The sequence below is a fragment of the Bufo gargarizans genome, chromosome 3, assembly GCF_014858855.1.
Source record: "Bufo gargarizans isolate SCDJY-AF-19 chromosome 3, ASM1485885v1, whole genome shotgun sequence".
Lineage (NCBI taxonomy): Eukaryota > Metazoa > Chordata > Amphibia > Anura > Bufonidae > Bufo > Bufo gargarizans.
The window spans coordinates 508,434,105-508,506,193 of NC_058082.1; the positions used below are offsets into that span (position 1 = coordinate 508,434,105).

At 44.7% G+C, this 72,089-nt stretch overlaps 1 long non-coding RNA gene across 1 annotated transcript; it reads left to right on the forward strand.

The window, feature by feature from the left end:
- The first annotated feature begins 16,066 nt into the window (after nt 1–16,066).
- Nucleotides 16,067–43,397, forward strand: LOC122930491. Its single transcript, XR_006388135.1, has 3 exons — nt 16,067–16,577; nt 35,062–35,165; nt 43,179–43,397. It is a non-coding gene; the product is annotated as an uncharacterized LOC122930491 (long non-coding RNA).
- The last annotated feature ends 28,692 nt before the right edge of the window (nt 43,398–72,089 follow it).

Here is a 72,089-nt window from a genome sequence, read left to right on the forward strand (position 1 = left end):
CACTACACAATGGACGGAGCTGATCAGAGGGGTGTGTGGTGTCAGAACCCCACCAATCAGATATTAAAGGGAGTCTGTCACCACATTTTAGCATGTTAGACCGTTAAAATAGGGTTATGTGATCCAGCCAGAACATAAAAATGGTACCTTTGTGGTAGAAAACGGACTTTTCAATTTGCAGAAAACGAACTTATAAGATTATCTTCTGAGCCCTCTCAAGTGCCCAGGGCGGTCTCTCAATCCTCGGAGCCCCAGGCAGGCACCTCCTAAATGGCTGATAACTCCGCCCTCCGTGCGCCTCTGCCTGCCCGTTTACTCCCCTCCCCTGTCCCTTTCCACTGCGGCAGTGCGGTACAAATCGTAGCGGGCGCATGCGCAATGCGATGCCCGCTCCTGGCAGGGCATCGCAATACCTATTGCGCATGCGCCCGCTATGATTTGTACCGCACAGCCGCAGTGGAAAGGGACAGGGGAGGGGAGTAAACGGGCAGGCAGAGGCGCACGGAGGGCGGAGTTATCAGCCATTTAGGAGGTGCCTGCCTGGGGCTCCGAGGATTGAGAGACCGCCCTGGGCACTTGAGAGGGCTCAGAAGATAATCTTATAAGTTCGTTTTCTGCAAATTGAAAAGTCCGTTTTCTACCACAAAGGTACCGTTTTTATGTTCTGGCTGGATCACATAACCCTATTTTAACGGTCTAACATGCTAAAATGTGGTGACAGACTCCCTTTAATGGTCTATCCTGAGCAAACCATCTGTAAAAAAAAAAATATTTAGAGTCTAAATAAAAATAAATGAATTGTCTACACATACAGACATGGTGTAAAATCATAATTGGAATGACTAAAAGGGTCAAACAATGAATTTGTCATAACTTCTAGAGCAACAGATGGAAACCACCTAAAGAACAATGTCAATGGCGAACTGTTCAAAAACATTGCTGAAATATATACCGGTAAGTAATGAAGGGAAATTACTACTGAAGGAAACAGTAATACCATACCTATGATACCTCCATATAATATGTGTATGTGGAATAATTGCTATACGGCACACAACAGATCCTTTATACCCAGCATAAGACAACGCACAATGACTCAAATAGGAGACTAATGTAACTACTACATAAGCAGCAAAGCTATAATTAAGAAAATAAATAATCTTCTTGGTTTATCACATTTTGGTTGTTTTGGAACGTATCTATAGGTATATCAGGGAGGGCAACATTTCCTGGTATAATACATGCACATATTTCCCAATACTTGACTCTAAACTTGTGGAGAAAATTAGCATTCTGCATCCATCGTGCATATCTTTTCACGTAACTATGTATAAGCCTGCGTTTTGCCTAAGCCTTTGTGAGATAGTCCTCCCAAAAGCAGCACTGTCAAGAGTTAAAGGGGTATTCCAGTTGTTAACAGTTACCCCCTATCTACCGGATAGGGGATAATTATAAGATTGGTGGGGGTTCTACTGCTGGGACCCCCATTGATCAAAAGAATAGGTACCTCGTACTCCTTGGAGCACTCCAAAATTGACAGAGCAGCAGGTTGGGTATGTGACCTCAGCTCTACGGGAGTTCCCTAGACAGTGCCTAACTATTTCCAGAGCTCCTATAAAGATGAATGGAGCGGCAGTGCACATGCTCCACCTGATGGTCCATTTATTTCAAGGCACTCTGAGTGGTACAGGACACCCGTTCTCTTGATCAGTGGGGGTCCCAGAGGTAAGACCTCTGCGGATCTAATAGTTATCTCCTGTCCTATGGATAGGGGATAACTTTTAACAATGAAAATACCTCTTTAATTCCAAATTTGTATATCTGTAAGAACTTCAACAACGCCAGCTATTTTCTTGGTGTATTCCAGTCATTTAACTTACTTCACTGTTGCTCCTATAGCTTGACCTTTTCGGCAGCGTATTTATTACTTGCTATTGTAAATGTTATTTGTCATAAATTAAGTTTTAATGTAGAAGTATTTGATAATCGAACACCGCAGTACACACTGGATTCTTCTTGCCTTTTGCACTACTCGTCAAAAGTTAATGTTTAACTGTTTTAAAGGGTCATCTCTCCATACATGCCTCTTCCTTTTAGTAAATACTTTAATATGAAAAGTATGAATAATTCTGTCTTTGACCTCTGTCTTGGTCTGTTTCTCTTTTATTCCTACTAGAAAATGTCTGAGTAAATTGACAAATGGGTGCTAGGCAGCGCTCACAACCCATCACAAAAAGCAAAAAAAACAGCATGCTGCTCAATTTTGTCCACTAAAATTCTGGGCTGCATGACTGAAACCTGATGGACTCCATTATAGTTATGTTCATACTGTATCTATAATGTGACGGATCTGCCATTTTCCTTGTTCTGCTCCTGTAGCGGAGCAAAACAATGGAAATAAAGAACATGGCCTACACATTCCCCTTGTCTAAAGGCCTCTATAAACATTAGTGTATAGCCAGCCGAAACAACCAAGGACAGCAGTCTAATGTATAGGAAGCTCCTGACCCTCACCTTACAGGTGATTCGGGGAAGAGAACAACTGTAAAGTGATACGGTAAGGTGAATATTTTTGCTCAATCCTTTAGTTCGCCCAGGAGATAAGACGCCTCCAGAAGTTTCTGGCATTGGTTTTCTCTAGCGTTGAGCGAATCAAAGTTCACAAAGTGGACTTCAATCGAAAGTTCAAGAGAAATTCGATTTGCAGCAAAGCCAAATTTCCTCGTGCTTCATGGTAGCAAATCAATTTTACCTGAAATAATGATCCTGCGACCAGCTATGAACGCGGCATCTAAGGGTTACAATGACAGGGAGCAGCAAAATTGCCACTCCCTGTCAGTGCATCAACTACTTACAAAGAAATGCGCTTCGTGACGAAGTAATTCATCACAAAGCAAAAATTTTTGCAAAATTCGGCGAAGCATACAAATCGAATTTTTTAATACTTCGCTCATCTCTAGTTTTCTCCCCTCTCTTCATTGAATCCACATACAAATTTGGCAGAAATTAATGTGGATGACAGATGACAGCTATCTATCTGTCATCTGAATGTGAATGTGTATGGCGGCTTAAGGGTTGTGTCCCTGCATAGTCTGATGTTATTAGCACTAGTGATGGAAGAACATCGGCCAGGACGGTTCGCGATCAAATGGCAGGCTAACCTGAAAAAGCTTCAGGTCATATTTGCAGCCACCAAATATTTACTAGAAGTGTACAAATAGTCCCACAACATGGACAGTGACAAACCAGAGGGAGATCATTGGCAAAAATTCCCACAAAAAATATGAATTTTAACCAGGGGCCATTTTCATGCGTCTTAAAGTGAAACTGTCGAAAATGTGCCCTACTGGAACCTAGAAATTTTTTATTTTAAGCCACGGGAGTACAGGCCCCAAAAATTTGTCATTTACCTGACAGAAAAGAACTTGTGATTATGTGGCTGGAGGTACATTAGGCAGTCGCTGGATAATTTTTTTTACTATAGGCCAGTACAGGCCCCAAAAATTAGGCATTCATCTGATAGAAAAGAACTTGTGATTATGTGGCTGGAGGTACATTAGGCATTGCATTTTGGACTCCCAGGTTGCTGCTGGGAATGATGACGCCACTTTTACAGACTGATACTAATACGCACAAAACCAAAGATAAAATCGATTTTAGAGGAAAAATTGTTAGGAAACATTCTTTCCTGTATATTTACTTGTATATAAAGTGCAAGTGTTGCCAAAAATTACAAGGAAGAGGCACTCAGATACAACCTGTATATCACATAATGGAAGGACTCATTCACATTGTGGTACAATTGTTCAGGTAGTGGGACTCCTACACTCATAATGGCATGCAGGTGAGCTGACCCTATAAAATATTATAGGTGAGGGCTTCCGGTTAGCCAACCCTCTAAAACATTATATGTGAGGTCCTGCATGTGAGCTGACCCTCTAAAAGATTGTAGGTGAGGGCCTACAGGTGAGCTGACCCAATAAAAGATTGTAGATGAGAGCCTACTGGTGAGCCGACCCTCTAAAACATTATATCCGAGGGCCTACAGGTGAGCTGACCTTCTAAAAGATTGTAGGTTAGGGCCTGCTGATGATCTGACCCTCTAAAATATTATATGCGAAGGCCTGCAGGTGAGCTGACACTATAAAAGATTGTAGGTGAGGGCCTGCTGGTAAGCTGACCCTCTAAAACATAAAATGTGAGGGCCTGCAAGTGAACTGACCCTCTAAAAGATTTTAGGTGAGGGCCTACTGGGAAGCTGACCCTCTAAAACATTATATGCGAGGGCCTGCAGGTGAGCTGACCCTCTAAAAGATTGTAGTTGAGGGCCTGCTGGTGAGCTGACCCTCTAAAAGATTGTAGGTGAGGGCCTGCTGGTGAGCTGACCATCTAAAACATTTGCAAGGGCCTGCTGGTGAGCTGACCCTCTAAAACATTATATGCGAAGGCCTGAAGGTGAGCTGACCCTCTATAGCAGTGCAGGCCAGCAACTACAAGGTGTAGAGCGCCAGTTCGTGCCACGTGTCCAGCTTGGACATCCAGTAGTTGTAAGGCACAGAGGGATCATTGAGGGCGCTGACACGGTCTGCTACATACTCCTTCACCGTCTTCCAAAACATCTCTCTCCTTGTGACACTAGGCCGCGCATCAGTGTGAGGATGCTGGTGGGGTGTCATGAAACTGTCCCAGGCCTTGGAGAGTGTTGCCTTGCCTCTGTTGGAACTGCTGTGTGTTCCCCTCATCTCCCCTCCTCGGTTGCCCAAGGAACTACCTCCTCTGCTGCCAGCGTTGTCAGTTGGAAATTTTTGGAGCAATTTTTCCACAAGGTATTGCACCATTTTGCTCGTTCTCTCCACCACAGGAATGAGAGATGAGAAGTTCTCTTTGTAGAAGGGTCGAGCAACCAGTAATCGGTGTTGTCCAAAATGCTTAAAACACGGGGGTTATGGGAAAGGCAGCCTAACATAAAGTCAGCCATGTGTGCCAGAGTCCCAACAGGCAAGACTTCACTGTCGTCATCAGGAGGATGACTCTCAATTTCCTCATCTTCATTCTTTTTTTCAATTCTCTTTTTATTCGTTTTTATAATAAAATAAGAAACTGTTTACATTGTATCAATGTAGAAGAAATCAGGATCAATTATGACAAGTTGATATGCAACAATGCTCATTCTAGAACATAATGATGAACATAGAGTAATGAGTAGACGAGAAAAAGGAGTGAGGAAGAGGGAGGGGGGAGAGTTGAGGATTGGGTGCGAGGGGTGTGTTATGTCCAGGATCAAGGACGAACAGTTCAGAAATTTCGTGAAGATCAGTTCGGTGTTTCAGATATGTTAGAAAGCAAGTTAGGTGCTGGTGTAGTGTTTCGGAAGGATATCCAACCTTCCCATATTTTTTTAAATGTCGTGTGGGATCTCTTCTCCCAGGCTGACAGTTCCTACATGTGGTAAATATGGTTGACCTTATTTAGCCACTGTGAAACGGTCGGTGGTGTTTTTTTATTCCAATATTGTGGTATAAGGTACATTTCCTCATCTTCCTATTACTCTTCTGCCCATCCATGCTGAGCAGATGGAATTAAACTTCCATGGGTACTAACCTCTGTAGCGGAGGCAACCATCTCCTGCTGCTCCTCCTCCTCATCCAATTTGCGCTGAAAAGACAAACGGAGGGTAGTCTGGCTATCACCCTGTGTAATGTCTTCCCCCATTTCCACCTCTATCACATGCAAAGCGTCGGCCTTAATTGTGAGCAGCAAGCGTTTGAGTAGACACAGAAGTGGGATGGTGACGCTGATAATAGCATTATCGCCGCTCACCATCTGTGTTGATTCCTCAAAGTTTCTTAAAACCTCACAGAGGTCAGACATCCATACCCACTCCTCGTTTGTGAAGAGTGGAAGCTGACTAGAAAAGCAACGACCATGTTGCAGCTGGTATTCCACTACTGCCCTCTGCTGGTGACAAAGCCTAACTTACATGTGGAACGTGGAGTTCCAGCGCGTGCTCCCATCGCACAACAGTCGGTGAGCTGGCAATTGTAAGCGCTGCTGCAGCGTTGACAGACCGGCAGAAGCTGTCGATGACTCGCAGAAATGGGCACACATGCGGAGCACCTTTACCAGTAGCTCAGGCAAATTGGGGTAGGTTTTAAGAAACTGCTGAACCACTAAGTTGAAGACTTGGCCTAGGCTTGGAATATGTGTGAGCTTCCCGAGCTCCAAAGCCGCCACCAAGTTACGGCCATTATCAGACACAACCATGCCTGGTTCTAGGTTGAGTGGCGAGAGCCACAGCACAGTCTGGTCTCTTGTCCCCTGCCACAGCTCTGCGGTGGTATGCTGTTTGTCACCTAAGCAGATCAGCTTAAGCACGGTCTGTTGACGCTTCCCCACTGCAGTGCTACACTGCTTCCAACAAGCACTTGTCCATGTGTCAGTGGTTAAGTGGACCTTCCCAGTAACTGCATCGGTCAGGGCATGGCTAATGTTACAGGACACATGCTGGTGTAAGGTGGGCACGGCACACCATGAAAAATAGTGGTGGCTGGGGACTGCGTAATGAGAGACGGCCGCCAACATCAGGCTGCGGAAGGCGTCAGTGGCCAGCACGTAATACAGGGGAAGAGGAGGCAGTGGTGTGATCCACAGACACATATTGTGGACCCAGTCGTTCGGCCCACCTATTACAGTGCTTTGATGTCATGTGGTGGATCATGCTGGTGGTGGTGAGGTTGCTAGTGTTCACGCCCCTGCTCATTTTTGTATGGCACAGGTTGCAAATTACAATTCTTTTGTCTACCACACTTTCCTCAAAAAAGCGGCAGACTGCGGAACATCTATCCCTTGGCAAGGGAGATTTCCGCAAGGATGTGCTTCGAGGAAAAGTTGCGGGCCTGTTTGTTGTGGCACCCTTTCTCCCTTTTGCCACCCCCCTGTCTCTTCCAGCCTGTTATGGTTCTGCGGATCCCTCCCACTCTGTACTGCTGTCCTCGCTCGGCTTGCCTTCTTCCAAGGTTGGATCAGTGACTTCATCATCCACCACCTCCTCTTCCACTTCCTCACTCTGCTCATCCTCCTGACATGTTGATCTAACAGCAACCTCAGTTATTTACAACTGTGTCTCATCCTCATCATCCACCTCTTGAGACACTAATTGCCATGGACTTATTGGCAACTGTGTCTCATCATCATCATCCACCTCGTGAAACACTAATTGCCGTTCGCCACCATCATCTTCTTGTGACTGTGGATGCTCAAGAGTTTGGGAATCAGGGCACAAAATCTCATGTCCCTCTTGAAGTGGGCTTGTCGAGAGGCCCAAATGAAGGAATGGCGCTGAAAAGAGCTCATCGCAATATCCGAGCGAGGGATCACTTGTTTGGCAAGACTGTCCATGCTGGGAGGAAGGAGGATCAGGGTGAGGATTGTGTTGACCAGACTCTTGGCTACTGAGACTGGAAGACAGGGTCGTGCTTAACCGACTGGAAGCATTATTTGCTGCAATCTAACCGACCACCTGGTCGCACTGGTCTGACTTCAAGAGCGTTGTCCTGTGCCGCCCTGCAAACTGGGACATGAAGCTAAGTACCGTGGATGATTGTTTTTCTTGTGCTCTGGCAGCAGGCACAGTTTCAATGCGCCCAGGGCCACAACCTCTGCGTGCACCATCAGCATCACGGCCACTTCCACTTCCCTGTCCCTTACTACTCGCCTTCTTTATATTAAATGTTATATATGCTTGAAAGTATGTCACACGTACAGTAGCGTAGGATTTTAAGTGTATGCGCAAAAAAATAAAAAAAGGAATTTGGGATGCGCACATGTTACACAGGAGAAATACTGCAGATAATGCCGCTGATGTCACCAGCGGCTAATATAAAAGTACACTGGATGTCACAGATATTTTTTGGATGTGCACACGTTATACAGGAGATGTAGCGCAGCTAATGTTACTGTCCGCAGCGGACACCGTCTATGGAAAAAGAAGTCACTGATATTTTTGGGACGCGCACACATTACACAGGAGAAATACTGTAGATAATTTTGCTGATGTCAGCACCGGCTAATATAAAATTACAGGGAATTTCACAGGTATTTTGGATGTGGAAACGTTACACAGGAGATGTACCCCAGGTAATGTCACCGTCCGCAGCGGACACCGTCTACAGAAAAAGTACACTGGATATCACTGATGTATATGGGATACGCTCATGTTACACAGGAGAAATACTGCAGATAATGTCGCTGATGTCAGCAGCAGCTAATATAAAATTGCAGGGAATGTCACAGGTATTTTGGATGTGGAAATGTTACACAGGAGACATACCACAGATAATGTCGCTGATTGCACCAGCGGGTAATATAAAATTACAGGGAATGTCACGGGTATTTTGGATGTGAAAACGTTGCACAGGAAATGTACCCCAGGTAATGTCACTGTCTGCAGCGAACAACGTCTGCGGAAAAAGTACACTGGATGCCACTGATATTTTTGGGATGCACACACGTTACACAGGAGAAATACTGCAGATAATGTCGCAGCTAATATAAAAGTACACTGGATGTCATTGATATTTTTGGGATGTGCACACGTTACACAGGAGATGTAGCGCAGCTAATGTCACTGTCCGCAGCGGACACTGTCTACCGAAAAAGTACACTGGATGTCACAGATATTTTTAGGATGCGTACACGTTACATAGGAGATGTAGTGCAGATAATGTTGCTGCCTAACTATTGCACACTATTTAGCGCAGGATGCGCTAAAAATAGATATTGCTGCCACACACAACAGTCCTTAAAAGGACTTTTGGGTCTGTAAAGTTTTAGCAATTTAGCGCAGGTTTTGCTAAAAATATATATTGCTGCTGCCACACACAACAATAGTCCTTAAAAGGACTTTTGGGTCTCTGACAAGTTTTTAAATTTTTCCCAAAATTTTTTCACTCCCTACACTATTTTTCCCTTCTTCAGCACAGCTCTCCCTGACTAACACTGAGCCGAACACATGTCATCGGGTGCTATATAGCACCCGATGACGCATTCCAGCCAGCCAATCACTGTAATGCCAGTAACCAACATGGTTACTGCATTACAGTGAAGGGCAGTACTTACCTGCACGTTTATTGGCTGCATAGCAGCTATCAAACGTGAGTGGAGGAGACTCAAGCATTACGCTCGAGCACATGCGGTATTGGCTTCCAGGAACAACAGCCGCAGCATGGCATGGAAACGTCTCACCTGGCACATCGAATAAATTCTGGGGAGCTTGGGGGGCGCAGCGGAAGAGGCGGTAGCAGTAGAAAAGGAGAAGTCAGCCGAGGAAGAGACAGAGGATGGAGTAGGAGGAGAAGAGGCAGGCCTGCATGCAATCCATGGCAGTAACACCAAATCCACACGGGAGCCACGGCTTACATGCTTGACAGAAGGTTCAACCAATGGGCAGTAAAAGTTATGTACCTTCCCTGCCTGTGTTTGCTAGACCACATGTCTGAGGTCAGATGTATCTGTGTGCCAGAGATATATTCTCTTTCCGCTGAACGTGGCCATACAGCTCTGGGATGCCTTTCTGGGAGAAATATTTCCTTCCGGGGACCTTCCATTGCGGTGTTCCAATGGCCACAAATTTTCTAAAGGCCTCCAAGTCTACCAGTTTATATGGCAGTAGTTGGCGGGCTAGCAGTTCCGACAAGCCAGCGGTCAGCCGTTGGGCATGAGGGTTATCCGACGTCGTTAACTTTTTATGCTCGAACATTTCTGCCACGGAAGCTCGCCTTTTGCCAGATGAATGCGACGACTGCATGGTGGAAGGTGGAGTGGAGGACAAATGGAAGGAGAGAGGAGAAGGAGAAGAGGCAGGACGTGGAGCACCGGGAGTGTGGCTTTGTGAGTTCTGATGGAGTTGCTCCCACTGGGCTCGGTGATGGGAAGCCAGGTGCCTTCTTAAGGCGGTCGTCCTTAGATGAGTGTTGGGCTTACCGCGATTTATGCGTTGACAGCACAGACTGCAGATGGCAACACTATTGTCAGCAGCTGACACGTTAAAAAAAGCCCACACTGCGGAGCCATGTGCCGACGTACTGGGAGCGCCAGAAGTGACCGTGCATGGTGGATGGCTCACTCCAGATACATTTGCAGTCTGCTTTTTGCCTCCTGTGCCCTGCGAGCTCCGCCTGCTTCTCCTCCCTCTCTGCTGCTCCGTCTCTCCCTATGAACTCCCCTACTCTTCCTCTCTTGTGGGCATCCACGTCACCTTCACCAACACTGACATTTGAGATCTCGGAGTAGGCAGCAACAGCGGGGACCACTCTCCTTGGGCTGATCTGGGTACTGTCGTCAGACCGCTGGGTGGCGGCCGTTGCTACCTCCTCTTCCTATTCCAATACCAAGAACGGCTGTGCATCGGTAAGGTCTGGGAATGGATGGTAAAATAATTCCTCTGACTCGAGTGGAGGGGCTATGGTGGTGGTGGTGGTAGTGCGGAACGGCCTTACTCTTCCTCTGCCTAAGTCCCTAGAGAAGAGCAGTATATCGCAGGCCTTAATCAATATTTGGTGGAAACAGGTATATCAAACCCATTAATCAGTATTTTGTGGAAGCAGGTATCTCACAGGCCTTAATCAATATTTAGTGCAAACAGGTAGATCAATCCCCTCAATCATTATTTTAAACAGGTATATCGAACCCATTAATCAGTATTTTGTGGAAGCAGGTATATCGCAGGCCTCAATCAATATTTTGTGGCAGCAGGTATATCAAACCCCTTAATCAGTAATTTGTGGAAGCAGGTATATCTCAGCCCTCAATCAATGTTTTGTAGCAGCAGGTATTTCAAACCGCTTAAACAGTATTTTGCGGCAGCAAGTATATCGCAGGCCTCAATCAATATTTGGTGGAAACAGATATATCGAACCCCTCAATCAGTATTTTGTGGAAGCAGGTATCTTGCAGGCTTTAATCAATATTTGGTGAAAGCAGGTATATCAATCGCCTTAGTCGGTATTATGTGGAAGCAGGTATATCATAGGCCTCAATCAATATTTTGTGGAAACAGGTATATCAAACCTCTTAAGCACAGTTTTGTGGAAGCCGGTATTTCGCAGGACTCAATCAATATTTGGTGAAAACAGGTATATCAAACCCTTTAATCAATATTTAGTGGAAGCTGGTATATCCATGCCTCAATCAATATTTAGTGGAAGCAGGTATATCAATCCCCTTAAATCAGTATTTTGTGGAAGCAGGTATCTCGCAAGCCTCAATCAATATTTGCTGAAAGCAGTTATAGCAATCCCCTTAATCAGTATTTTGTGGAAGCAGGTATATCGCAAACCTCAATCAATATTTGGTGGAAACAGGTATATCAAACCCCTTAATCAGGATTTTGTAGTAGCAGGAATATCGAAGGCCTCAATGAATATTTGGTGAAAGCAGGTATATCAAAACCCTTAATCAGTATTTTGCGGAAATAGGTATATCGCAGGCCTCAATATTTTGTGGAAGCAGGTATATCGCAGCCCTCATTCAGTATTTGGTGGGAACAGGTATATCAAACCCCTTAATCAGTAATTTGTGGAAGCAGGTATATCGTAGGCCTCAATCAATATTTTGTGAAACCAGGTTTATCAAATCCCTTAATCAGTATTTTATGGAAGCAGGTATATTGTAGGCCTCAATCAATATTTGTTGGAAACAGGTTTATCAAAGCCCTTAATCAGTATTTTGTGGAAGCAGGTATATTAAAGGCGCCAATCAATATTTTTTGGAAGCAGGTATATCAAACCCCTTAATCATTTTTTTGTGGAAGCAGGTATCTCGCAGGCATTAATCAATATTTGGTGAAAACAGGCATATCAAACCCTTTAATCAGTATTTTGTGGAAGCAGGTATAGCGTAGGCCTCAATCAATATTTGGTGGAAGCAGGTATATCAATCCCTTTAATCAGTATTTTGTGTAAGCAGTTATATCACAGCCCTCAATCAGTATTTTGTGGAAGCAGTTATATTAAACCCCTTAATCAGTATTTTTTGAAACAGGTATACCGCAGGCCTTAATCAATATTTGGTGGAAACAGGTATATCGAACCTCTTAATCTGTATTTTGTGGAAGCAGATATATCAAACCCCTTAATCAGTATTTTGTGTAAGCAGATATATCGTAGCCCTCAATCAGTATTTTGTGGAAGCAGGTATATCAAACCCCTTGATCAGTATTTTGTGGAAGCAAGTATATCGCAGTCCTCATTGAGTATTTGGTGGGAACAGGTATATCAAACCCCTTAATCAGTATTTTTGGGAATCAGGTATATCACAGGCCTCACTCAGTATTTTGTGGAAGCAGGTATATCAAACCCCTTAATCGGTATTTTGTGGAAGCATGTATCTAGCAGACCTCAATCAATATTTGGTGAAAAACAGGTATTTTAATCCCCTTAATCAGTATTTTGTGTAAGCAGGAATATTGTAGGCCTTAATCAATATTCTGTGGAAACAGGTATATCAAACCTCTTAATCAGTAATTTGTAGAAGCAGGTATATTGTAGGCCTCAATCAATATTTTGTGAAACCAGGTTTATTAAATCCCTTAATCAGTATTTTATGGAAGCAGGTATATTGTAGGCCTCAATCAATATTTGTTGGAAACAGGTTTATCAACGCCCTTAATCAGTATTTTGTGGAAGCAGGTATCTCGCAGGCCTTAATCAATATTTGGTGAAAACAGGTAAATCAAACCCCTTATTCAGTATTTTGTGGAAGCAGGTATATCGTAGGCCTTGATGAATATTTGATATTTGGTGGAAACAGGTATATCGAACCTTTTAGTCAGTATTTTATGGAAGCAGGTATAGCGTAGGCCTCAATCAATATTTGGTGGAAGCAGGTATATCAATCCCTTTAATCAGTATTTTGTGTACGCAGGTATATTACAGCCCTCAATCAACATTTTGTGGAAGCAGGTATATCGCAGCCCTCAACTAGTATTTTGCGGAAGCAGTTATATTAAACCCCTTAATCAGTATCTTTTGAAGCAGGCCTCAATCAATATTTTGTGGAGACAGGTATATCGAACCTCTTAATTGGTATTTTGTGGAAGCAGGTATATCGCAGCCCTCAATCAGTATTTGGTGGAGGCAGGTATCTCACAGGCCTCAATCAATATTTGGTGGAAGCATGTATATCAAACCCCTTAATCAGTATTTTGTGATAGCAGGTATATCGCAGCCCTCAATCAGTATTTTGTGGAAGCATGTATATCAAACCCCTTAATCAGTATTTTGTGATAGCAGGTATATCGCAAACCTCAATCAATATTTGGTGGAAGCAGGTATATCAAACCCCTTAATCAGTATTTTGTGGAAGCAGGTATCTCACAGTCCTCAATCAATATTTGGTGAAAGCAGGTATATCAATCCCCTTAATCAGTATTTTGTGGAAGCCGGTATATCGTAGGCCTCAATCAATATTTGGTGGAAACAGGTATATTAAACCCCTTAATCAGTATTTTGTGGAAGTACAGTGCTGCCCATAATATTCATACCCCTGGCGAATTTTGACTTAAAGTTACTTTTATTTAACCAGCAAGTAATTTTTTGACGGGAAATGACATGGGTGTCTCCCAAAAGATAATAAGACGTTGCACAAGTGGCATTATTGTGGGGAAAAAAAAAACATTTCTCAGCTTTTATTTAAATTTGAGCAAAAAATACAAGATGTTCCGCACTGTGGAAAATCTCAGAGGACGTGGTCAGAAGCCAAAAGTGACACCTGTGCTGGCCAGGAGGATAGTTAGAGAGGTGAAAAAGAATCCAAGGATCACTACCAAGGCCATCCTGGTGAATCTGGGCTCTGCTGGTGGCAATGTCTCAAGGCAGACAATCCAACGGACACTGCACACTGCTGGGTTCCACTTCTCCAGGTAAGGCACACAAAAGGTCTCTTGGCCTTTACAAAAGCTCATCTGGACAAAGAAGACATCTGGTCTTCTGTTTTATGGTCAGATAATGTTCGTGCACAAGCCTGAGAGATCTGTACACCAGACGTCACTGTGCTGGCCACGCCTCCTTGCACTTGCACTACCGGCTGCTGCTTATTGCTCTCTCCCAGGATTTTTAACACCTTCAGCTTCACAGACTCAGGGCTAAAGGGTTTACTGTGTAGCTGCAGGCAGACAAATGCTGGGCGCAGGAGCTGACAGAGGAGTTCTGCAGAGCAGTGAAGGTAGGGGGAAGATCCTGTGTGTATTAGCAGTGTCTTTGTACAGCTAGGACTTGTAGTTCTGCACATACAACATGCTGCTGAGTCTCCCAGAAGGCAGACATGTCACTCAGGGCAGCACTTGTATTCACTCCCTTAGCAGTGTCATTATACAGCTGAAACTTGTAGTTCTACACATGCAACATGCTGAGTCTCCCAGAAGGCAGACATGTCACTCAGGGCAGCACTTGTATTCACTCCCTTAGCGGTGTCATTATACAGCTGGGACTTGTAGTTCTACACATACAACATGCTGCTGAGTCTCCCAGAAGGCAGACATGTCACTCAGAGCAGCACTTGTATTCACTTCCTTAGCAGTGCAGGGGGAGGGGCAGAGATTGTTTTTATTGCAAGTAAACAAAGGGCCAGAAGAGAACCAGGGAAATGAGGAAACAGATTATTATTTTTTGCCTAAAACTTGCTTAGCTTAGTTATATATCGCTGACCATCAGATTTACAGTGCTATATCTTTTTTTTCCATAACTCGGACAACCCATTTAAACATCTTAATTAACTGTCCTGTCGCACCTGATGGATGTGTCATTGGTCAAAGTTCGGCGCAATGCAAAAGGATATGGCGTCGGCGGACATCGCCATATGTTCGCATGTTCGGCGAATCGCGAACACACAAAGTTCGCCGCAAAATGACCGCCGGGCGAACCGCAAGGCCATTTCTAATCAGCACTGATTTGACTTTGGCAGACAGTGTAGGGACACGCCGCCAACTAACACAAAGGGGTCTGTTTATTTATAAACTTCTAGCAGGAACAACACAATACAGTTCTAAAATGAGATACTCCAGAATTGTTATATTATGGGGAATACAATGATTTACTAAAGTAGACATGTCCAGAGCCCTCTTTAAGTCTATATCATGTATTCTTTGGTTTATGTATGTCACGGGATAACTCCTATATCATACAGTATTAAAATAATTAGTACTATAGCATTGTCCAAATAATTTATAAGTGGTACAGGTTCAGGCACAGTAAGCTGTCCTAAAATATATATATAGGCCCTGGATGGTAAGAGACATCATGCACATACAGTTGTGTTCAAAATAATAGCAGTGTGTTTAAAAAAATGAATAAAGCTCAAAATACTTCTAATAGCTTTTATTTCCATACACACAAATGCATTGGGAACACTACAGAAAATAATTAGTACTATAGCATTGTCCAAATAATTTATAAGTAGGACAGGTTCAGGCACGGTAAGCTGTCCTAAAATATACAGGTGAAACTCGAAAAATTAGAATATTGTGCAAAAGTGCATCTTTCTATCATAAAGATCTTTGCATGGGCTGAGCAGTCAGGGAGAGCTCTAGGGCTTTTATAGGGCTCACCCATTTGTTCCTTAGTTTGGGATCAAGTCAGTCAGATCTATATTTGTGACTTCTAGTTTTCTGCAACACCATCCGTGACAGATGTCTCTTACTATCCAGGGCTTCTGCCAAAAAATATACAGGTGAAACTCGAAAAATTAGAATATTGCCTAAAAGTTCATTTATTTCAGTAATGCAACTTAAAAGGTGAAACTAATATATGAGATAGACTCATTACATGCAAAGTGAGATATTTCAAGCCTTTATTTGGTATAATTTGGATGATTATGGCTTGCAGTTTAGGAAAATCCCAAAGTCACAATCTCAGAAAATTAGAATATTACACGAAATCAATAAAAACAGGATGTTAAATAGAAAATGTAGGACCTTTGAAAAGTATAATCATGCATATGTACTCAGTACTTGGTTTTGGCCCCTTTTGCATCAATTATTGCCTCAATGTGGCGTGGGATGGATGCTATCAGCCTATGGCACTGCTGAGGTGTTATGGAAGACCATGATGCTTTAATAGCAGCCGTCAGCTCTTCTGAATTGTTCGGTCTCATGTCTCTCATCTTTCTCTATGGGGTTTAGGTCAGGCGAGTTTGCTGGCCAATCAAGCACAGTAATCCCATGGTCATTGAACCAGGTTTTTGTACTTTTGGGAGTGTGGGCAGGTGCCAAGTCCTGCTGGAAAATGAAGTCACCATCTCCATAAAGCTTGTCTGCGGAAGGAAGCATGAAGTGCTCCAAAATTTCCTGGTAGACGGCTGCGCTGACTCTAGACTTAATGAAGCACAGTGGACCAACACCAGCAGATGACATGGCTCCCCAAATCAACACAGACTGTGGAAACTTCACAATGGACTTCAAGCATCTTGCATTATGTGCCTCTCCATTCTTCCTCCAGACTCTGGGTCTGCAAAAGTTGCTCTCATCAGAAAAGAGGACTTTGGGCCACTGAGCAACAGAGCAGTTCTTTTTTTCTTTAGCCCAGGTAAGACGCTTCTGACATTGTTTGTTGTTCAGGCGATAAATACGACATTTGAAACCCATGTCCAGGATCTGTCTGTGTGTGGTGGCTCTTGATGCACTAACTCCAGCCTCAGTCCACTCCTTGTGAAAGTCCCCAATACTTTTGAATGGCCTTTTCCTGACAATCCTCTCCAGGCTGCGGTCAACCCTGCTGCTTGTGCACCTTTTTCTTCCACACTTGTCTCTTCCACATAATTTTCTATTAATGTGCTTTGATGCGGCACTTTGGGAACATCCAACTTCTTTTCCAATTACCTTTTGAGGCTTTCTCTCCTTATGGAGGGTGTCAATGATGGTTTCCTGCACAACTGTCAGGTCAGCAGTTTTTCCCATGATTGTGATTCCTACTGAACCAGAATGAGAGACAATTTAAAGGCTCAGGAACCCTTTGCAGAGGGTATGGATTAATTAGCTGACTAGAGTGTGACACCTTGAGCCTAGAATATTGAACCTTTTCACAATATTCTAATTTTCTGAGATTGTGAATTTGGGGTTTTCATAAGCTATAAGCCATAATCATCCAAATTATAACAAATAAAGGCTTGAAATATCTCGCTTTGCATGTAATGTGTCTATCTCATATATTAGTTTCACCTTTTAAGTTGCAATACTGCAATACTGAAATAAATGAACTTTTACGCAATATTCTAATTTTTCGAGTTTCACCTGTATATTTTTTGGCAGAAGCCCTGGATAGTAAGAGACATCTGTCATGGATGGTGTTGCAGAAAACTAGAAGTCACAAATATAGATCCGACTGACTTGATCCCAAACTAAGGAACAAATGGGTGAGCCCTATAAAAGCCCTAGAGCTCTCCCTGACTGCTCAGCCCATGCAAAGATCTTTATGATAGAAAGATGCATGTCCCCGTACCTAGACTGTGTGACACCCCTAGTGAAGGGACACGACCACCGGCTCCCTGCACTTAATACGGAGGGAGTCAGGGTCACCTAGAATCAAGCCAACAGGAAAACACAAATAAAGGAAAAGACTTATCTGAGGAACCAGCAGTTACAGCATCTAGCAGTGAGCACAATCCAGGAAGTTGTATAATCCGCAAAGTGATGCAGTATGGGAGGGGATATAAAGGGATACAATCAGTGCAACTAGATGACAGCTGAGAGAGGGAAACGAGATAACAAAACAAAACCAAAACAAAAGAACCTCAAGCAAGAGGTACTGAAGAACATCTGTCAAAGCTTCTCAGAGATCTGGCGGTGACAACATCATGGACATACAGTTGTGTTCAAAATAATAGCAGTGTGTTTAAAAAAGTGAATAAAGCTCAAAATCCTTCTAATAGCAAAATCCTTCTAATAGCTATCAAGACCTGACGTAGGTGGTCCCTATGAGTTTTGAAATCAGGAGAAAAAATCAAAATGTCATCTAGATACACTAGTACAAATTTCCCCATTACATGATAAAAAATGTTGTTCACAAAATGTTGGAAGACGGCTGGAGCATTCATCAAACCAAAGGGCATAACCAAATTCTCAAAATGGCCCTCAGGAGTATTGAAGGCCGTCTTCCATTCATCCCCTTCCCTGACCCTGACCAGGTTGTATGCCCCTCTCAAATCTAACTTAGAAAAAATCTTAGCCCCAACAATCTGGTTAAACAGGTCCAGGATCAGAGGAAGCAGATATGGGTCACGAATGGTCTTAAAGAACCATCTTTTTTCTTAACAAAAAAAAAACAGCGGCAACAGGTGACTTCGAGGGTCGGATGTGTCACTTTCTCAGGCTCTCAGAGATATACGTACGCATAGCGACCCTTTCAGGTTGGGAGAGATTGTATAAACGAGATTTAGGGAGCTTGGCGCCTGGGATGAGATTAATAGGGCAATCATACTCCCGATGAGGGGGCAGCTCCTGGACACCACTTTCTGAAAACACATCCGAAAATTCAGAGAGAAAAGATGGTACAGTCTTCGTGGAGACCTCTGAAAGAGACGCCGAGAGGCAATTCTCTGCGCAAAAGTCACTCCAACCATTTATTTGCCTTGCTTGCCAATCAATGGTGGGGTTATGTTTAGTGAGCCAGGTTAGCTCCAACACTAGAGGAGTAGGTAATCCGCTTAGGACGAAACATGACACATCCTCAACATGAGCATCACCCACAGTCAAACGGATATTGTGAACTATGCCCTTTAACGATTTTTAAGAAAGTGTAGCGGAATCGATAGCAAAAACAGGTATATCCTTTCCCAAAGTGCATACCTGGAAACCATGTGTTATAGCAAATTGACTATCAATGAGATTGACAGCTGCTCCACTATCTACAAAAATCTCACAAACAATGTTCTTGCTCTCTAGCGCCACCCTAGCAGGTAGAACAAAACGGGAACTACAAGCAAATGGAAAACCTTCAATTTCCACATCAACTTTGCCAATAGTAATAGATAGAATGTTTTTAGAGGATTTTTTTCTTTTAGTTTCTTTATTACCCTCAAAAAAACTCCCTGAATCTCCTAGAGGGGCAAACATTTGCCAAATGATTTATACCTCCACAACAGAAACAAACCCTCCTCGGAGAGCTGAATCTTCTATTATTAGAGGCAAGCAAACCCAGCTGCATGGGCTCCTCCTCAGAGGGGATTGAGAGAGACTGAAACACCTGCACACTGAATGAGACAGCCCTTAGACTGAATATGACAGGAAGGAGTGATCTCTCCTCTCTCTCTAAAACGCCTGTCAATACGAACAGCCTGAGACATGGCAGACTCCAAGGAGGCAGGTCTCTCATGAAAGGCAAATGCATCTTTCAATCCCTCCGAAAGGCCATGGCAAAATTGACTTCGGAGTGCAGCATCATTCCAACCAGAATCAGCTGCCCATCTCCGAAATTCTGAACAGTATATCTCTGCGGACTGTTTACCCTGGCATAAAAGACGCAGTCTAGATTCAGCCAGAGCAATACGGTCCGAATCATCATATATCTGACCCAGGGCTAGAAAAAATTCATCCACGGATCGGAGGAGCTGTGCCCCCACCGGTAGTGAAAAGGCCCAAGACTGAGCGTTATCCTTGAGCAGCGAGATGATGATCCCCACCCTCTGCTCCTCATCACCAGTGGAATGGTGAAATAGGCGAAAATGGAGTTTGCCAGCCTCTCTAAAACAAACAAAATTCTCACTACCCCTGGAGAACGTATCCGGAAGCGAGATCTTAGGCTCAGTACAAACTCCATGAACGCAAACAGAACCAGTCACCTGAAACTGAGAGACAGTTTTACGGAGATCTGCTACCTCCAGTGAAAGACCCTGCACACGGTTAATCAAGGCTGAAACCGGATCCATGCTTAAGACGGTTTTTGGCAGTTTATAATGTCACGGATGGTGTTGCAAAAAACTAGAAGTCACAAATATAGATCCGACTAAGGAACAAATGGGTGAGCCCTATAAAAGCCCTAGAGCTCTCCCTGACTGCTCAGCCCATGCAAAGATCTTTATGATAGAAAGACGCATGTCCTCGTACCTAGACTGTGTGATACCTGAAAACCCTACAATAGTGAGGGGACACGACCACCGGCTCCCTGCACTTAATACGGAGGGAGTCAGGGTCACCTAGAATCAAGCCAACAGGAAAACACAAATAAAGGAAAAGACTTAACTGAGGAACCAGCAGTTACAGCATCTAGCAGTGAGCACAATCCAGGAAGTTGTATAAACCGCAAAGTGATGCAGTATAGGAGGGGATATAAAGGGATGCAATCAGTGCAACTAGATGACAGCTGAGAGAGGGAAACGAGATGACAAAATGAAACCAAAACAAAAGAACCTCAAACAAGAGGTACTGAAGAAGGTCTGTCAAAGCTTCTCAGAGATCTGGCGGTGACAACATCATGGACATACAGTTGTGTTCAAAATAAGAGCAGTGTGTTTAAAAAAGTGAATAAAGCTCAAAATCCTTCTAATAGCTTTTATTTCCATACACACAAATGCATTGGGAACACTAAACATTCTTTTCCAAATCAAAACATGAAGAAAAATAAATCAAATGTGTGTTCCTCTAAAAAAAAATGAAGAAAAGTGAATATTAGACTGTTCAAAAAAACAGCAGTGTTTGTATTCTTCTTTACAAACTCAAACATTCACTATATAAACAGATTTTTTTTTGAAGATTTTGCTTTCCTTTGAATCATTTAACTAATTATTAGTTGTATAACCACTGTTTCTGAGAACTGCTATACATCTGTGTTGCATGGAGTCAACCAACTTCTGGCACCTGTGAACAGGGATTCCAGCCCAGGATGATTTGACTACATTCCACAGTTCTTCTCTACAGTATTTCTTGGTTTTGCCTCAGAAACTGCATTCTTGATGTCACCCCACAAGTTTTCTATTGGATTAAGATCCGGGGATTGGGCTGGCCACTCCAGAACGTCAATCTTGTTGGTCTGGAACCTAGATGTTGCACGTTTACTGGTGTGTTTGGGGTCGTTGTCTTGTTGGAACACCCATTTCAAGGGCATTTCCTCTTCAGCATAAGGCAGCATGACCTCTTCAAGTATTCTGATGTATTCAAACTGATCCATGATCCCTGGTATGCGATAAATAGGCCCAACACCTTAGTATGAGAAACATTCCCATATCATGATACTTGCACCACCATGCTTCACTGTCTTTACAGTGTACTGTGGCTTGAATTCAGTGTTTTGGGGGTCATCTGACAAACTGTCTCTGGCCACTAGACCCAAAAAGAACAATCTTACTTTCATCAGTCCACAAAATGTCTCTTTAGGCCAGTCAATGTGCTCTTTGGCAAACTGTAACCTTCACATGTCTTTTTTTCAACAGTGGGACTTTGCGGGGGCTTCTTGCAGATAGCTAAGCTTCACATAGGCGTCTTCTAATTGTAACAGTACTCACAGGTAACTTTAGATTTTTCTTTGATCTTCCCGGAGCTGATTGTTGGCTGAGTTCTTGCCATTTTGGCTATTCTTCTATACATTCTAATGGTAGTTTTTTGCTTTCTTCCACATCTTTCAGGTTTTGGTTGCCATTTTAAAGCATTTGCGATCATTTTAGCTGAGCAGCCTATTATTTTCTGCACTTCTTTATATGTTTTCCCCTCTCCAATCAACTTTTTAGTCAAGGTACGTTGTTCTTCTGAACAATCTTGCGAATATAAGATGAAGAAAGATATTCGCAAGATTTAAATGGCTGACTTTCTTGGATTGTGCACCACTGTGGTTGGTTTATGTTGGAGGCATCGAGAGGCTTGTGCAAGCACGTATCAATGTTAGTGCCACTTTTTGCTCAGAATTCTAGAGAGAAATGCACTGTAACCAGCATGCACAACATTTGCTGCCTTCCTTCCTTAAATAAGGGCAATAATTGCCACCTGTTTTTCAAAGAATGAATTACCTCACTAATTGAACTACACACTGCTATTATTTTGAACATGCCCCTTAATTAGTGATTCAATTACACAGAATCAGCAGCATGCATGTCATGACTGTTGGATTTCTATTACTCTACTACACCTGCTAGTAAATTATTTGCCATGTAGAAATATAATTTCTACCAAAAAAGTGATTGATCAGGTTAGTGATGTCTGACTGCTATTATTTTGAACACAACTGTATCTCAGATACAGTCTTCCAGTCTATTTAGAGGTGAGCAGCACAATAATTTTATAGGAACCCAGTCCTTAGATATAAAACAAAAAAGAATATAACGGCTCTCACCTGCCCCCTTTTCTGCTGTGAGCACGGAAATAACCGCACTTGGATGCGGAAAATTGGTAGTTCAAACGAAAAACGAAGATCCAGCTCACTCTCGCAGAGATTCACAGGTACTTTATTAGGCTACTTTCACACTAGCGTTCGATCGGATCCGTTCTGAACGGATCCGATCATAATAATGCAGACGGAGGCTCCGTTCAGAACGGATCCGTCTGCATTATTTTAGCATATAAAAGCTAAGTGTGAAAATAGCCTCGTACGGATCCGTCCAGACTTTCAATGTAAAGTCAATGGGGGACGGATCCGCCTGAAGATTGAGCCATATTGTGGCATCTTCAAACGTATCCGTCCCCATTGACTTACATTGTAAGTCTGGACGGATCCGCACGCCTCCGCACGGCCAGGCGGACACCCGAACGCTGCAAGCAGCGTTCAGCTGTCCGCCTGTCCGTGCGGAGGCGAGCGGAGCGGAGGCTAAACGCCGCCAGACTGATGCAGTCTGAGCGGATCCGCATCCATTCAGACTGCATCAGGGCTGGACAGAAGCGTTCGGGTCCGCTCGTGAGCCCCTTCAAACGAAGCTCACGAGCGGACCGACGAACGCTAGTGTGAAAGTAGCCTTAGTGTGGTTAAAATTACATCCAGTACAAAAACGTTCTCAGTCTGCCCGTTTCGGGCTACCCAGTATACAGGCCCTTACTCTTCTCATGAGTAAGGGCCTGCATACTGGGTCGCCCGAAACGCGTAGACTGAGAATGTTTTTGTACTGGATGTAATTTTTTGACCGCACTAAAGTACCTGTGAATCTCTGCGAGAATGAGCTGGATCTTCGTTTTTCGTTCGGTCCGTAAATATGGTAGAAAACATTTTAATATGTTCATATGGTCTGGGGCACAAGATTCACTGTAAAATCTGGGTGGTTGAGAGGTTGAGTTAGTGTAAATCACAACCAGCAGCAATCTTCTGGGAACTGGGTGGGGAATAGGGGATTTGAATTGATCCCTAATTGCTTTGTGGACGAAAGCTACACACTCTCGGGAACTCCAAGACTAAAGACCCCTTCACACGGGCTGACACTAAAGCAATTATCAGGAACGAACATTCCAAATCATTGCCATTTTGTCAGAGAAGATGAGAACTGCATTGACCTGCCGCAATCATCCTCTCTAAAGAGAGTGCTCATTCACATAGGAAATCATTGCGTCTGAGCAGCAGGTCGCTGTTTACGCAGGACGAACTTCTGCCCAGAAACGCTGATTTAGGTGATGCTCTCATCCAATGATTAAGCGCTTGCTGGGCCAGCAGGTGATCAGTGACAGAGGGCAATTATCAGGAACGAACATTCCTAGGAACAGATTTCTAATCATTCTCAGTAAGCCAATAAATGGGTTACCTTTGGTTCATATAGTGATATGTATTTGTTAACTGCATAGATTGCATTAACCTTCTCTAGCCAGAAAACTCAACATGTCAATGAGCAATCACTGAAGTCCCTTTCCCAAAGCTTAGAAGGTATGTTATGCCCACCTTTCCATTAAAACCTCTGCCAGGGCTCTCAACTGGATGAGCTAAAAAATAAAGTGGGTGATAAAAAATCTTCACGCCACCCCCAAACTTGACATTAAGATTGCTGCATTTCTATGGTTTCTGTGAAAAAGTGAACATGAAACATAAATTCCTGATATTAAAGGAGTTATCCAGGATTTTTATATGGATGGCATCTCCTCAGATCAGCAGGGGCCTGACTCCTGGCACCCCAGTCGTTCAGCAGTTTGAGGAGGACGTTGTGCTCACGGGAGCTCCTGTGAACGCTGAGGTCTCCTCACAGCTTACTAAGCCCAGAATTGTAGATTGGATAGCAGCCATGCTTGGTATTGCAGTTCACCTGAATGGGACTGAGCTGCACCTAGGCCATGTGATCAATGTACGATAATGTCACTGGCCTAGGAAGAGGTCTAAGCGCTCACGGAGTGTCGCGGCCTCTTCAAACAGCTGAACAGCAGGGTTGATTGGAGTCTGACCCCTGCTGATCTGGTATCGATAGACCATCAATATCAAATTACCGAATAACTCCTTTAATGCCTAGACTGAAGGCCGAGCAAGGAAAAAGGTAAATACTAAACAGGCAGATTTTTACTTATTACTCAATGGCACCCCATTACCATTTATGTTACCACTGCAGTGAACTTCTCCATCCTAAGTGTTCTGTAGTATTCCCCATAAACTGCAGCTTCTATACTGCGGAAAAATTTGACACACAGTAAGTCAAAACATTTTTTATAGGTACAGTAGGCAGGCACTCAACATCTGGTCAAACACAGATAGTTAGATAAAAATCACATTTATTCTAATACATAGGTTTATATATATTTTAAACTAAAACCCCAAATGTAAATTGCCCAAAAATACAATATATACCGGTAGTTAGAGATATAAGTAAAGATAATAAAAACTCAAAAATAAATACAAAAAAATAAAAAAATAAAAATATAAAAGTCCAAATTGAAGCTTATTATGATATAGCCTGAGGGGAATATATTTGATTCTAGAAATTTTACTTATGCATGCATGTGGTAGAATAACTCAAACTTCGTTCATATTATTTCTGGATATTCAAGTTAAAACAAATGCAGGAAAATAAAAAGAAACGAATATTGGTATTTTGGGATATTTCAGTTAGCTGTATGTATACCACTTTGTTGGTTTGAGTCTCAAACCAACAAAGTGGTATATCCAGGTGAAACTTGAAAAATTAGAATATCGTGCAAAAGTCCATTTATTTCAGTAATGCAAATTAAAGGGAATTGCATTAGTGCAGCTGAAAATTAGAATTTTGTGAAAAGGTTCAATATTCTAGGCTCAAAGTGTCGCACTCTAGTCCGCTAAATGATCCATACCCCTGAGCAAAGGGGACCTGAGATTGTGACTTTGGGGTTTCATAAGCTAAAAGCCATAATCATCCAAATTATAACAAATAAAGGCCTGAAATATCTCGCTTTGAATGTAATGAGTCTATCTCATGTTAGTTTCACCTTTTAAGTTGGATTACTGAAATAAATTAACTTTGCACGATATTCTAATTTTTCGAGTTTCACCTTTATACAGCTAACTGAAATATCCGTCACTTCAGTCAGGGCACCAATTCCACGGCTATAGGAACGGAGAACCGCTATGAATACAGTATCTCTTTTACACAGTAAGGAGTCATGCACATGACAGTTGTTTTTCTCGGCCCCCGTTAAGTTTTTTTGCGGATAGGATGTGGACCCATTCATTTCAATGGGTCAGCAAAAAAATGCTGATAGTTCATCCGTTTGTGTTCCGCGTCCGTTGTCCGTGTTTCCCTTCAGCAAAAAAAATAGTGCATGTCCTACTTTTTTCACATTTGCAGACAAGGATAGGCATTTGTTACAAGGGATCTGTGGAAAAAAAACTATCCTCCAAAAAAAACTGATGCGGCACAATTTGCTGACGCAAAAAACAACTGTCGTGTGCATGAGGCCTAAGTCAAACCTGCCAAATTTATTTTATTCCCCTCTCCCTATTCAGAACAAATACACTAAAACCTATGGCCAGCTTTAGTGTGCATTACTGAAACCACCTTCGCAAGTGCCACGGGTTGGGATGCTTGACTTAAGTTGGGACCTACTTTTATTAAAAGGGCTGTATCATGAAAACAATCTTTGTTCATATACTGTATTAGAATATTTTGGCATCATAGAGGGGGTCTCTAGCATGGGACCCCTATATGAGCTAGAATGCCTGGGTAGCAGGGAGCTGAATGTTGTGGCTTCTTTAAAGAGGTTTTCTGGGAGTTTAATATCTGATTGGTGGTGGCCAATGTCCAAGTCTTATGTGCATCTCAAATCCATTCAAGGTAATAAGCCAGGGCTGAAATACCAAGCACTGCCACTATATAATCTATGGTGCTGTGCTTGGTATGCTCAAGGAGGTAGCAGCACATCCTCTTCAAACAGGTGATTGGCAGGGGTGCCAGGAGTTGAACCCCCACCGATTAGTTACTAATGTATAGGGATATAGCCATTAATATCCTGAAAAACCCTTTTAAGGGTGGAGTCACCATAGTTTTTTTTGCATTTTTTGGTGTTCTGTGTTTTTTGTTTCTGCTGCGCTTTTTTATGCATAAAAATGCCCTATGTTAGATAGCAGTTTACTGAAATGATTTAACGCAGTACAAGCATGTAGGTTTTTTGTGGCGTTTTCACTTGTGGCAATTTTTTAACCAATAGCGTTTTTTTCGCATTTTTTTTTATTTTATTTTTTATCGTACTAGCTATGGGTGACATTTTTTTTCCCTCATTGTTTTGAGAATTTGTCTCATAGATATCCATAGTTTTTTGGTGCTGCTGGAAAACACACATGCAGCAATGTGTTACACAACTGATCTACAGAGGAAGTAAATTTAGAGGGGGTATATACTTTCCTGTAGAAAAACGTGTAGTGCCCCAGAACTGGAGGTATCTGCAGGGCCCACATCAGCACCCAGCAAAGCGGGGTAAGTGCCGGGGCCCACTCAGGTCTAATCGCAGATCGCTGAACAGTGGGGAGCAGGAGCTCCGTACAGTATTAGAATGTATTGGCTCCGATGAGCCGAAGTTATTGCTTCGTGAAGCCTCGCAATACTTCGAGCAATAACTTCATAAATTAATTTGTACTGTAAACAAACATTTCTAAAACTCAGGTTCGGTTCCAGGGTACCACTGGGAACCAAACCCGAGTTCGGGAAATGTTTTTTTACAGTACAAATTAATTTATGAAGTTATTGCGCAGAGTCTCACAAGACTTTGCAAAGCAATAACTTCGGCTCATCTGAGCCAATACTCCTGCTCCGCACAGTATTAGAACAAAGTTATATGCTAATCAACTTTGGATGTTTTATCCGAAGTCGATTTGCTCATCCCTAGCCATGACCATGAAGGGGGTATCCCCAAGCATTGTCAGTATTAGAGATAAGCAAATTTAATATTTTGAAATTCGTTCCCGTTTGGTGGTAAAAGGTGAATTGCGTTATGGATTCCGTTACCATGGACCATAATGCAATTCTATGACAGAATGCATAACGGAATGTCTTTAGAGGCATACTGTTATTCATTCCGTCATAATAGAAGTCTATGGGCTGCAAAACAGATACATCCCGTCCCGTTTCCATTATGCAGGGGAGTCCACTGCACCTAGGCCATGTGACCGATGTATGGTGATGTCACTGGCCTAGGAAGAGGTCTAACGTCAGGATAACTATTACCATCACACACAAACAAGGATAATGCAGCACTAAACTGCCCAGACCCATTATCCATATCTACTTGCGCAATTGCCCTAGGCAGTGACCCACAACTGGTAGTTTCTATAATGCAATATGTTTAGGGCAACACACAAACAGAGACAACAACGAACAAACACAGAGAGAGTAGTCGTATGGAAAAAGGGTCAAAAGCCAATTCCCCCCCATAGAAATCATAAACAATACTTTTTGTACTAAACCATGGTCTGAGCCATTAGAGACATTTTTATAACATTTGTTCACAATTCCTAGAGATCACCAAACCATCAAGGCCCTAATCCTGCTATGAGACATTACTAGAATCTACACCTCAACGCAACAGACTTATCTCACTATTCTACAAAAAGATCCTAGGGGGCCCTGCCGCAATTAAGCCCACCTTCCTCAAACAATGGAAGAGAGACATGGGTAAAACCTTTACAGAATCAGAAACCAAGCAGATCCTCCAAAATTCCCATGGTATCTCAAAATGCATAAGAATTCTAGAGAACTGTTACAAAATAGTAAGCTGAGCAGGGACAGCAGTACAGAGGGGGAGGGATCTTCAGCATCGCAACAGGCTGTAATAGGCAGTGGGGTGGCAAAAGGGAGAAGGCGAGCCACACCACACAGGCCTGCAACTGTTCCACGAAGCAACCCTTTGCGGAAATCTCCCTTGCCAAGGGGTATATGTTCCTCAGTATGCTGCTTTTTGAGGAAAGTGCGGACGACAAAAGAATACTAGATTGCAACCTGTGCCATGAGGAAATGAGCCGGAGCGTGAACACTAGCAACCCCACCACCACCAGCATGATCCGCCACATGGCATCCAAGCACCGTAATAAGGGGGACAAACGCCTGGGTCCACAATATGTGTCTGCGGGTCACACCACTGCCTCCTCTTCCCCTGTGTTACATGCAGGCCAATCCCCTGTCGAAGGCGCAGGCCCGGATGCATCCCGCCCTGCACCAGGACCTTTGCAAGCACCATCAGCGACCACATCCACTTCCGTGTCCCAGCGCAGCATACAAATGTCCTTACCCCAGGCATTTGAACGCAAGCGCAAATACCCACCCAGAGGCCATAGCACTAAATGCGCAACTTTCCAAATTACTGGCCCTGGAAATGTTGCCATTTAGGATTGTGGACACTGAGGCCTTCCGCAGCCTGATGTCGGCGGCCGTCCCTCGTTACGCAGTCCCCAGCCGCCACAATTTTTCACGGTGTGCCGTGCCTGCCTTACACCTAACATGTGTCCCGTAACATCACATGTGCCCTGACCAATGCAGTTACTGGGAAGGTCCACTTAACCACGGACACATGGACAAGTGCATTCGGCCAGGTAAGATACATCTCCCTGATGGCACACTGAGTGATCATTGTGGAGGCCGGGAGCGAGTCGTACCCTGGGATGACACAGGTGCTACCAACGGCAAGTATTGCGGGCCCTACATCGATCAGGGTTTCCGCCAGCATCTACTTTAGTGGCTCCAACCCCCACTTCTCCTCCGCCTCCTCCTTCACTTCCACCTCCGAATTATCCGCGTGCAGCACCAGTCAGTCATTAGTTGGTAGCTGGAAGCAGTGTAGCACTGCAGTGGGGAAGCGGCAACAGGTCGTGCTGAAGTTGATATGCGTAGGGGACAAACAGCACACCGCCGCAGAGCTGTGGCAGGGGATAAGAGACCAGACCCAGCTGTGGCTCTCGCCACTCAACCTAGAACCAGGCATGGTTGTGTCTGATAATGGCCGTAACTTGGTGGCGGCTTTGGAGCTCGGCAAGCTCAAACACATTCCATGCCTAGACTACGTGTTCAAACTTGTGGTTCAGCGGTTTCTCAAAACCTACCCCAATTTGCCTGAGCTACTAGTGAAGGTTGCTCCACATGTGTGCACATTTCCGCAAGTCACCGACAGCTTCAGCCGGTCTGTCAATGCTGCAGCAGTGCTTGAAATTGAAAATGTTGTGCGACGTGAGCACGCACTGGAACTCAACATTCCACATGCTGGCCAGGCTTTGTGAGCAGTAGAGGGCAGAAGTGGAATATCAGCTGCAACATGGTCTTTGCCTTTCCAGTCAGCTTCTGCTATTTACAAGCGAGGAGTGGGCATAGATGTCTGACCTCTCTGAGGTTTTAAGAAACTTTGAGGAATCAACACAGATGGTGAGCAGCGATAACACTATTATCAGCGTAACCATCCCACTTCTGTGTCTACGAAAACGCTCGCTGCTCACAATTGAGGATGACGCTTTGCATGTGGAAGAGTTGGAAATGGAGGAAGACATTACACAGTGTGATAGCCAGACCACCCTCAGTTCGTCTTCTCAGTGCGAATTGGACGATGTAGAGAAGGAGGAGCAGGAGACGGATGCCTCCGCTACAGAGGGTAGTACCCATTGAAGTTTAATTCCATCTGTTCAGCATGGGTGGGCAGAAAAGGTGGAAGAGGATGAGGAGATTGAGAGTCATCCTCCTGATGACGACAGCGAAGTCTTGCCTGTTGGTACTCTGGCACACATGGCTGACTTCATGTTAGGCTGCCTTTCCAGCGACCCACGTGTTATACGCATTTTAGACAACATGGATTACTGGTTGTTTACCCTTCTTGACACCCGCTACAAAGATAACTTCTCATCTCTCATTCTTGTGGTGGAGAGGACGAGCAAAATGGTGCAATACCAGAAGATCCTTGTTGAAAAATTGCTCCAAAAATTTTCATCTGACAACGCTGGCGGCAGAGTCCGTAGTTCCTTGGCCAACCAAGGAGGGGAGACAAGGGGAACACAGAGCAGTTCCAACAGATGCAGGGCAACACTCTCCAAAGACTGGGACAGTTTCATGACACCCTGCTCAGCTGCAGGCCCTTGCATATAATTTTTTAGAGGGTCAGCTCACCAGCAGGCCCTCACCTACAATCTTTTACTGGGTCAGTCACCAGCAGGCCCGCACTTCAAATCTTTTACAGGGCCAGCTCACCAGCAGACCTGCACCTCAAATCTTTAATAGGGTCAGCTCACCTGAAGGCCCTCACATTTAATTTTTTAGAGGGTCAGCTCACCTGCAGGCCCGCAGATATAATCTTTTACAGGGTCAGCTCACCAGCAGGCCCGCACCTCAAATCTTTTACAGGGTCAGCTCACCTGAAGGCCCTCGCATTTAATTTTTTAGAGGGCCAGCTCACCTGCAGGCCCGCATATAAAATCTTTTACAGGGTCAGCTCATCAGCAGGCCCGCACCTCAAATCTTTTACAGGGTCAGCTCACCTGAAGGCCCTCGCATTTAATTTTTTAGAGGGTCAGCTCACCTGTATACCCTCACATATAATGTTTTAGAGGGACAGCTCACCTGAACGCCCTCGCATATAATGTTTTAGAGAGTCAGCACACCAGCAGGCCTGGACCTAAAATCTTTTACAGGGTCAGCTCCCCAGCAGGCCTTCGCATATAATTTTTTTACAGGGTCAGCTTACCAGCAGGCCTTCACCTAAAATCTTTTACAGGGTCAGCTCACCAGCAGGCCCGCACCTAAAATCTTTTACAGGGTCAGCTCACCAGCAGGCCCTCACCTAATTATACCTAATAGGTAATTTGCGCGTATGCTTCCTTGCTTGGATGTGGTAGCCGTAGCTGTTTCTCAGGCTCCCTCTACGGAATCGAACCATGATTCCCCCGTTACCCATGGTCTACATGGTTTGGGCTGAAAATAACATCAAAATTTGATAGGGCAGACGAATGTATCGTCGCCGTCACGGGGATGTGCAATCGTCCCCAGGTTATCTAGAGTCACCAAAGCAGCAGCAGGCCCTCGCCCATAATGTTTTAGATGGTCAGATCAGCAGGCCCTTTCTCCAAATGTTTTTGAGGGTCACCAGCAGGCCATCAATCATAATTTTTTAAGGCTGTGTATAATGCCCTCCTTGATGTGTAACAAAGGGTGTATTGGAGTGCCGATTCCTTGTAATTTCTGGCCGCCCTTTCACTTAGTGGCTTTATGAGTGTAGGAGTCCCACTACATGAACAATTGTACCACAATTTGAATGAGGCCCTACTTTATGTGATATACAGATTGTATCGGAGTGGCTATTCCCTGTAATTTTTGGCAGAACTTGCACTTTATATACAAGTAAATATACAGGAAAGAATGTTTCCTATCAATTTTTCCTCTAAAATCGATTTTTCTTCAGTTTTGTGCGTATTATTGTCAGTCTGTAAAAGTGGAGTAGTATTCGGACAACATCGTTCCCAGCAGCGACCTGCGAGTACAAGATGCATCCAGACATTCTCCCCATGCTATTCCAGAACTATTTCGGTGGTGTTTCCATCAATTTCTGACATTTTCCTATGAACCAGGCACCCTCCCCTCTTCAGAGAAGGGGGTACCTGGTTTAATGCTCGGGTTCTCCTATTGACTTCTATTATACTCGGGTGCTCGGTCAAGCACCCGAGCATCCCAATGTGTTTAGCCCGAGCCCCCAAGCACTACGGTGCTCGATCAACACTAGTTCAAGGCGCTGAATCAGCCTTTCAGTCTGCCTGTTAGTTTCTGGGTGAAAAGCTAAAGAGAACAAGAGTGATACCCAAATTATAACAAAATGATCTCCAAAACATTGAAACAAATTGAACCCCCTTGTCAGATACAAAATTTTCAGGAATGCCATGGATTTTAACAACATAATCTAAAAATACATAGGACAATTCCCTAGCCAAAGAAAGTTTGATTAAATGAACAGATCGCGGTCTTCCCTTGGGAACATGGAAGATTTGTGATAAAATCCATGGAGATATGTGACCATGGCTTTTTGGGAATAGGCAATGGACACAGTTCTCCAGCCGATATACAAGCGGTATACGGGTACATCATTGCTGCAGCTAAAGTCATGATGTCATGGGTGCACCAACAGGGAGGATAGAACTGAACGCATAGGAATACATGGGTATGGAATGGTGAGTTTCATAGTTTTTTATTCTAATAGCTTAGCTATTTTGTTTTTATATGTTCAATTGGACTACATATTTAAACTAAAAGGGGTTGTCCATAGTATAAACTATTTAAGAGCATATAATAATGGGCAGACTATGTAAGTCATTGCAAGTGAAAAAAATACTTCTATGGCATTTGATTGCCTGTAAATGGGACAAAAAAGCTCTTCATTAGAAATGAAGCAATGAAGTGGTACACCAAGCGTTGTGGGGTCTATTGTACCATCATTATTTATCTTTTACATTTGCTCTAAATTGTTCTTTCATGGAGAATAAATATAGGAAGGGTAACATTTACCCCATAACTATGTGAAGATGAACGGGTATCAGTCTCTTCCCTTTATGACACTGTTTGGATACTTTGCTTTCTCCCTTAACGTCATCTCTCTCCGTTGGTTTTGTTGATGTTTCTCCCCTCCCCCACTGCTCTGTTCTCAAATACACATCCCGGATGACACAATCATCTCTCTGTCACTCCCTAGTCTCAGGTGTTGCATTCTTTTCTCAGCTCTCTAACTGTGTCAGAGGACAGTGATGTCATCTCACCCCACCCTCTCCTCAAGCAAAATCTAATACGCTTCTCTTAGTTTCTGTCTTAGCCTGGACATATTTGGTCTGAAGTAAATTAGGAAATTACTTTGCGTGCCACTTGCATTACTGTACTAGTATGAGTCAGAGAAAGAAAGTCACTAATTTTAGCTGTAAATACAAAAGTGTACATATAAAGAATTAAAATATAGATGATACAAGACACAGTGTTACAGGAAACAAATGTTTGCAAAGGATAAGTCAATGGGAGCCACACTGCAGTGACAAGCTCAGTCGACTATTTAGTTGACAGAGATGTTTGCTTCCGGCACTGTAGCCGATTGTCGGGGTGTTGGTATTCTGCTAATCAGCTAGTGACGGCCTATCCTGAGGGTAGGCCATCACTTAATTAAAGCTGGACAACCCCTTTAATGTTGGCCCTGGCCACTTATTTCAGCAGAGCTGCCTGACATCTGCAGGTGTATTTCAATAAATCAGAATACCATCGAAAAGTTAATTTCAGTAATTCAAAAAATGAAACTTGTGTATTATTATAGATTCTTTACACACATGGTGAACTATTTCAAGCTTTATTATCTTTTAATGTTGATGATTATGGCTTACAGCTAAAAGTCAATATCTCAGAAAATTACAACATTGTGAAAAAGTTCAATATTGTAGACTCATGGTGTTACACTCTAATCACCATAAAACACTTGCAAAGGCTTCCTAAACCTTTAAATGGTCCCCAAGTCTGGTTCAGCAGGCTACACAATAATGGGGAAGACTGCTGACGACAGTTGTCCAGAAGACAGTCATTGACACCCTCCATAAGGAGGGTATGCCACAAAAGGTCCTTGCTAAAGAAGCTGGCTGTTCAGGCATATTAATAGAACATTGAGTGGAAAAAAAACGAATTCAAGAATTTGGGGAAGATTCACTGCAGTTGGAGTCAGTGCTTCAAGAGCCACCACACACAAATCTATCCAGGATATGGGCTTCAACTGTTGCATTCCATGTATCAAGCCACTTATGACCCAGAGACAATGTCAAAAGCGTCTTACCTGGGCTAAGGAGAAAAAGGACTGGACTGTTGCTCAGTGGTCCAAAGTCCTGTTTTCAGATGAAAGTAATTTTTGCATTTAATTTGCAAATCAAGGTCCCAGAGTCTGGAGGAAGAGTGGAGATGCACACAATCCAAGTTGCTTGAGGTCCGGTGTGACGTTTCCACAGTCAGTGATGGTTTGGGGAGCCATGTAATCTGCTGCTGTTGGTCCACTGTGTTATATGAAGCCCGAAGTCAGCACAGCCGTCTACCAAGAAATTTTAAAGCACTTCATGCTTCTTTCTACTGACAGGTTTTATGGAGATGCTGATTTTATTTTCCAGCAGGACTTGGCACCTGCCCTAACTGCCAAAAGTACTAATACCTGGTTTAATAACCACAGTATTATTGTGCTTGATTGGCCAGCAAACTCACCTGACCTAAACCTAGAAAATCTATGGGTTTTGTCAAGAGGAAGATGAGAAACACCAGACCCAACAATGCTGAAGAGCTGAAGGCCACTATCATAGCAACCTGGGCTACCATAGCATCTCAGCAGTGCCACAGGCTGATCACCACGGTGCATTGATGCAGAAATTCATGCAAAAGGAGCCCCGACCAAGTATTGAGTGCATATGCTGTACATACTATTCAGTAGGTCAGCATTTCTGTAGTTCTGAAAATCATTTTTAATTGGTCTTATATAATATGCTGTATGCAGCCAAGAGAACCGCGTGGCAGTACTTTTGGAAAGTTAGAATTCTTAGATAGGTAAGTCAGAATTCTGGGATAATATTGAGATAATGTAAACATTCTGAAAATAATTCAGTATTTTTTATTTATTTAAATAATCTGATATGGTAAGTCAGAATTTGGAGAAATACAGTAGACATTTTTTATTTTGTTTTTTTTTGTGTACAGGACCCCAGAGCTCTTCTGTAGAGGAATCACATAAAAAGACAGGAGATTACTGCTTTATTCATTTTTATTACACGGAATCTGAGAGCAGCAAAAGGCAGTGAGAGGTGAGCTGATTTCAGGGTTATTATGTGTGTCTATAATGTATTTTCTGTTAGGATGTCCTTGTCCTTGTATTCATTAGCTTTGTGGACAACTCTGCCCATCCCTGCCCTCTTGGCAATGATCGGTGGCTACTTCACCGTTACTGGGCATAGGGAGTCAATCATTGGAGCGTGAGCAGAGCTGTCCCCAAGGACAGCACCAGAATCGTGCCTGTCACTATCTTGTGCTGTCCACAGAGCACAGATAAGAGGTTCCCTGTAATACATATCTAGTTAAAGGAAATGTGTTGCCAAAAATGTTATCTGCCAGTTCAAACCAGATAGTGACACATTTGTCTATTAGTGACTCTTTTTTTCTAATCTGATTTTATTTTCTCATTACACATTTCTTCCTGAACATAATTATGGGGGCGGCCATCTTACCTGAGCTGTTCTTAACAGCATTTACACAGCATTAAAAAAATTGCTTTACGGCAGCCCCGTGGTCCATAGACACAATGGTCAGGAGAGGACCTCACTGATTTCTATGGTAGAGTTTTCTAGGCACGCTCTGTGACCTGGGCATCGGTCATTGTACAAGGAAAGAATAGAAAAGCTTTGATAATCGCCTAAAGTGAATGGTGGACTTGGTCTTATCTATACACAGAGGTGATATAATTACAGGCAAGATTAGACTGTGTATTCAAGTGATCTGTACAGACCAAGACGTGGCACCTATTATTAGAATAGGCCTTTGCGAAAACTGCAGGAATTTATGTTTTTTGTTTAAATATAGATATTTAAATAGAAAATTAAAAATAACCACCAAAAATTCTTTAGAAATACATTAAACATAAAAATGTGATTGAAACAATAGGTAATATTCTGATGACACATTTCCATTAATTGCAGTAAAACCACTTTGAGGCAATTACCCAAAATTGCAGGTTTCACTATAAGGCTACATTCACATGAACGTATTTTGTTTCCATGTCTGTTTTTTTCACGGATAGGATGCAGACCCATTCATTTTAATGGGTTTGCAAAAAATGCGGACAGCACACCGTGTGCTATCCGCATCTGTATGTCCATTTCATAGCCCTGCAAAAAAAATTTGAACGTCCTATTCTTGTCCATTTTTCACAGAAGTATAGGCATTGTTACAATGGATCCGCAAAAAAAACGGACGTCATCTGTTTTTTTTTTTGCGGATCCACAATTTGCGGACCGCAAAACACATACGGTCGTGTGAATGTAGCCTAATTGTTAGGATAAGTTCAGACACAAGATAAAAAATCTGCCATGGTTTGCTGCATCAAATCTGTGGAAAAACCCACTGTGGATTTGAAAATCCATAACATGTCCTTATTTGCAGTAGAAAAATGTACTCCATGTGAATGGGCCGCCCGAGCCCTCCTCATGGCCATCAGCTAGGTAAAAACACAGAAATATAGTGGCAAATCTGGGGGAGCTGCTCAACCCCTAACACTGTAGCGTGTTTTTCATTGGGGGAGCCCACCGCATGTGGACCGCAGCAAACGACTATCCCCAGCAAAAAAAATGCATACGGTGGAGGATGTCGGCGCGGTCCACATGCACCACAAAGGCATCCTACACAAAACGGAGCATTGTGCGGATGAAAATATAATCATAAATCACAGAAAAAATGCACCAAACGGATATGCCACTGACTATACTGGCTAGTCATAAATGCAGATATTAAAAGCTGAGACTTTTGCCAATATATTCCTGTCAGGAAGATATCGGAGCCCACATGCACCACGTCACGGCTCTCAGCATGGCAAGGGGTCCTACCACTACGCTACCTATGGTGTGAACAAGGTCTGAAGGTGATGTAATCCAGCTCACAGCCAAGCTTCCACACAACCGCCTAGCAGGACAACTAGTGCAATGTGAACACGCTACAGTGTTAGGGGTTGAGCAGCTCCCCCAGATTTGCCACTATATTTCTGTGTTTTTGTCTTGTTTTATATGTAGTGTATGTGCCTTTACCTGGCATTTAAACACTCTCCTTTGCACCTGGTAGCCTCCATCACATGGTCTGATATGGGTGTGGCTTACAGTCTGGCTTTGTTCACATTGCACTAGTTGTCCTGCTAGGCGGTTGTGTGGAAGCTTGGCTGTGAGCTGGATTACATCACCTTCAGACCTTGTTCACACCATAGGTAGCGTAGTGGTAGGACCCCTTGCCATGCTGAGAGCCGTGACGTGGTGCATGTGGGCTCCGATATCTTCCTGACAGGAATATATTGGCAAAACCATCAGCTAGGTACCTAATGATCTGATTCTCTCAGCATGTAGGAGCATCGGGTACTTATGAACCGGGCCGCTGCAGTGATACAGTATACTGCGAAGAATACTGCGATGAGGGTGGTGGTATTTTGTGCTGCACTATGGTATAGCTGGTCCTGTCTACTTCTGATGTCCCTGCCTGCTCATGCTGTAGAGTCTTCTGTCAATTTGGACCCACCAATAACATGGGGCCACTTTTTTTCCAGGGCCACTTTAAGTTCTCAGTCCACCTCTATGGTTTGTTTAGGCAAGCAAGTGTTATCAACGGGGAGAGAGAAATATGCCTTTACTGATTTACAAACATACGGCCATTTTTCAGTTTTGGGTGGAATGTAACCGTACACTTGGCGGTCCCAGCTCTGAATAAACATCGGTTGCTACGTTATCACTTCTAGAGATTTAATAAAAATGTGAAGCGCAGTTTTACTGGTGTAGGTTTCACCATCTGCAAACTGAAATCGCTTCAGTTACAAGAACGTTCCAAAATCCGCAGTTACTTCCCTATTTACTTCTAGCTCCGGGGGAACAATATTCAGTGCATGATATTCTGCAAACATGTTTCCCAGACTGTCATGGTACACAGACCTTACTTGACATTAACATCTACCTGCCCATGACATGGAAAGTGCAACTCCACCCCAGGCCCCAGGACAATCCAGAGACACAGTCCTTTGACATCACATATTTTAATGACTAGCTCCTTATTTCATTTTATAAGGTTATTCAGATTTCTGTATACTATGAAAACTGTGTCTTCATAGACTGATTGTTAAAGGGGTTCTCTGGGCTACAGATACTGATGACTTATCCTCAGGATAGGCCATCAATACAAGATTGGGGGGGGTTGACACCCGGCACCCCCATGATCAGCTATGGAGCTGGAGGCAGACAGCTCCATACACTAAGGAGTGGCCGTACCAGGGTACTGCAGCTCAGCTCCTATGGGAATGAGAGCTGGGCCTCAGTATGCCGGCACAGTACACTGAGCCTTCTGCTTCCACTCTGTTAGCTTCTGGATCCACCGCAGCCCAAAATAGTTTATTTCCAGGGGTGCTGGGTAATGACCTCATCCCCCAATCTGATATTGAAGTCCTACTCTAAGGATAGGTCTTCAATAAATGCAACACGGACAACCGATTTCAATATATTATCTGAATGTGACCTATTGTTTAATTAAGCTTTTATACATTTCTTTAACTACCTCAGGACCGCCGTACGCAGGATTGCGTCCTGCCGAATTTTTTAACCCCTAACAGGTATATTAGACGCTGTTTTCATAACAGCGTCTAATATACCTCCTACCTGGTCCTCTGGTGGTCCCTTTTGTTAGGATCGACCACCAGAGGACTCAGGTAGGTCAGTACAGTCGCACCAAACACTACACTACACCCCCCCCCCCCCCGTCACTTATTAACCCCTTATAAACCCCTGATCACCCATGATCACCCCATATAAACTCCCTGATCACCCCCCTGTCATTGATCACCGCCCTGTCATTGATCACCCCCCTGTCAGGCTCCGTTCAGACGTCCGTATGATTTTTACGGATACATGGATCGGATCCGCAAAAAGCATACGGACGTCTGAATGGAGCCTTACAGGGGGGTGATCAATGACAGGCGGGTGATCACCCATATACACTCCCTGATCACCCCCTGTCATTGATCACCCCCCTGTCATTGATCACTCCCCTGTAAGGCTCCATTCAGACGTCCGCATGATTTTTACGGATCCATGGATACATGGATCGGATCCGCAAAACACATGCGGACGTCTGAATGGAGCCTTACAGGGGGTGATCAATGACAGGCGGGTGATCACCCATATACACTCCCTGATCACCCCCCTGTCATTGATAACCCCCCTGTAAGGCTCCATTCAGATGTCCGCATGCGTTTTGTGGATCCGATCCATGTATCCATGGATCCGTAAAAAATCATGCGGATGTCTGAATGGAGCCTTACAGGGGGGGTGATCAGTGACAGGGGGGTGATCACCCTGATTACCCTGATCACCCCCTGTCATTGATAACCCCCCTGTAAGGCTCCATTCAGACGTCCGCATGCGTTCTGTGGATCCGATCCATGTATCCATGGATCCGTAAAAAATCATGCGGATGTCTGAATGGAGCCTTACAGGGGGGGGTGATCAGTGACAGGGGGTGATCACCCTGATCACCCCCTGTCATTGATAACCCCCCTGTAAGGCTCCATTCAGACGTCCGCATGCGTTTTGTGGATCCGATCCATGTATCCATGGATCCGTAAAAAATCATGCGGATGTCTGAATGGAGCCTTACAGGGGGGGTGATCAGTGACAGGGGGGTGATCACCCTGATTACCCTGATCACCCCCTGTCATTGATAACCCCCCTGTAAGGCTCCATTCAGACGTCCGCATGCGTTCTGTGGATCCGATCCATGTATCCATGGATCCGTAAAAAATAATGCGGATGTCTGAATGGAGCCTTACAGGGGGGGTGATCAATGACAGGGGGGTGATCAGGGAGTCTATATGGGTGATCACCCCCCTGTCATTGATCACCCCCCCCCCCCCTGGTAAGGCTCCATTCAGACATTTTTTTTGGCACAAGTTAGCGGAAATTTTTTGTTTGTTTTTGTTTTTTCTTACTAAGTCTCATATTCTACTAACTTGTGTCAAAAAATAAAATCTCACATGGACGCACCATACCCCTCACGGAATCCAAATGCGTAAACATTTTTAGACATTTATATTCCAGACTTCTTCTCACGCTTTAGGGCCCCTAAAAAGCCAGGGCAGTATAAATACCCCACATGTGACCCCATTTCGGAAAGAAGACACCCCAAGGTATTCCGTGAGGGGCATATTGAGTCCATGAAAGATTGAAATTTTTGTCCTAAGTTAGCGGAAAGTGAGACTTTGTGAGAAAAAAACAAAAAAAAAATCAATATCCGCTAACTTATGCAAAAAAAAAAATTCTAGGAACTCGCCATGCCCCTCATTGAATACCTTGGGGTGTCTTCTTTCCAAAGTGGGGTCACATGTGGGGTATTTATACTGCCCTGGCTTTTTAGGGGCCCGAAAGTGTGAGAAGAAGTCTGGGATCCTAATGTCTAAAAATGCCCTCCTAAAAGGAATTTGGGCCCCTTTGCGCATCTAGGCTGCAAAAAAGTGTCACACATGTGGTATCGCCGTACTCAGGAGAAGTTGGGGAATGTGTTTTGGGGTGTCATTTTACATATACCCATGCTGGGTGAGAAAAATATCTTGGTCAAATGCCAACTTTGTATAAAAAAATGGGAAAAGTTGTCTTTTGCCAAGATATTTCTCTCACCCAGCATGGGTATATGTAAAATGACCCCCCAAAACACATTACCCAACTTCTCCTGAGTACGGCGATACCACATGTGTGACACTTTTTTTGCAGCCAAGGTGGGCAAAGGGGCACCTTTCGGATTTCGCAGGCCATTTTTTACACATTTTGATTGCAAGGTACTTCTTACACATTTGGGCCCCTAAATTGCCAGGGCAGTATAACTACGCCACAAGTGACCCCATTTTGGAAAGAAGACACCCCAAGGTATTCCGTGAGGGGCACGGCGAGTTCCTAGAATTTTTTTATTTTTTGTCACAAGTTAGCGGAAAATGATGATTTTTCTTTTTTTTTCTTTTTTCCTTACAAAGTCTCATATTCCACTAACTTGCGACAAAAAATAAAAAATTCTAGGAACTCACCATGCCCCTCACGGAATACCTTGGGGTGTCTTCTTTCCAAAATGGGGTCACTTGTGGCGTAGTTATACTGCCCTGGCAATTTAGGGGCCCAAATGTGTGAGAAGTACCTTGCAATCAAAATGTGTAAAAAATGGCCTGCAAAATCTGAAAGGTGCACTTTGGAATATGTGCCCCTTTGCCCACCTTGGCAGCAAAAAAGTGTGACACATCTGGTATCGCCGTACTCAGAAGAAGTTGGGGAATGTGTTTTGGGGTGTCATTTTACATATACCCATGTTGGATGAGAGAAATATCTTGGCAAAAGACAACTTTTCCAATTTGTTTATACAAAGTTGGCATTTGACCAAGATATTTTTCTCACCCAGCATGGGTATATGTAAAATGACACCCCAAAACACATTCCCCAACTTCTCCTGAGTACGGCGATACCAGATGTGTGACACTTTTTTGCTGCCAAGGTGGGCAAAGGGGCACATATTCCAAAGTGCACCTTTTGGATTTCACCGGTCATTTTTTACACATTTTGATTGCAAAGTTCTTCTCACACATTTGGGCCCCTAAATTGCCAGGGCAGTATAACTACCCCACAAGTGACCCCATTTTGGAAAGAAGACACCCCAAGGTATTCCGTGAGGGGCATGGCGAGTTCCTAGAATTTTTTATTTTTTGTCGCAAGTTAGTGGAATATGAGACTTTGTAAGAAAAAAATAAATAAATAAAATCATCATCATTTTCCGCTAACTTGTGACAAAAAATAAAAAGTTCTATGAACTCACTATGCCCATCAGCGAATACCTTAGGGTGTCTACTTTCCGAAATGGGGTCATTTGTGGGGGTTTTCTACTGTTTGGGCATTGTAGAACCTCAGGAATCATGACAGGTGCTCAGAAAGTCAGAGCTGCTTCAAAAAGCGGAAATTCACATTTTTGTACCATAGTTTGTAAATGCTATAACTTTTACCCAAACCATTTTTTTTTTGCCCAAACATTTTTTTTTTTTTATCAAAGACATGTAGAACAATAAATTTGGCGAAAAATTTATACATGGATGTCGTTTTTTTTGCAAAATTTTACAGCTGAAAGTGAAAAATTTCATTTTTTTGCAAAAAAATCATTACATTTTGATTAATAACAAAAAAAGTAAAAATGTCAGCAGCAATAAAATACCACCAAATGAAAGCTCTATTAGTGAGAAGAAAAGGAGGTAAAATTCATTTGGGTGGTAAGTTGCATGACCGAGCGATAAACGGTGAAAGGAGTGTAGTGCCGAAGTGTAAAAAGTGCTCTGGTCATGAAGGGGGTTTCAGCTAGCGGGGCTGAAGTGGTTAAAGGGTTTCTACCACCAGAAATACTGTTATGTAGCTGACTGACATTAGCGATGCGCCCATGTCAGCACTACATAACAGTATGTTTCTAACATTAGTCCCTGCAGCCGTTTTTGTTAAATAAGCACGTTTATAATATGCAAATGAGCCTCTCGGTGCTATGTGGGCGTAAAATCAGCACCTAGAGGCTCCGTCCACTCACGCTTTATTCCGCCCAGGTCCCCTGTTCTGCCCGCCCCGCTCCTCTTGATTGATGCCACAGTCCACCGCATCGTTGACGAAATCCCGTGCCTGCGCCATTCACTTCTGTCTTCGGCGCAGGCGCAGTGAGTGAAGGCCGCTCTCCTGATGCCGACTTCCTCACTGTGACGTAGTCGGCGCAGGCGCAGTGAGGAATCCGGCACCAGGAGCGCATCATACACTCACTGCGCCGAATACAGAAGTGAACAGCGCAGGCGCGGGATTTCGTCAACGATGCAGTGGACCGTGGCATCAATCAAGAGGAGCGGGGCGGGCAGAACAGGGGACCTGGGCGGTATAAAGTGTGAGTGGACAGTATTTCTGGTGGTAGAAACCCTTTAAAATGTCATTATCTATAATCCTGGCAAATTGCAGTTTTCACTCCGACCAGTGTTCCTGTTTTGTAGAGATCACTTTTCAGCAGTCATCTCATTATCTTCACAGGCAGAATTATAATGAAACATAATCCCACCATTTAGCAGATAGCACTGGATCTACGGCTGACAACAGGTGATGGGCACTGCTTAATCCTCACCTCTCCCCCACCCACTATGACCTCTGCACAGGTCACCGAGCATTAGTCAGTAAGTCATCAACTGACACCAAGACTCCAGTATCGCACCAGTCTATGCGGCTGCTTTAAAGCAAATCCCTGATGGCTGCCCTCATAACCCTGTACAGACAATAAAATAATACAGGGAATCTACAAACAGAAAATAAAACCTGGTTTACCTTTGCCAGAATTTGCTTCGTTATCTAGTTTTAGTTAGTAAAAAAATAAATAAAAAAAGTGATACATTCCATGGGGGGAAAGCATTGCAAAATATCTGCATCAACTGGCCGGTCAGTCCAGATCATGCACTCTGGCACAATGTGAACAAATTTCCTAATAAGTTTAAAAGCTACAAATATTTAAGATAATATTTTATTACCTTTGCCAGCAGCTTCCCGACACTGGTTGCTGCAAAGTTGATACAATGTTCAAATTCATGTAGGTTGCTTTAGCCAAAGGTATGCCAATGAAAGGAGTAGACCCGTGAATGTTTATAGGGGAGCTGGGGTACACAGCTCTCTCCTGGGTAAGGCGAGCGTCATATACAGCGTATACTGTGACTAAGAAGAGCGCTTCCAAGCCACGACGGGGGGAAGAGAACCAGGAGCTCGAGAATACGAGGACGCCCAAGCTCCAGCACTCCGCTTGCAGACACAGAGTCAATCCAAGTAACTGACCCGGGGTCTCCAGTTTATGCTTCCCTCAAATACGACAGCATAAAATTGGTGACAGATTCTCACACATGGCGGAAAATACGCCAAAAAATACGCCACATAAAGACTTCCTCCCATGGGAGCGGCTTTTCTGAAGCAGAATGTCATCACTTATTTCAATGGGGGATGTAATCCGCACAGAAACCCCCAACAAAATTTGCACAGAAATCTGCAACTGTTGTATCTTAGTTTGCAGCAAAATCCACATTTACGTATTTTCTGGTGGGATTTTTTCGCCATGTGTGAAGGCACCATTAAAATCCACAACGTGTGAACTTGCAGATTTTCAATGCTGATCTCAGTCCTTTTCATGTGAGGAGTAAAACCTATTAAGTCCGCCACCGGATCCACTGGGTGGGTATCCAAAGTCAGTAAATAAATGAAGAAGCACTCGGGAATCTTCTAAGGGATCTTGTGCTTGTCTGTACTGTGGGTTACCAGCTGGGCATAGAAATCCGATAGAATGACACTAAATAATGCAAACTACTATTATTTTTTAAGCAGATCGTATTGAGACCTCTGAATTGGAAATCAGTAAGGGTATGATCACAGTTTTTCACAAATTATGCGCCAAAAAACATGCCAAAAACACTTGCAATTCATCTCCATTGAAATAACCCCTTCTGGACCTTGCGATTTTTCCTGCCTTCCGGAAGCCATAACTTTTTTCTTTTTCCATTCACATCGTTGTATGAAGGCTTGTTTTTTCGTGACAAGGTGCACTTTCGAATGGCACCATTTAATATTACATACAATGTAGCGAGAAGCTGGAAAAGAATTCCAAATGGGATAAAATTGAGAAAAAAACAGTTCTGCTGTAGTTTTATGGGATTTGTTTTTCCAGTGTTCGCTATGCAGTACAACTGACTCATTACCTTCATTCTTTGGCTCAGTACATATGCATCGCCATATTTTGACCCGCATAACATTTTTAGGGTCCATTCACACAAAATGGGTCCCGCATCAGGTGGGTGCGGACCCATTCATTTTCAATGGGGGCGCAAAAGATGCGGACAACACACAGTGTGGTGTCCACATCCGCACTTCCGTTCCATGGCCCCGCAAAAAAATAGAACATGTCCTATTCTTGTCCGCAGAAGGCACAAGGTTGGTGTCCGTGTTTTGCGGATCCGCAATATGCAGACCGCAAAACAGTTGCGGACGTGTGAATGGACCCTTATGGTTACATCTACAGAGTATTAGGAGGGCTCATCTGTAGTTTTTAATTATACCGTTTTGGAGTGTGTCTATTTTATTTAATATTTTTGGGATGTGAAGCCATAAAAAATGGCGAATCAGCCATTTTGATTTTTTTTCCTTGTTACGGCATTCACCACATGGGATAAATACGTTTATACTTTAAAGGGGTATTCCCATCACAATGATCACTGTTAAATCTGTTAATGATTTGACAGTGATCATTTTTGTAAATACATTTACCCAATTCCCACCCTTTTTGAGAAAATAAGTCCCCTCTTACCTGATCGTTGTCTTTCGTCTCCCCTGGTTACCGACACCTCTCCTGTCGTATCCCGCCGGGAGAGGTAAAAATAAATAAATAAAATAAAGATAATTTGCATTACCGCAACTCAAAAAGCCCATACTATTAAAGGAGTATTCCAGAAGACTGAAGATTTTCTCCCGACCGGGCCGCGCAATGTCCTGAACGCGCACGCCGCCGCTCATGCACCATGACTTCTTCCTGGCCTGTATAGTACAGAGCCGCGAACGCGCACGCAGGCTCTGTACTATACAGGCCAGGAATAAGTCACTATGGCGCATGCGCGGCGCCGTGCACGTTCAGGACATTGCGCGGCCCGGTCGGGAGAAAATCTTCAGTCTTCTGGAATACTCCTTTAATAGTATGGGCTTTTTGAGATGTAGCAATGCAAATGATCTTTTTTTTATTTATTTTTTGTTTATTTTTATTATTGAGTAAAGAGGGGGCTTTGCATTTTTATATTCCTTATTTTCTTAATATGTTTAAAAACTTTTTTTTACATTTTTTTTAAACTTTTTTTTTAAGTCCCCTCAGGGAACTTGAATATGCGATCTTCAGAAAGAAACCATGGCATCTGAAGTGTTAAACATCTGCGATCGGTGTTATCGCAGGCATTGGCCCCGGCTATCTGCTGTTTAATTCAGAAGCAGACGCCATTTTTAAAGATGGGACATCCACCATACAGGTCTGGAAAGAGTTAAATGGAGAACCCGCTTGTTAATTCATGTGTGACACCTGCATCCATTATAATGGGCAGGATGAAAAAACAAGTCAAAATCACATTAAAAAAACCGTAATAAAGCTGCATTCCAAAAATACATGAAGAATCCTGAAGCAGACTTCACATCAATATTTTATTTTTCCAGCTCACAAAGTTAGGCTACTTTCACACTCGCCTTTGGTGCGGATCCGTCATGGATCTGCACAAACGCATCCGTTGAGATAATAGAACCGCATGCATCCGTGCAGAACGGATCTGTTTGTATTATCTTTACCATAGCCAAAACGGATCCGTCTTGAACACCATTGAGAGTGAATGGGGGACGGATCCGTTTTCTATTGTGCCATATTGTGTCAGTGAAAACGGATTCGTCCCCATTGACTTACATTGTGTGTCAGGACGGATCCGTTTGGCTCAGTTTCGTCACACGGACACCAAAACGCTGGAAGCAGCGTTTTGGTGTCCGCCTCCAAAGCGGAATGGAGATGGAAAGGAAGCAAACTGATGCATTCTGAGCAGATCCTTTTCCATTCAGAATACATTAGGGCAAAACTGATCCGTTTTGGACCGCTTGTGAGAGCCCTGAACGGATCTCACAAACGGAAAGCCAAAACGCCAGTGTGAAAGTAGCCTTAGGGGTCGATTTATCAAAACTGGTGTCAAGGAAAACTGGCTTAGCTGCTCATAGCAACCAATCAGCTTACTCCTTTCATTTTTCAGATATCCTTTGGAAAATGAAAGGTGGAATCAGATTTGTTGCTATGGGCAGTTTTTGTTTACACCTTAGGTCCCATTCACATGTCCGCAATTTTGTTCCGCATTTTGCGGAACGGAATTGCGGACCCATTCATTTCTATAGGGCTGCACTATGTGCTGCCCGGATACGGAATTGCGAACCCGCACTTCCGGGTCCGCAATTCCGTTCCCGAAAAAAATGGAACATATCCTAGAATAGGCATATTCTATTAGTGCCGGCGATGTGCGGTCCGCAAAATGCGGAACGCACATTGCCGATGTCCATGTTTTGCTGATCCGCGGATCAGCAAAACACGCTACGGACGTGTGAATGGACCCTTAGTGTGAACCTACCCTGTCATCATTCTAGATGGCCTCATCCGCAGAACGTATCATTTTTACACTTTTGTACTATTTCTTATTCAAAACAAAGATTATTATTTTTTCCTATTAATTCAAAAAAACAAACGGTGTCAGCATCACGCTGTCGTCTCTGTCACACACAGACATCTGCTGGTGTTACAGATACTGTAGGTGTGAGTCAGCCTTACATGTGATCACTGTCTGTGCGCTACAGAACGTACTGAAACTAAGCGAAACCAGTATGTGCCAATACCACACCAGTTCTTATCTCGCTGGGATAACATGTCACCTGATAATCAGAACTACACCCCTCATATCTTACATAAACAACCTCCGACACTTTGCCTTAAAGGCAATTTGTGTATTTTTAAGATTTCTCAACTCTATTATTAGTAAACCCACTCTTCTAGCAGTAACAACGGCCACACACCAATATGCTGTCTGCCGAACAGGTATTCCGCCTGCCCCCATATGCACATAAAAGCTCGGCTCAGACAACTCTGGCGTCAGCTTATCTCCTCTGAGAACAAAAGAATGGCTCCTGATCATCATCTGATGGGGGAAGGTTCACCATACACATCTGCCCTAGGATTCCAGTACTCTGTTCTGGTACATGGCCATGCCAGACATTGCTGGTGCCTGATGGATCCCATGGCAGAATATGTCATATAGATTGCCCATAACATTTACCAAACTACCCCAACCCAAACACATCTGGTTATTAATTTTTTTTTTTTTTAAATAATACGCATAGACAGAGAGTGGAGTTAAAGGCCATGGCCTGTTTATTAACTTAATAAATAACATTATAACTTTAAACATAATCATAACAAAGTCCAGTCATAGACTCGGACTTACCTTCAGCAGTACAATACAAATGTACACATAAACAAGTGCATCCCCATGTAGGGGACGACTATCCTTACCACCCAACCGGCCCTAAGCCACTTCACAGAAGTGGCAAGGGCCCCACCCCACCCACAGCTAATTCTATCATAGCCTGCAGGTTTAAATTAAAAATATAATAACCGATGTCTGACAAATGAACACCATCCCGAAAAAACAGACCAGCCTCTCCACTCTCAAGATCCATATGTCTAAAAGCAAAACCCCCAACTGACGGCATAAACCTGGCCATAACCCTATTTATCCTCTTCCGTACTTTGTCCTTAAATTGTTGCCCAGCACATAACCTCCAGCACCTCCTTGGAATAATTTCAGAAAAAATTAACTTAGTGAGAGGGAAAAATCTTCTGAGCTCCAACATGGACTTCTTCATCCGGAAGATAAGGTGCATAGTATCTCCTCCGCCTATGTCATTCCCTCCTAAATGAATTATTAAGATATCTGGCGGGGGAAGAACATCATACAACTGCAGCACTAAATCTAACAAACCTGACCATTGAAGACCCCGCACACCGTTCCAGTGCAGCTTGACAGCGTCTTCTTGCAAGGACAAATTGAGTCCGTAACAACGATCTGCAGCCCTCCTACTCGCCCAGTGCACAAAGGAGTGGCCCAGAATCCAAACCGACAAACCTGAAACTAAATAAATTACTCAATTAATAAATGCGGTCTAACATACAATTGATAACGATTAGAAGACCAACGCCCAATCCGCTGTATCACGGATTCATGCAAACCTGCTTGTGCCGCCGAAGTTGCTGCCCCAATCCGAAAAGAATGTGAAGAAAAGTCCCTACCATTCAACTGCAGCACCTTTAAACATTTTGACAAAACAGCCCTAAATTGAAACTGCGACAGCGGTGACAAGTCCTGATGCACAAAAAAGGATGCCCCCTCCCCTTCAGGGCGACACGCCAAATAGCACTTCACCGCCTCCACTGGACATATACCTCTCTCCTGGATTGCCCCAATTCTCAACCTGCAACCCCTACCATCCTGATCCGTTTTTGACCTACGAATAAAAATCAATAACAATGAATCACCAACCACAACATCCCTCCGTGACAATCCCCCTCCGCTATACCTGGACCTGGGTAACAATTCGCCAATCCGCAAAGCCGCAAAAAACATTACAACAAATGCTGCCCTAAACAACACAGATTCAAAATTATCAAAACACAGCAACTTAGTCGCATCGCATAACTTCAATAATATCCCTGGTGTAATAGGACAACTCCCATCCTGCAAGACACCTCCAGCCTTATACCCCTTCAACAACTACCGCACCACGAAAACGTCAGATAACGCCTTGCGCCCACACGCCCTAAGAAAAAACGAAACTCCAGCTAAAACCTTGCAAACAGACACATAAGTTAACTTCTCTTCAAACAAGCTCAAGCAGAAAGACACCGCCACAGCATCATTAACCCCCAGAAGCGACCAAGACCTACCGTTCATGAAACGCTCCCACCTCAGCCACAACGACAAATAACTCCTCCAAGTCGCACTCGCCACCGAACGTCTCAACAGCTCCAAAACTACCGCCAAATCAGCCCCCATAGGTGCTCCGGACAGGGATTCCCTAAAGCATCTGCCCACGGAACCAAGCTGAAGAAATGCTGCATCTGTGAACGGGATAACGCATCAGCAATGTCATTATTAATGCCCGGGATATGCACTGCTTTTATCCAAATATTCCAACGCAAACAGATAAGCACTAAATGCCTCAAAAGCTTAACTACTAACGGATTCTTAGACCGTAGACAATTAACCGCAAACATCACACCTTGATTATCCGTATGCAACCTAATGCGCTTATTTTGAAAGAAACTACCCCATAAAACCAACGCCACCACAACCGGAAAAAGTTCAAGTAAAACTAAATTTTTTAAAACGCCATTCCTCACCCAGGACTCGTGCCAAGCCTCTGAACACCAATGCCCCTCCCAAAATGCCCCAAAACCTACACTCCCTGCTGCGTCCGTAAACAAATTCAACTGAGGGGCATCCACAAACTCCTCCTGCCACATAGAGCGACCATTAAAACTTCCTAAAAACTCCAACCATAACTTCAGATCATCCTGTGCGTCATTGTCCAATGTTACATGAAAACTAGGATTCTTAATACCTGCAATCCTCTGCGACAGCTGCCTGCAAAACACCCGCCCCATGGGCATTACCCTACAACAGAATGCCAACAAACCTAACAAAGACTGAACCTCCTTCACAGTAACCGAACGACGCAACAAAACTCCCTGAATCAAACCCGCCACCTTCTGTACCTTCTCCATTGGCAACCTCACTTCCCCCAATCCTGAATCTATAATAATACCCAAATACTCAATACGGCAAGACCGTTTTCTCAACAGCTAACGGAACCCCAAACTCAGAACACACATTAAAAAACTCGCCTAAAACATCAGAACATGCAGAATCCCCTGGAGGCCCCACCAAAAAAAAATCGTCTAAGTAATGAACTACACCTCCCTTCATGACCCGGACTGAGACTACCCACTCTAAAAAAGTCGAGAATGCCTCAAAATAAAAACAAGAAATAGAGCAGCCCATCGGCAAACATTTGTCAAAATAAAACCTGTCCTTAAAATAGAAACCCAGAGAATTGAAAGCCGCCGGGTGTATTGGCAACAACCTGAAGGCGGACTTAACATCTGCCTTGGCCAAAAGAGCCCCCACACCAAACGACTTTACCAGTGACACAGCAGCATCAAACGTAGAATAACACACTCTAGATAAAGAACTATCAATCTCATCATTCAATGAACTACCAAACGGGTAAGATAAATCGTGAATCATCCTGAATGAATTAGGTTCCCTTTTAGGAACCACCCCCAGAGGAGATAACCTCAAATCCTCAAAGGGAGGTTCCACAAAAGGACCCGCCACTCTACCTGCTAAAATTTCAGCCTTCACTTTAACCTCCACAACATGCGGGTATTTCTCAACTGACGGCAGGTTCTTCGCAATCACACAACCCTGCCCAGAAAATGGCGGTATAATGAAACCTTCTGAAAAGCCCGAAATCAACAAATCAGCTATCTGCTGGTTTGGGTACCGACCTAACCAAGGTAGCATGCTCTCCAATTTTACTGGAGTCAACGCTTTTCTGAAAAAACTCCTTTGCCGACGGCTGCGACGGCAAACTGGCTTTCTTAAAACATCTGGACATTGGGTGGCCCGCCCCACAGAAAGCACACTCGTGCTTGTATTTACATGTGGCGGGCCACTTACAATGCGACTCATTGTATGCAAAACATACCCCCCGCTTCATTACGCCTGCAGAAGGAGAAGACGTCTTTGGAACCGCCACCGACCTCTGCGGCAGTAATAAATTAAGCCATAAGCCCACATCTTTAGTACCCCAACGCAACTGAGGGTATACCGCCATTTTCTGCCGAAAATTTTCATCGTACTGGAACCAGCCAAAACCACCAAAGTTCTTATACGCTTCCAATACTATATCCACATGCTGAAACAGACCTGAGCACTTCTCCGGCTGCTTCTCACCCACCACACTAGCAAAAATACTAAACGCCTGAAGCCAATTGTGAAAAGATCTAGGAATGGGACGCTTCCTCTCCTCCTCCGATTTTTCATCCCTGCGCTCCATTTTAACAATAAAATCCTTAGAGGCAGGGAGGAGAGACAAAATATCAATAAAATCACCATTCCAGATCCTTTCCCTAATTGCTGCAGACAGGTGAAAACCCAACGGGGAAATAGAACATGGCATAACTTCTTTAAAACAGCCTTCTGCTATACCCTTAGCACGAGACAGCACAGGTACAGACAGAGGCTCTATCAAGCTATCCCCTTCTCCTATCCCCAAGCCGTCAGCTGGCAGCCAGGCAGAAGAGACATTACCTAATAAACCACCAGCTGCAGCAGGGGACAAGGGGGGCTGAAGCTGGGGGTGGCCAGACACCAGCCCCTGCAAAGAGGACAGTACTAGAGACAGAGAGGATATCACTGGAGCAAGTTGCCCCGGCCACTCACCCAACTGTTGCACCGGTCCAGGTAGGGATGACGCCGCCATCTGAGAACTGGTCCCAGGAACTCCTCCTGCCGCACCTCCAGCCCAGCCACAAGCCGGTTGGCTTTCAGCGATCCCGATCCCAGGCCCCTCCACACCCTGAGACTCCAAGCCAAGAGCCCCCAGGGGGGAGTTAAAAGCCTGCGGTGCCGCAATATGTCCAGGAGCCGGAAGGCGCACACTGGATGATGTCATCTCCCAGCGCCCTCTCGCGATACCATCCACAGAGATCCTGGTCCCGCGAGATCTTGGCCGCGCCTGCGCAGATGGGGAGGGAGAAAATCTTCTGTTGGCCCGCCGGCTCCTCCTCAGACGCGACTCCCGGACCGCACCAGCTTCCACCGGATCCTCCGCTCGCGCCGACTTCGGAATCACCAGCCCGTCCACACTCCGGACAGCTTCAAGAACAGGTGGCAGCATGGCAGACGGCACTCAGGCGCCCCTGACGAAACCAGCTCCGGAGATCTCAGGCGCAGAAGACATTCCCCGATCCAGGCAGGAGCTCCATCTTCCACCGCACGGCTCGCCAGTTCCTCGATCAAAGCCTCCATCAGGTAAGCAGGACAGCTGGGCACGAACGGTCCGCTTGACACCGCAGATGTATCCAAAAGGCACCGCCGCCTGTGACTCCCACATTTTTATCTGAAAACAGCAGACTCCAGAAGCCAATCAGGGCCCATCTCCAGGTCCCCCGTAAAACTGCCCTAGCCCTAGCGTTCTCACAGGCCCGCCTGAAAACCAATCAATCTCTGGTTACTGGGCAAAGCACCTCTGCCCAGCAACCTTAACCAAAACAGCAGGAAAACCTCCCGCCCAAAACCCACTTAATCTGCCCCCCTAGCCTAACAACATCAACCTCTGCACCCAGGGTCAATTAAAGTTCAATCTGGCCTAATGCCAATTCAGCCATGGATCCCCCTCCTAATGGTCCGGGGGCTATTAATTCTCTATAATGGTGTCCGTTGGATGTCTGGTGTGGATACTTGGACTTTGCAGGACTTTGCAGTGGGGTAGGGAAAAATTACGTCCCAGTGCACAAGCGCTGAGGGTAGTATAAATATTTATTTCGAGAATAGCTCCAGCAAAGGGTTAGCAGCGCTTGCGAAATGGATACTTATACTACCCTCGGCGCTTGCGCACTGGGACGTAATTTTTCCCTACCCCCACACTGCGCAGACGCGGAGATCGGATGGATTTTCAGGAGTTATCCGCGCTTGCGCAATGGGCCGTAATATTTCCCTACTTCAGCTCTCCGGTGTGCTGCTGAACTCCGCAGTGAGATTTTCCCTAAACTGTCCTTTTGCGCATGCACAGATCGTCAAAACTAAGGAACGCCTCCAGTGCCCTCCACACATCATTTCCGGTGCGACAGGAGGTAGGGAAATCTCACAAAGTAGGGTAATGTAACGTTACACCAGTCTGAAATCAAATGCAGTCACCGGGAGCAGGCAGTTCCGAGAACAGCTGCCGGAGCCTTCATCGGGCTGTTCTCGGAACTGCCTGCTCCCGGTGACCGCATTTGATTTCAGACCGGCTCCCGACACAGGCAAGAGCTTACCTGTGCATCGCCGGACAGGTGAGACTACCTTACAAAAGATGGCAGCCCGCATGTGTACGCTGGCGAACACTGCGAACTGACCATCACTAGTCACCAGGCAGTACCTCGGCTTACCTGTCTAAGGAACCTAAAATTAAACTTTCTGAGAAGTTTCCTGTGAAAGAAAAAAAAAATTTGTGTCTCTCGTTTGGTAATGGATAGCTTGTCTGGTTCAGACCATTTACATAAGATTCTGGTATTCTGTTTGTCTGTCTTTGTTTGTTCATTTCTACACTGTCGACTAGCTGTGGTCTCGCTATCTTGGGCGGGCTGGGTTCTAGCCTTAGGGGTTACTGTCCTCTCTGTCACTACCTACAGTTGTAAAAATTTAGTGAGGTTTCTAAGAGAATTATGTAGACTATTTGCATTCAGTTTGGGAGTGAAAAACTGACAGGAGAAGCTTTTGTAGACTGTTAGGCAGCAGCAAGTTTCATTAGTGAGAAATTTGCATTATCCCTAGGTCTTTCCTTAGCACCACTGCTTTTTCCTGTTTGGATTCTACTATCCTGGGGACGGATGGTATTACATTCTGTACTCTTGAGATCATTATGACACTCTGTGATTCACTCTGTAGTCTGTTCATTTCTAGTGATGGACGAACATCGGCCGGGACGGTTCGCAAATGCGATTGCGCGAACGCGATCAAATGTTTGCGAACCGCAAGTTCGCGGTGGGCCCCATTCACTTGAATGGCAGGCAAACCTGAAAAACCTTCAGCTCATATCTGCAGCCACCAAATACTTAGTATAAGTGTACAAATAGTCCCACAACATGGACAGTAACATACTAGAGGGGGATCAATGACAAAAATTCCAACAAAAAATATGTATCTTAATCAGGGGACATTTTTATGCGTCCTAAAGGGAAATTCTCTGAAATGTGCCCTGTTGGAGCCTAGAAAAATATTATTTTAGGCCACAGAAGTATGGGTCTTAAAAATTAGAATATAATCATAAAACACCATATGAGGTAAAAGTCACCACTTTGGGAATTCTCTTCTTCAGCGTTGCAGACCGACCGTGTGATGTGGGTAATTTTCACAATCAGGGCTCGTTCACACGACCGTGTGAACGAGCCCATGGCTGTGCTGTGGACCGCAAATTGCGGTCCGCAAAGCATGGGCACCTTCCGTGGGGAAGGCGCATGGGGAACGCAGACCCATTCACTTGAATGGGTCCGCGATCCCTCCGTTCCGAAAAAAGATAGAGCAATACGGGAACGGGACACCAACGGTCGTGTGAACGAGCCCTAAGTCTCAGTAAATTCAAAGGTAGTCACACTGCCGGGCACACTTCAGAGTGTCAGAGTGCAAAATCAAGGAAAAACAGCAGCTCTTTTTGTGTAGCTATAACACAGACTTCCACCAGCAGGCAATCGCTAACAAACAAGTTCCTCCTGTGGATCAGTGATGGCCAGTTCGCCATGTTCGCCCGCGAACACATGCGGGCTGCCATCTTAACTTACAAGTACGGCGATGCACAGGTAAGTCCTTACCTGTGCCTGTGCCGGGAGCCGGTCTGAAACAAATGTGGCCCCCGGGAGCAGGCAGTTCCGAGAACAGCCCGATGAAGGCCCCCGGCGGCTGTTCTCGGAACTGCCTGCTCCCGGTGACCGCATTTGTTTCAGACCAGCTCGCGCACAGGCACAGAGAAGGACTTCCCTGTGCATCGCCGGTCTTGTGAGTTAAGATGGCAGCCTGCATGTGTTCGCAGGCGAACACGGCGAACTGTCCATCACTGCTGTGGATTACAAATTAGGCATTCACCTGACATAAAATAAATTCTTATTATGTGGCTCGAGGTAAATGATGTGGTCAATGGATAAAAATTTTGCTATAGGCCACTGCACTACCTAAATGCACTATATAGAAAGTATATAATTGGTATATAACACCACTGCTTCAATCAGTTTTTCAGTGGGGCAACTGGTAAATCACACCAGTAGAAATTATTTGTTCCAATAGCGTTTGGCACTGTGTGTAGCTGCGGTATCTCAGCAGAACCGCACAACTGCTGCACAATACAAATGCACTATAATATACTTTCTATGTTAAAAATTGTATTATAAGTATATTACACCCCTCACTAAGTCACACCTATCGATAGCACACCTATAGCAGTGATTTGTGTCCCTAACAGCCTGTCCCTGCTCCTCACAGCAACCTCTCCCTACACTGGCAAAAGACTGAATGTAAAATGGCGGCCAGGTCGGGTTAATTTATCAGGTAGGGGGTGTGTCCATGTGCTGAAACTTCTCAATTGGCTGTCCTGTACCACCTGATGGATGTGTCATGGGTCAAAGTTCTTCACAATGTAAAAGAATATGGCGTCGGCGGACATCGCCATATGTTCGCCCGTTCGGGGCAAACCGCAAGGCCATCTCTATTCATTTCTGGTTATGACAGAACTACCTATTGATGTGTTTCTAGGAATACTTTGGTTACAGGTTCCTGGCATATACGCAAAATAAGAAAAAACTCGGACATTCCCTTTAAGCCAAAAACCTTTTTTCAGTTCTGTCAAAACAATTTGAAAACATGAATGAAACACTAATTCCTTGTATTATAACCCTGCTAAGTGTAAAGTGGGCTTGCCAAACTTTTACATTTTGTTGATAGTGTGTACATCTTGTCCCCATTAGCATACTTCATGCCTGACCGATTTTCTTATAGCATGACTTCTCAATAAATTGATCATGCAACTGACCTTCTTTAATTTAATCAGCGAAAAGATATGGAATCCTGCCCTCAACTTGTTGAATGTGATTACATCTCATTATCTATTATCCTCAGGCTTTCAACTTGTGAAATGTGATGTACTTTTTTGTATTAAATCCTATGAGTCAGGATCTTGCTTTATCTTAATGTAAGTGTAACGGCACGGATACTTCAAGAGCAGCTTTTGAGAGAGGGTTCTTTCTGTTGATATCTGTTCACTTTACTATTCACTAACCTAACATGTTAAAATAAAAGGGCTTCGGCACAAATCCCTGGGATTCTGTTAACCAGACCAACTCCTAGTTATGGAATTTATTACAAGATGTTGAAGTCTAGCCTTTAGCCAATTCTCTGGAATACATCTTCTCCGCTTAAGTAGGCGTATCACAAGAGAAGAATTGTCTGGCTGGAATATCCATGTGTAAACCTTGGAGGTCTCTAATATAAATTAGTTTTGATTTGATGAATATTAGTTATTGTATTTACGTCCAGATAGGAAGTTTTATCTTGATAACTTAATTCATTTGGACAGGGCCCGTTCCATCTTCTTTCACAGCTGCTTGTGTTTTCTTTAGATAATCCCAGCTCTCTCTAAGCCAATGGTGTTCTATAAATAAAGCTGGATTTCCACAGCCAGATGTTCGGGACGATTATCGGGAACCAGGGCCGGTGCTACCATAAGGCAGACCAAGTGGCTGCCTTAGGGCGCACCCTGGGGGAGGGCGGAAAAATGTGACATGGAGGGCTGATGTGACATAGGGGGGTGATTTGACAGGGAGGGGGAGAAATGTGACATGGGGGGCTGATGGCTGACATGGCGGCATGATGGCTGACATGGGGGGCTGATGGATGGGGGCTGATGTCTAACATGGGGGTCTGATCTGAGGTCTGATTGGGGCTGTGAGCTGAGATCTGATTAACATTGGGGGTCTCATTGCTGGTCTGACCTGAGGTGTAATGGAAAATATTTTTTTCTTATCCTCCTCTAAAACCTAGGTGTGTCTTAGAGGGCGAAAAATACGATCCTCAAACCAGCGATTGTCTGAAGCAGAAAGAAGATACCAGGACCACACAGAGGAGAAGCCAGCTGCTGCAGACAGGACCAGGGCCAGGTGAGCTGTGAGGAGAGGGGGGACGCCAAAATGTAGCTTCACTTGTGTTGGCAAAAATCCTTGCACCGGCCCCGTCAGGAACAAATGTTCCTATGAATGCTTGTTCTCGATAATCTGCTCGTCTAAAAGTGCCGCAGATCACCCAACGAATGAGTTTTACTGCATGAAAAGAAAAGCTAAAAAATATTTTATTGAAAAAAAACTTGTAAATTGTGGTTGAACACCCACGTACTTAAAGGGCTTCTGTCACCCCCACTAAAGTCATTTTTTTTGGGGGGGGGGGCTAGTTACATTCCTTATAGTGCGATATATGAGAATATAATGTTGTTACTTACTTTCATTCGGCCGTTTCTTATAAAAACAACGTTTTATAATATGCAAATCAGGTCTCTACCAGCAAGTAGGGCGTCTACTTGCTGGTAGCTGCCGCAAAAAACCGCCCCCTCGCCGTGTTGATTGACAGGGCCAGCCGCAATCTCCTCCTCCGGCCGGCCCTGTCAGCATTTTAAAAATCGCGCGCCTCTGTTCATTCGGCGCAGGCGCTCTGAGATGAGGAGGCTCGTCTCCTCAGAACTCCCTCAGTGCGCCTGCGCCGATGACGTCTTCTCTTTCGGTGATGTCATCGGCGCACTGAGGGAGTTCTGAGTTAACACTGTTAACTGTTATTAAGTAAGGAGATACAAGGTAGATACAAATTGTCTTAATATATTTATGGTCAGGGCTAGGAAACGTCAGCGTACGCAGAGACTCCTGCCCTGAGCAAGGTGGCTGAATTATGCCGGGAGCCACGACGAGGGTACACCAAGAAAAGCGGGCAAAAACAACCATTAGTAACAACATTTTATTACATGATTTACAAAGCCAAAGAACAAAAGGCACGAGAGATCTCAAATTGAGGATCAGGAATATATCTAGTGTAGCAAGAGGACCGCCACCGCCCCATGCTTCGAATGACGTGAGCTGGCACCTGATGTCGTGATGCGGCTGAAGCTGCCCCTATGCGGAAAGAATGCCCTGATATAATTTTGGGGTCGTATCCTAAACCTTGGGCAAGAGCACGGATGCAGGTAATGAACCGTGTGGCGGTAAGGGGTTTGCCGGCGTGCGGCAGGAGAGGACTGTCTGGAGGACCGACCCGAATGAGTAATAATAATTGGTGCAGCACCTGAACTGGGCACCATATGTTGGAGGACGGATAAAATTTGATTGCAGTAGGGGGACCCGTCTGACTGGTCTTGGTAGAGGGTAGGAGGAGAGTGTAGCAACCTCGGCCCCAAGACAGATGCTGTTTCAACGGGTGACCCTGACGGTTCGGTCCGGCTAAAACTTCCCCAGGCCTAAGAAACCCATAAAAAATGAGGTACATGGCTGCTTTCAAGACCAAGCTAGTGGAGGGCCCAAAAGGATAACCGTCCAAAGACGAGGAGAGAGCCCTAAACAACTCGCTAGACACGGGTTGCCTACGGCTCTGGGACCCCTTACCCTCTTTCTGAATACCCCAAAGGGTGGCCTTAATGGCCTGAACAGAGAAAAAGGACCCGCGGTGTGGATCATCCAGCATGAAGTGGTGTTGAAGCCCAGCTAAATAGAGTTTGATGGTATTGTGTGACAGCCCCAGTTGGTAGTGACAATGGGCTAAAAAGGCCATGATGTGAGCCGTTTCGGAATGATGACCCCTTGGGTGAGTTCTGGAGAATTTATCAAACGCCCTCAAGCCGGCCTGGTAATTCCTCGCCGTATTATGCAAAAGAGACTTTCTGACCAGACCCTTGGCTTCGTCTATGAGGACATCTAGCCCAGGGTGAGGGTGCTGAAATGAGGCACGGGCGCTCCTGACCGATCCGCGTCGGGCACTTCCTGGAAAAAAAACGGAAAATTAAAGCGGGAAAGAGCGTCCGCGGCCCTATTCTGCTCGCCTGATATATGTATGCATCGGAAATGAAAATTGTGGCGGAGGGACAGCCAGACTAGCTTGCGCAAAAATGCCATGATCTTGAAAGACTGGGCCCTGCCTTTGTTAACGATGTCCACCAAGGTCTGACTATCCGTGACAAAGGACACGGAAGAATTAGACCAAAGGTGGCCCCAAACCTGGGCTGCCGCCACTACGGGATATAGTTCCAGGAGGGGAGAGGATTTAAGAGCAGCTGGATCAGAGGCCAATTCTGGCGGCCATCCGGCGGCCAACCAATGGGACCTGAAAATGGCAGCGAACCCGAATGACCCCGCGGCATCCGAAAAGACGAGAGGAGAAGCTGAACCCCACTGTGGCACGAACAGCGAAATGCCATTCCAATTGGACAGGAAACTGTCCCACATGCACAGGTCCGCGATGGCATGACCGTCGAGATGGACAACAGAATCCTGCTCTGGAGCGGAGGGCAACAGACATAATAATCTGGCGAGAAAGGTCCTGCCTTGAGGCATGATTCTGGTGGCGAAATTAAGCATCCCCAGCAAGGATTGCAACTCGACCTTGGTCAAAGAGTGGGACCGGACCGCTTGAGAGATGGCTGATCGGATCCGGTGCAATTTCTCGCTGGGGAGGCTGGCCTCCATCTTAACTGTATCCAGAATTATGCCCAAGAAGGTGACCCTGGTGGCCGGACCCTCCGTCTTGGCGGCAGCGACAGGGACCTGAAGACGGGCAAAAATATCCAAAAGAGTGTGAGGAATGGATGGGACCTGACTAGGACTTTCTACCATAAGGAAGTCATCCAGGTAGTGAACTACCATGGATAACCCGCCATGATGGATGAGGATCCAGTGTAGTGCTTTGGCTAGTTGGTCGAAAAGCCACGGGCTACTTTTAGACCCGAAAGTGAGACGGTTGGCGAAGTAGTAATTACCCGCCCACTTGAAGCCATAATACTTCCAAAGCTGTGGGTGGATAGGAAGCTGCTTGAAAGCATCGGCTATATCTACTTTAGCCAACCAAGCCCCGGCCCCTGCCAGCAAAATGTACTGAATGGCCTCGTCGACCGAGGAATATTGCATTGAATATTCCTCGGATGGGATGAGAGAATTGAGACTCGGGATGGCCGACATATGAGGCGCAGAGAGGTCGTAAATGAGACGCTTTTTATTAGATGACAGTTTAGTAACAAGACCAATGGGACTGATGCGCCAAGACTGGAAAGGAATGTCTGAGAACGGACCGATGACAAACCCCTTGTCGACCTCCAGTTGGATGAGAGAGGTGACAGCCTCAGGATCGCTGGCCGCAGATAACAGGTTAGGGCCCGTCCAACAGCCCTGCGGGAGAGTAATGAGGCCCGTATGGAAACCCTCTCGGAACCCATCCAACAAGAAGGAGACAAAAAGCCGATCAGGGTGGTCCCGCAGAAGAGCAGACAGTGACCCCAAATTAATGTCGGCTAGTCAGGAATCCTTGGCTGCCCTCCTGGGACAGGAGGAGCGGGGATGGGCCCGAAAACAAAGGGAACAAATATGGAGCGCCCGGCAGGAATTGAAGGCACATCCCTTGGCGTTAAAGTTATTGCAAACCTGGTTGCCCCCGAGAAACACGATGGGTCTGCCCAGCTTATCTAACGACGGGGAAGACCTGGATGACCCAGAAGGACCTGCCGAGGGGGCTGACTGTGGGGCTTGCACCGGATTGGGACACCAGTCGGTAGAATGAAAAATGGACTGGCAGGTAGCACAGAGGGGGGCCTTGAGACCCGCAAAATGCCGGCAAAACAATTCCATATCCAGCTCCGCCCAGCTAGACACGAACTGGAACTGACTCAAAGCGGCCGCGGCTTTAGCCGAAAAAGAACGATGATAATCGTAAAATGCCGTGCCACCGTATTTGGGCCCCAAGTCCGTAATCCGGTACAAGTAAGTGTCCAGCTCTTCCCTGCGATCTGGTTGAGCAGAACACACCACGTCCCTGTAAAGGCTGAAAGCCAGGACAAACTCGGACATAGATAGTTTTCTATTAAGCCGAGCATCCTTAGCTCTCAACACCACAGAAACCTCTCCACAGTTGACGACCCGATTCTCTGAAATATCCTGGGAGGCAATAAGGATGGATGCGAGGTTCACGTCCTTGCCCGCCAGGATATCCTTTTTAATATGCTCGGGAACAAAGTGGGAAGGGGCGATCTGAGGGGTGACAGAAGGCCGACCTGCAACGTCCAGCGGAATGGCAGGGGTGACTGCCGACCCTGGAAATTGCGGTGGAACCGTGGGCCTGGATTCCAAGACCGCTACCCTAGCCTGAATGTCCGAAACTGAGCCAGCCAGCCCAGTGATGGACGACTGAATCTGAGCTAGGGCCAGCTGTATAGCATCCAGGTTGGAAGGGCCCGCCATCGGGGCCGGGGCCGTCATCAGCAGGCGATACAATTCGGCCTTGCGTGCAGACGCCGGATGCCGTATCCCCCTGCGGTTGAGTTCGGCGACCAATCTAGGCACCGTCCAGCTTCTTAATGATGCACCGCTGTCGCGCCCAGAGACGGGAGTTCCAGGCATGGAGACGTTATCGTCCATATCGGAGGAGACGTGGGACATATCTGACCTGAGAAAAAAGACGAGTAAAGAACACCTAGAAAAAGCAACGATACAGACGTATGCGAAGAGGCCGGACGGAAGAAATGTGAGAAACAATAAAGTGAAAAATGCCCATCGGACGAACCACCTACCTGGTAGGACACGAATGGATTTGGAAGCACGGCTCCAAAACCCCAAATGCTAAAGATGGAGCTAATGAAAGGAAAATGACCCTGAGTAGAACCGAAATTTTAACCCTGCCTTGAGAACCCTCTATGAACTGACTTACCAGAGAGCGCTCCGGAATTGCCTGGCCGAAAACGTAGAACGCGTACAACTAAAGTCCGAACTAAAGGGAGGAACAATACAACGACAGAATTAAAGAACATATACAAACCCTATGAATAAACCGGAGACACAGACAGCCTGGGCGATCCAGGGACATTGACAACCTGGGCGATCCAGGGACACAGACAACCTGGGCGATCCAGGGACACAGACAACCTGGGCGATCCAGGGACACTGACAACCTGGGCGATCCAGGGACACTGACAACCTGGGCGATCCAGGGACATTGACAACCTGGGCGATCCAGGGACATTGACAACCTGGGCGATCCAGGGACACTGACAACCTGGGCGATCCAGGGACATTGACAACCTGGGCGATCCAGGGACACTGACAACCTGGGCGATCCAGGGACATTGACAACCTGGGCGATCCAGGGACATTGACAACCTGGGTGATCCCAGGACCCCGCAAAAAGGGGGAACCGGGAGCCAGAAGCCAAATGCAACAGAAAATGCTGACTTAAAACAGTAACGTGAAAAAATCCCCTCGCAAATTCTGGCACCATGATGCTGGAGGATTTTGAACCCTGAAATAAGCGTGAATTTATATATTGTTTTTTTTTTTTTTTTTTTATATAACGCCCCCTTTTTTTTTTTTTTTTTACCAACCAGCATTGCTGCTCATAAACCCGCTGGTGACCTGCTGGAGGGGTTTAGGAGGCATGAATGTAGCGAAGCCCCCCTGGACACAGGAGTACCCCTGCACCAAACCTCAGAATCTGTGCATACCTTCAGAGCTGACAGCGCAGCTTCAAAGGCATAAAACATAGTCTCGCCCTGACACAGGAGTACCCCTGCACCATAACATCAGAATTTGCGAGTACCTCTAGTGCAGACAGCGCTGTTATAAAAGCATACAAACAAAACCCCGCCGTGACACAGGAGTACCCCTGCACCAAAACATCAGAATTAGTGAGTACTTTTAGTGCAGACGGTGCTGTTATGAAAGCATGCAAACAAAGCCTCGCCGCGGCTCTGCCGCTGGCCCTTTAACTCTTTAATGAACCTTATGCAGAGCGGCATAAAACGGAAGCGTGCTGAGTTAGGACACCGCTCCCCCGACCCAGCCGCCTGTGCCTGCGTGGGCGGAACATGCTGGGGGAGAGCGGCATCCCACCGGGCAACCCCCCAAAGCCAGGAACCAGGGCGAACGTGAAACTAGAGCGGGGACGCAACACCCCGATTACCTGGCAGGCTGGCGGCGGAACTGGCGACGGAGGCACGTGACCGCGATACCCGGAAGTGACGATACTGAAGGAGGGAGCGTAAGCCGCAGTGATGCGTGAAGCTCGGGCGCCTGGCTGGACGGGAGCGAGCGGAATATATGGCCAGACGCCCCTCCCACAAATGCAGGCTGGAACCAGCCTTACCTATTGTGTCATCAGACAGTTTGTATCACTCTATGTGTAACATCAGACTTTATATCATCTCCATCTATAACCTCAAACTTAGTATCTTTTTTAGTTTGCTGTGCAAAGGTACAGGGAGAAGCTGGGCTGATTCATTATGTGGTGAGCCTTATTTGGCAATATTGAAAGACACCAACGCTCATTTATCTCATATCCAGTCCTCCCCATATGTAGCTCTTATAATTGCCCTATCACCCTTATTTTTCCTCCAATCCTACTATCTGCTCGACGCGTTTCTATGCTTTATATAAAAGCATATATAAGATAAAAGGAACAGGAGGCAGCGCCACATGTGTAGGATCAGTGTGAATAAAATATAATTAAATGGGTTAGGGTGAGCTTACCGTCCCAGGTTGTAAGGAGTCACAACCACTGTTAAAGCCTCACTGGTGATTCTTGGCCGGCCAGCACAACGGCATGTTCCAGACTGCAGCCGCGGTCACTCTGTGGGGCCTCAAACAAGGAGGTATGCACAGGGAAAATTGCAGGAAACAGTAAAAACAGATTTTTTGGACCACTTGTTCCGGTGCTTACCTGGAGGAAATATTCACCAAGATCACTGGTAGGGTGAAGTAGATAGTTTTATTAGCAGGATAGTCAACGCGCTTCGAGGGTGGAAAGCCCTCTTCTTCAGGACAATCTGCAGTGATCCTGGTGAATATTTCCTCCAGACAAGCGCCGGAACAAGCCAAGTGGAGGAACAAGCGGTCCAAAAATCATTTTTTACTGTTTCCTCCTTATATAAAAGCATGTCATCAGGAGCAGGGATTGCCCCCCTATACATTAAGCGCAGAAGCAGCAATAGAATGGCGTGTTAACAGCGCATAGGGGATCTGTTACTACATGCAATCAGGTATAAGTAGCTGAAGCTGCGTGCCCATGTATTTGGTGCAAAGCAGTAAAAGAAAGGGCTTAGGTGGACGCTGCACGCCCATACATCTGGCGTGTTAGCAGCGTTTACACTGAATAAAACAAAGATCTCTGCACGCTACTGATGGCGCGCATGCAGTGGCTACATACAGGCAGATATTTGTAAGAATAGGCGCACTACTGTGCTGGATGCAATCAACAAAATCTGGCTAAACCCTCACTCTGATGTTAAAATGAGACTTTAGCCAATATATCCTTGTATGAAGGACATACCAGAGCCCAGGAACCATGTCAAGGTATCTCAGGTGTCACAGGATCTTACACTGCTGTAATTTGCCTATTGGCCCCTGGTATTGTCCATATGGCTCAGGTAGGTTAGCGTTAGGTCCCGTAACAGCTGAGATACCTTGACATGGTTTGCAGGCTCCGGTATGTCCTTCATATATGGATATATTGGTTAAAGTCTCATTTTAACATCAGAGTGAGGGATTGGTCAGATTTTGTTGATTGCATTCACCACAGTAGTGCACCTATTCTTACAAATGTTTATTTATATAAGTAAATTACATCCACACATGTTGACATCCGGTGTAGGACGTTTCTCAAAATAGTGGCACCTGTGGTCCGCTGCGGGCATCCTCCATTGTATGCATTTTTTTGCTGGGGATCGCCATTAGCAACGGACCACAGGCGCAGGATTTGCTCCCCCGGGTATAGATGCGCATTTGCGTTTGGGGTTGAGCATTTCCTGCCTTTTGAGACCACGTTTCTATGTAGTTTCTACATACAGGCCGCGAATAGCAACAGTTTAAATAGATGTAACCACGCCCACTGGGCCGGATTAGCGCATCAGGAGGCTGAACTAATGAGGAGTAGTACGTTATCCCACCTCCCTCCATGTAATTCATGCAATATCGCTCCAGTAGGTTTGTTATATGGCTTATTATAGCTTGATATACTGTATCTGGGGGACATAAATATAAAGGGCCCAGTGTGTGATGCCATATCAATGACAATAACAATTAAAACAGGGTTTCAGATATATACCCTACCATTAGTATGCATAGTTGTTGATATATTCCTAAAATGATGGTCAGTATTAATGTAAAAAATTTACAAAAAGTATATCCTATATGTAAGATTGGTGTTATAGCTAACATTATGAGGCCTGTACAGTATCAATTATAGCCTTATATACTCCAGGATGTAGTTACCACCTAAAAGTGTAGAGTAATACAGGGCTATTCATATGAACAGTGAACATCTAGGGAAATACATGTCACCTAAAACATGTATATGAAAGAAAATCATTTGGGCCAAAATGTTTCACTGTCTGCAGTGTGAACGTCCATTGGGCCTCCTTACGTAGCAAGAGATTATCAATATCTCCTCCTCTTGGTGACTCTCACACATGTTCCATTCCTTGAAATTTTACACAATCCTTTGCCCCGGAGTGGTATTCCAATATATGTTGTGCCAAGAGGTATTGTCCTGTTTGCTGATGCTCAGTAAGTGTTCTCCTATTCGTCTTCTAAGCTCTTTTTTTCCCCCTACATATTGTTTGCCACACATACAGGTAGCAACATACACTCCTATCGTTTTACAGTTTATCAACGACCTAATATTATATTTTCGTCCAGTGGTTGTGCTTGTCACTATGTTGCCCTTTTCAATAGCTTTACAGGCCACACAGTTACCACATTTGAATGTTCCCAGTGGTCTTTTCGTCAGCCATGTTGATTTAATCGGAGAGTTATAGGCACTATGTACTAGTTTATCCTTTAGATTGCTTCCCCTTCTGTAGGTAATCAAAGGATGATCTCTCACCAGGTGTCCCACTATGGGGTCCGATTTGAGGATTCCCCAGTGATCCTCCAAAATTCTCCATACCTCCTTATGCGCCAGATGAAACGTTCCTATAATCTGGATTTTATTATCCTCCATGATTCGTTTTATGGGGTGTAAAGGTTCCTCTCTGTTACTCATGGCTGCGTGCTGATATGCCTTTTTGAGGCATGAATCTGGGTATCCTCTCTGGGAGAATCTCCTTTGTAGATCATTTGCCGCTCGCTTGAAATCTGACCACTCAGAACAATTCCGATGGGCCCTTAGGTACTGTCCATTAGGTATACCATTCTTTAGCCTGTCAGGATGTGCACTCTCCTACCTGAGTAAGGTGTTAGTCACAGTGGGTTTACGGAACATGTTAGCTGTAATTTTACCAGAGTTACCAATGCTGATATAGAGATCTAGGAAAGTGAGATGAGTCTCATTGATTTCACTCGTTAGGAAGAAGCCAGTTCATTTTTATTAAGCTGTACAACAAATTCTTTGAGCGTGCCCTTCGTGTTGTTCCATAAAATGAAGACATCGTCGATAAATCTTATCCAAAGGATAACTGAAGATGTCTATTTTTCAATTTTTTCTGAGAATACAAATTCTCTTTCCTACCAGCCCAGGTAAAGCAATACATGCAATGCAACAGCTCTCTGCAAACCAAATAAAGTACAAAATTGCAAGTGCTATACTTATAAATTAGAGATGCTTGGCAAATCATTTTGTACAAAATTATTTGAGCCCGTCTGCCGCACGTCAAGGCAATCTCTGTTAGACGGGTTCCTAACACTAAATTAGCACTGTTATGTGCCATGACGGCTATCATATAATTCAACGAGTGTAGGTTCCACATGCATGCTGGGCCCGCTTTAATTTCTGTCATTTTTGGTGCCAAAATGGCCTCCATTATTTCCTGACCAGCTCGTCTGCCCCATAGGCTGATTTTAATTAGTGTGAGTATATAGCTTGGCCTGCTCCCCCTCACTCACTGAAGCCATCTGGCACCAGGAGAGAGATAGTTTGTGGACTCTCATTGCAGTCTTTGGTGGCCATTTGGCACCAGGAGAGGTGTGGAGTGGGCCCGACATGCATGTTGGTACCTGCATTCCTTGGATATAATGGAGGCCATTTTGGCACCAAAAATGACATAAATTAAAGCAGGCCCAGCATGCATGTAGAACCTACACTCGCTGAATTATGTGGTAGCCGTCATGGCACATAACAGGTAGAATTTAATGTTAGGAACCCGTCTAACAGAGATCGCCTTGACGTGCGGCAGACAGGCTCAAATAATTTTATACAAAATGATTTGCCAAGCATCTCTAACTTATTAGTATAGCACTTGTAATTATGATGTAATTTTGTACTTTATTTGGTTTGCAGAGAGCTGTTGCATTGCATGTTTTGTTTTACAGTGTTGTTCTCAGCCGTAGCAACGTGCCCCTGCGCTTTGGGATGTGCTGACTGACCCCCCTTTTTTTCTTCAGCCCAGGTAAAGATTAGCAAAAGTTGGGGCACATGGGCTCCCCATTGCCACTCCCCTGAGCTGGTGGTAGATCTTTCAGTCAAAGCTGAATACATTGTGTGTCAATATGAACTCGAGCAGTTCCATCACAAATTGATTGTGTGAGGACAGATATGATCCCCTTTCCATCAGGAATGTTCTGACTGCCCGACAGCCCTTGTCATATGGGAATGAACTATATAGGGATTCCACATCTAGACTCGCTAGACGTGTATCCTTATCACAATCAATGTCATTAAGAGGTCTCAAGATGTCTATTGAATCCCTCAAGTACAATGGTAAATTCATGACAAATGGTCTCAATATCTCATCTACATACATACAGATTTTTTTCTGTGAGTCTGCCTCTCCCTGATACAATGGGCCTGCCCTTAAGTAGGGACAGTCCCTTGTGGACTTTTGGAATGCTCTAGAAGGCGAATGAGCTAAATATTTGTTCATTGGGTGAAATGATCTGAGGTGCGGACACCTCTAACACCTCATCCCGGGCAGTAAATCGTGGTGTCTAGATAGCATTCTGCTACCCAGGAACAATGATTTTTTTTATGGGGACGAGCAATAGCAGCAGCCATCGCTTTCATCATTAAGGTTTCGTAGATATTTAGGCGAGCCCCAACTTCCTTTTGTACAGTCATTTAGATTTACATTCACCCATACACGGGGGATATCATTTGCAGCTTTATGAGAAGTCATGAGATGGAATCTAGGTATGCTGTTCCTTTTAAAGGCGTTATCCCATAATTAATTCAGACATCATAAATGACAACCTCTTTCTAACAATAAAAAAGTATAGTGTCACTCCAGGGTAGATGACTGCGTGTGCAGTTCTCCTGGATACCGCTCAAAGAGTAAAGCACAACTAGAAAAAGGGGAGCAGTAACAAATAAAACTTAGCTTTTAATGTGTCAATTCTCCCTAGGCAGGGAATAAAAGACCCCTTACAAACATGAAAACACACAGAGACAAACGTGGAACCTAGATTGGTGTGTCACAAAGATTGTCTGCACACCAAGTCAGGTGTCATCTTCCTTAGGCCTGTGACAGAAGTCACAAAAGCCCACGGGGGACAGACCGTAAAATTCCTTTGTCCTGATCCCAAGGAAGGGTATCGGGACCAAGGAGACACAAAAAAAAAGGGGAATGGTCTTACAAGTTTTTGAAAAGGCCTAACTTGTTAACAACGTATAGTGTGTTGATACAGGAGGTGGTCACGTGCAGCAGGCTGGTCATTCATCAGATGTCCAGTGGGTGAAAGGGACATCCGAAACTTCAGTCAGACCTAGTAGTAGAGTAGCCTCATACAGAGAAACTTACCCTAGTACCACCCTGCTTGACCTATTTGGCCCTGGTGACCTAACACGGGGTCCGTGCCCCGCAAGGGGTGGCCCCGTCCGGAACCTTGCCCTGATAAGGAGTCCCTATGTGACCCTAATACAGGGTGACCAGGGACTAAACCCCAATTTTCAAGGCAAGGAAGAATATAGTAAAAAACGCAATTTAATTGCGTATAACGCAATGTGTTAGCGTGTGGAAATTATAATGGTAGACAACTGCAATATGATTGCGCGTCCCGCGGTATGTAAGCGTGTCCCAACGCGTTTCATCAATCCAACATATCCTTAGTGTGGCTGTCATGGCCCATAAAAGGTAGGAACTAGTGTTAGGGACCACTCATGAAGGCGACCTTGACGTGGTGAGTGGCTTATTACACTTTGGCCAAAATGTACACCAATGCCTTATTCAACATCCAGCATAAAGGCAGGGCAGAGTGCTGGTTGCAGTGTGCAATTGCATTTTGTGTTTTTGCGTTTGTATCTTTATTTCGCCATAGCAATCTGCACCTGCTAGGGTTTGTACGGGCTGAATCCCCCATATTTTTTCAACATATCCTTAGACCTGCTCTTCATAAACCTAAGACCCCATAAATCATCAGGGGACACGGGGTCTATTAATATGGCTCCTACTTGTCTACCTATTACAAACACATGGGGGTATTATAACAAAGAGCCCCTCAAGACAAGGTAGAAAAATGACAGAGTGAGGCATTTAGTATGATACACATTCCTACTGGAGCAGCGTATCGCAGACGTCCAGGGTTGTGGGCATGGAGGTTCACCTTGCCAACCATCACATACGCACGCCTTAGGTGTTAGGTCACCAGGGCCAAATAGGTCAAGCAGGGTGGTACTAGGGTAAGTTTTTCTGTATGAGGCTACTCTACTACTAGGTCTGACTGAAGTTTCGGATGTCCCTTTCACCCACTGGACATCTGATGAATGACCAGCCTGCTGCACGTGACCACCTCCTGTATCAACACACTATACGTTGTTAACAAGTGAGGCCTTTTCAAAAACTGGTAAGACCATTCCTTTTTTTTTTGTCTCCTTGGTCCCGATACCCTTCCTTGGGATCAGGACAAAGGAATTTTACGGTCTGTCCCCCGTGGGCTTTCGTGACTTCTGTCACAGGCCTAAAGAGGACGACACCTGACTTGGTGTGCAGACAATCTTTGTGACACACCAATCTAGGTTCCACGTTTGTCTCTGTGTGTTTTCATGTTTGTAAGGGGTCTTTTATACTCTTTCTAACAATGCAAGTCCAGCCCTGTACCTTACATGGATAAAGAGATCTCACCATTAATTGGTCATATTGCTCTGCAAGATTTATTTTAAGCTAGCAGCTCAGGAGGCGTGTTCTTTTTCAGGGAGGGTGTCCTGTCTGCTGCAGCTGGTGAAAGTTAAAGGATGGAACTGAGCACAGGTGTCCACCTCAGTGAGGTGCACCGAGAGGTTAGGAAAAGACCAAACCACAAGTGGCGCTATACAGACAGATTTCAGTGAGTAACTCAGTGACTGTACAACATTTTTAATTACAAAAATATTCATATACAGGTGCTGGTTTGAAAACTGTAGAATATATTTTTTCATAAATCTTTTTATTGAAAAGAACATAATCAATACACAACAAGCCGCACAAAGGCGACAATAGATATCCCCAACTGTACAGTTGCCCCATTCCCATCAGAAGTTAGTCTATCGAAGTGACTGACGATGATGAGTGGATGATGTGGACTTACAAAAAATATATTCATTACAGGAACAGCAAAATAGTTCAGCATGCTATGCTCGTTCGCATGAGCACCAATACAACTGTGAACCAAACATTGGCCTCACAAAGGATCCCCATCACAAACAGAGTCTAGGCACATTTAGTTATGAAAAAGTGTGACCCAAGCTAAAGGAAGTAAATGAAATCAAAATAAAGTAAAGTAGATGTCATCAAGCATTCTGTGAGAAGGAGTAGTAACAGAAATAATATCAGTGTGTATGGTATTTTTGCCAGGGCGACCAGGTTTGCAAAAAGTGCTCATGTCTGCGCTCAATCCAAAACGTGAGTTCCTCAAGTCTGCAGAGATGGTCAACCCTAACCAACCACTCCTGATGAGAAGGAAGAAGGAAGAGCTCAATCAGCGTAGCAGTATTAACAGCTTGGCTGCTAAAATGAGAAAAGTAGCCAGCGCTGTTTTCTGTGGGCAGAATGAAGGGGAATCTTGCCAAAGTAGAACCAGATTTAGAGTTAGTGACAGAGGTTCAGGACACACCAAGTTAATTGCATCTTCTACTTTATTCCAAAAAGGTCGTATTTTAGCGCAAAACCACCATATGTGTGATATAGTTCGCTGGTCTGCATTGCATCTCGAACAGAGGCCCCTATCCACCAAACATCTCATGTATGGGTATGTTGGCATCCTATACTATCTGTACACTGTCTTGTATGAATTTTCATGTATGCAAATGCACCTGGAAAAGCGGTGTGATCTAGACAAGACTTGTTGCACCTCTGTATCAGAAAATGTAGCATTCAATTACTCCTCCCGTTTCACTATAAATTAGGGTACAG